The sequence below is a fragment of the Corvus kubaryi genome, unplaced genomic scaffold (genome assembly GCF_017639235.1).
Source record: "Corvus kubaryi isolate FWS band 111438036 unplaced genomic scaffold, C.kubaryi_AGA036_p1.0 37199, whole genome shotgun sequence".
NCBI lineage: Eukaryota > Metazoa > Chordata > Aves > Passeriformes > Corvidae > Corvus > Corvus kubaryi.
Genome location: NW_024581056.1, coordinates 1,462,009 through 1,534,097, shown reverse-complemented (window position 1 = coordinate 1,534,097; position 72,089 = coordinate 1,462,009). Strand labels below are relative to the sequence as shown.

The window sequence follows — 72,089 nt, the reverse complement described above, 5'->3', positions numbered from 1 at the left end:
TAAATAGAACAATACCCCTTCACAATGTATTCATTTAATATACTTCCAAAATATCTATTGGCTTACTGAGAAGCTGCTGTATATATTGTGTTTATTCAAAATGGTGATGCTAAAAGATATAGTCACATTTCAAAGTCTGTAATTAAATAAGATACATTTAAACCTTTTGCATGAACAGCCTTTGAAATTATTCTAGTGTCTTGAGATAACATATAAAAATATCTTTTTCAATAACACAGAAAAATTCATCTTTTTAAAATAAAATTTAGCAGTTTATTTATTCTCAGTCTGTCCTGTCTTTATTTCAAAGGTGTCTTTTATACATCAGCCATTTACAGCATTTTACAAGCTTAGGTGCTGTTTCTTAAACCATAAAAGGAGAAGAAAGAACATTCAGATCTATAAGCTGATTGAATTTCATGGATTTTTTAAGTTGCATTTTCAGTGTAGCTCTTTTTTGCCGCTTAAAGGATCAACACCACTCCTGATGATGTGCAAAAATAAAGCTGATACTGTTATGTAGACTCTTTAAGTCTTTAAGGGACTTTCCAGACATTGGTCTGAGAAGCTCAGACCATTTTGTTCTTGAGAGCATAGGAAGACCTATGAACAAGATATAATAGAAAGACAAGGTAAGCAATAAGTTAAATCCAAATTGCCTTCAATAGAATTGTATGTTGTCATAGCAAAGCTTGATTTACAAAGGGACAGGTTTAGATAGATGAAATTCCCTGATAACATAAAGCATTGACATTTCAAAAGAATTTTTAAAAATAATCTATACATTTTCTATGAAAAGGTGTAACTCCAAATGCTGTATTATAGCACTAACTGATATCAATGATCTATTTCCTGAAAACAGTCATGGTAGATCCACACCTACAAGGACTTTAATGTATAAAAGTTGCTAAGCTGTTACTTATTTGTGGACATCTTTCAATCTTTGCATTGATGTGCAATAGCACATTTGATAAAAAGACTGTACTCCTCTTATATTCTTCCTGAAAAGACATGTTTCATATTCTTGAAACACATACCTTGATTTTTATGGTATTTGTCTCATCTGCCTATTGTTTGGTAGAAATGTGATGAATTATGGAATCACAGAATGGTTTCAGTTAGAAGGGACCTTAAAGATCATCTCGTTTCAGCTCCCTGCCACGTGCAGGGACACCTTTCCACTAGACCAGATTGCTCAGAGCCCCATCCAGCCTGGCCTTGGACGCTTCCAGGGATAGGACAGCCACAGATTCTCTGGAAAACCTGTGCCAGGACCTCAACACCTTCACAGGGAAGAATTTCTTCCTCATATCTAATCTAAACCTGCCCTCTGTTGAAGCCATTGTCCCTTGTCCTGTCACTCCAGGCCCTCGTAAAAAGTCTCGTGCCCTCTTTCTTGTGGGCTCCCTTCAGGTACCTGAAGGCCACAATTAGGTTGTCCCAAAGCCTTCTCTTTTCCAGAATGAACAGCCCCAGTTCTCTCAGCCTTTCCTCATGGCAGAGTTGCTCCATCCCTCTGATCTTCTTGGTGGCCTGCTCTGGACTGGCTCCAACAGGTCCCCGTCCTTGCTGTGCTGCGACCCCAGAGCTGGATGCAGCACTGCAGGTGGGGTCTCATCAGAGTGGAGAAGAAAAGACTTAAGCTGTTTTGGTTAGGAATGTTTAGAGCCGTGACTTCAATGAATGAGGTCAGCTTAGCTTCAAGAATAAACTTTTTAATATGCTTCATTTTAACTGTTACACAGTAATATTTATCATAGAATGAGATATAGTTAGGGACACTATTTTAGTGATGAAACATCTTCACTATTTCAGTTGTAAGGGACAAGAAGACATCTTGTCTCATCAATATTCTTGTTCTCTCTGAAATTGTTAAGATAATGATACTGAACTCATAAAGAACCTATTTAACATCATGGTAATACTGTCTGCATTGCACGTACTGTCTCCATTGCAAATGGTTATTATTTATAAACATGTATATTTTTTTTTTTTGTGCCACCATGCTATTAAAACAACCTTTATACAAACATGTAAGCTGCCTTTAAAATATATTTGTTTATGTAATAATAGCAATAATACTATGCCAGAATGATGAAAAAACAGCTTTTGCAAATGAAATTTTTGACAGCCTACTTTGAGTAATTTCATGCTGAACTTTCTACCTTGAAAGTTAATAGGAGTTTAAACATTAATGACATAATAGTTAGTTTTTTCTGTGAGCTCATTTAGCTCCTTTTGCTATTCTACATGCTAGATGAGGAAGAGGTGGAGAAATGTAGAAGGAAGGTCTCTGGCACAAAGTAGAGACAGATAAAAGTAACAGAAAAGGGTATGAATGCCAACTCTGTGTTTGTTTAGGAAGGTTGAGAAATAGCCATTTTCCTACACTCAATTATTTGTAGAATAAGCTTTGTGTAAATTTGAGGCTCATAATTCTAAATAGGGTAGCAGGTTTTGCCACTCAGAAGTAGACAAAAGAAAAAAAGAGTCTGAGAACTTGGAGTCTTTGAAGTGAATCATAGCTGTGGGATTTTTTTCCCACCTCCTTCAAATATCCATAAAAATTTGTCATGGAAGAAGTCCCATAAATACATACAGCAAATCAATACAGTTTCTCAAGGTAATGTCAATCCTCACTGAACATTCTGCAAGTCTGTTCTTTTTAATGCTTTTAAGTGCATTTTAATTTCATCAGTCAATAGCAGAAGCAGCTGTTGTAAATGATACCACTGCTGAGTACAGAAGCTGAAGCTTACAAACTAATGACACCATTGAGGAAATAGGAGTCAGAAATAGTACAGAAATGTTTTAAATTGCCTCACAATATGTTCTCTTCCATAGCATTTGCATATTAGCCCCAGTGTCAGCTCTCAGTCAAGAGGTCTGCAGTGGAAGCAAGTGGGAATCGTAACCCTTGTTTCATCTGTTCTGCTAAAGTCATCCTTGTTTCTGCATCTACACAAGGTCAGAGCTGTCTCTTCGTTTCTATTTACTTATATGTGCTTAGTATGTGCACAATAAATTTAACATACAAGAAAATGATTCAGAAAAAAACCCAATCTAAAAACCAAATAAAAATACACAGGAACATATCTTCAACTTGTCTAAACTTTTCTGAAGCTAAAGAAAATAGGACTATTTTACTATTCTGTTTGTCCTTCTATCCCTACATCAATTTTGTCATCTATTCCAACATTTCTAAGCCTTTTTCTGGCAAAATTAACAACTAATTCCCCAGTGGATTTTCTGGAGCATCTGAAATTTTGGTCATCTATTTCACTTTTGGTGGGGGATAAAGGAATGAATTTGAATAAACGGAACATTTGAATTAATGGAAAAAGTAGGTAAAACACATCCTTAAACTGAAGAAAATCCCGTTTCATATATAAAGCTGAAAATTATAAGTACTGCTCAATTCCTTAGTGAAAAAAAAAAAACCAAACAAATTCAAAATTAATATTTGGAACAGAACTTTTATTTCCAAGAAATAAGTACGGAGGAGGAGACAAGATCATGATATCTCAACATGAACTTTACTGTGAATATTTCTACCAGCTGTTCTTCTCATTCAAAATGCAGATATCCGCATCTTTTGCAGTTACATTTCTACAGGAAAAGGTCTTAACCCTGTCTTTCAAGTTTTCCTTCTTTTTCTGTTTACAATAAACCCACCAAGATTCAACAGACAAGTTTAAATCCTGCTTTAAAAGGGAAGGATTTGATCAGCTACACTGTTTAACCCCAAAAGCACTGCTACTCTGACAGCAGAGAAGTATTAACCTCCTGTATGATGGGACTAAAACAAGAGCGATGAGGCAGTCACCATCAAGGGCGGTTTCGTGGATTGTTTGTAGTCTCAAGGAACAAGCAGAGGATCTGTACATAGATGTGTAAAGATGAAGGTGAGTCAAGTGGATAAACAGTATAACACATCTAAATTTGTAACAGCAGATCTTGAAGGCCCTGGGCAATGCTTGTGATTGTATTTTCCTAGGGAAGTCTATGGAGGTAACCCTTGGTGACTGCAGGGAAGATGGGGATAGCTCTTGGTTAAAGGGAGAGTTTTAAAATAAAATTATGCATGAAATCCAAATCATTCAAGGTTTGAATAACTTTGGAAAACTTGGTTGCCAAACATATATTTTTAATACATACTTCTCAAGTGACCTGGAACAGAGAGGAGTTGGCTGAGGGTCCATATAAAATATCAGAAAAAGAAGGGCTGGAGAATTCTAAAAACACAAGATGACTCCTATAGCAAATTGAGACTCTCAAAGTGTTGCAAGTATATCACAAAAAAAAAAAAAAAAAAAATCTATAAATAAGGTGTACAGAAGAATCTCCATTGCACAAAATATGATCATAATAGTTACTGTAGTTCTATTGACTTTCATATAACTTAAGACATAACAAGGAGTATTGCCAACTAGAAAAGCAAAGTGCAAGCAATGACAAAATTAAAATACATGGCTTGCAGGTCAGCTCCAAACCCAAGTCTTAGCTCAATTCTCTATATTCAAATAAAAATAAGAGCTATTCCCAAAATCTTCATTTTATCAATTTCATATTATTTATTTGAAGATATGCTGATTTCTTTCCTCTCATTAAGTACTTTTCTGTCTTAAATTTGTTTCTTTTTTTTTTTCTTTCTTTTAGTAAAGCCTATATTCCAATGTGTTTCAGTCTATGTTTAATAGCTCATTTTTTGGTAGCATTTTTGGTTTTCTAATCACTGGTCCTTTTCTACTTGTTTCCCACATTTTTTGTCTCACATTCTTTGTCTCACAATTCCAATCCCATGCTTACTTCCCATTTTTTCACAGTGTATCCTAGAATAAGTTCACAGACTGTTTCTAAGGGATTTTTAACAGCTGATTTGAAGTAAGAATTTATATCATAGTAAGAAGTCCAGGAAAAAAATCAAGTCAATCCAAACAACATTTATATCTAGGTGTCCTAGTTTAGCTAATCTTAATAATTCTCAATTAACCAAAGATGTTCATCAAACACAGATTAATAAAATCAAGACTGTCTAATGCTGATTGCAATGATGGTACAGTGTACAGATATGTAATAATTTATGGTTTATTTTCACAATAACACTTTTGCATATTTCTACCATGTGCACTCAAGTTTAAATTTCTAAGGAAAAAGATGCCTTAATAGAAAAAAGGGTGGGAAAATCCATTTCTAAGTTATCTCAACCAGTAGCAACCAACAGATTAAAATCGTGGCAAGATGATTAACTGCTGAATGACTGTTGCAGCAAATGTACGTATCTAGGTAATGTAATAAGCAGTATAATTTACATTTTCATGCCAATTCATGTTTGAGCTTTATAGGTTATATAACTGTTCATTCCAAGATATATTACTCACATATAAAATTTCTGGGTTTATTTTAGCATGAATGGAGAGCTAAAGTGTCTATATTCTTTATTTTTTTAAAAAACCCAAGATTTTAAGTGTCATACACGAATCTCATCAAGACCACTTTGGGAAACCCTCATTCTCATTCCTCCACTGATTCTATTGCTGTAGCAACTTCCAGAAAATCCTATATTTTCAAACACTTCAAAATCATTACAATAGTGACAAGGTCAGTTTCTCCTCTGGTAACCCATTGGCTTCCTGACCTTAAGCAAGAATTAACTAGATGCTGTAACTCATTAACAGTTCATTACTTAGACAGAAAGAGCACTCAGACCCACCCGGAGCACTGCAACACTGAAGGATAGTTTGGAATTGCATGGCAATATTGCTCCTGCTCTGCCACTGGAAGCAGGAGGAGATTCTCAATATTGTGTCTTTTCTGCATCTGGTTTTTTACCATCCATATAATTCAGGGTTATGTGTCTGACCTAGTATTCCCAGTTGAGAATCTTCCTCTGCCTGCAAACTGTTGTTGAGAAGGAACACCTATTTCTGTGTTTGTTGTGAGAAATAAGAGACTTGCAATGCAGAAAAGTGGGTCTTGGTCTCCAGAAGTGCCTCAGTTCTACAACCACCACTTTATTTTACCATCTCCTTTTCTCACTAACTTTTCTCACCATTTTTCTCACTTTAACTCTTGAAATTTTATGTTTACACATGCCATTTTTCACCTTTTATTTTTATTCAGGGTCTTACATGTTAAATAAATCTATTTTTAGTATAGGGAGACACTGTAGTAAAGTTTGCAGTACATGTCTGCATTCAGGCAAGACTCCAATTATCTTCAAAATTCTTTATGGCTTCTTTTTTAATGTTACTTAATTCCAGTGTCCTTCACTTTGGCATATATAACAATCCTTAGAGTCAAATTGCAGCTACCTACTCATATAGAAAATATATTTGTATTAATTTATTTTTTAAAAAAATCCAGAACTTTGCAGGAGAAAAGACAATTGGAGACTGCAAATTTGGAGAAAAACCAGCAAAATCTATTTAATCAATAAAAATTCAGGTATTGTTTTCAAGTAAATGAAGAAAAATGTTCTTTAGAATTAAGCATTCTTAAGAGAATTTATTGGAAATTGCATTTCTTTTTTCATGTTTTCAAACAAGATTATTGTTTTAGAATAGAGAAGTCCTGTAGAGTATTTCAGGAAGAAAAATACACTATGTAACTGTAGCCACAATTTACAGTTTTAATTTACTGACGATCAAAAGAAGCTTATCAGCTGAAAAACAATATTGAGCTGAAGTTAAGCTTTTGTAACTTGGGACTACTAAAATGTATTGAAGAAATGCCACAAAAATATGAATGCTTGCATAAATAATTTATCAGATAAATATTTCTTTATGTTCTATGTTTAAATCAGACCAATAACTGCATTTTTATTATGCATTTTTAATAGTTATAACAAATGTTTTGTACACAACCTCAGATAAGATAAACAATACATATGATTAATTTTACTGACTACTTCAAACTTTATTGTTTGCATGTGTCTTTTTAGAAGCAGTTCTGAAGTTTGGGCTACAAAACTGAGCTGAATTTAAGACACATTTCCACCAAGTTTCTTGCCTTGCCTCTGTTGAACTTCAAGCTGAATGCTGCAAGTGCTGTATTCATGGGGGAATACATCTGTATAATATCCCAAAATGTGAAGGGAGTGTATATTGTGGCAGTGCTCCATGAAGTGCACATAGAGCAGGTGTGTCAGCATAGCTGGTCTTGTATGTCAAAACGAGCATCTAGCAGAGGAGTGTGTCACGCACGGGGGAGAGCAGATATGTGGAGGGCAGACTGCCTGGAGATGTAACACAGAAAGCTCAGAGGTTCTACTTCTCACACTCAGGAAAGGGCTGGGTTAGTCAGAAAACTGATTGTCAGCACAAGCTGTTACAGTGAGTTTTCACAGCAACATTTACTCTCACAGATGGAAATCTAAGCATGCAGCACAGATTTGGTGCTCCTCTCGTGGCATCTCTCAGCAACAGTAGAACGTCTGTTCCTCAGAGGTGTGCAACATGAGCCATTTCAGACAGCATTTTATCAGAAAACACATTAGAAACTGTTTAGCCAGAGTAGTTATAAATACAACTTAAGCTCAGTTTCAGGAGTTAATTGTGGACTTTCTGTGGATTTCTATGAAGCCAGGAAAATATTCCAAAGTGCAAAGTGTTTTGGAAGGGTCCTCAGATATGTTTTATCATCCTCTTATGCAACAGGCCTTATAGAACCACAAAACCAAAAATTTTTCAGTTTCAGCATTCACATTTAGAATTTATTGTCGGAAGACTGGCTGAATGAACACTGCTCTTTGAAAATTTTCTTTAATACTTATTAATTGTTCAAAGTGTAATTTTTAGTCTGTCTAGAATGAATGTATGGTAGTGGTTTATATGAGTGATAAAATGAGAGTAATGCAAGAAATCGTATGAATACTTAATGCTGTTGAACACAGACTCAATTTTCTTGTCTGCCTTTGAAAATCCTGCTATTTTGATCAAATAGATTGAATCACCTCTGTAACAGCATACTTTCCAACAATTTAGATATAAGCTTTCTTGTGAAGAGGCAATCTTTTCATCCCAGATGTATGCAGGCCATAGTACAATGAGCCCCTAGGCTTTAATTTCTAAATTTTATTCAGAAAAAATAATGCTTAAAATCATGTGCAGTTCACTTCCATTAATTTGGATGGGAGAGAATAGTAAATGTCTTGTTAACAAAAGATGAAGCAATATGCTAAATTTTTGTGTACTATCAAATCAAAACTGACTTTTTAAAGATGTGCCCTATGGAGGTGTTACTGATTTTATTGTGGATGTGCTCTACTCTGTTTAAATGGTTGTGGTGTGTTTTTCTGTGGAGAAGGAGAATTCAGAGAGCTCTTCCTAGCAACAACACAAGAGCACTTGGAAGTAATACTTCCTCAGCACCAGTCCATCTCTTGCCTTCTAAAGGGAGACCTCCACTCATCTTTTGACAGTTGCTGATTTGGATGGAACTGTGAATGCATAAGGGGAACCTATTTTCTATGTTATTTCTAGCCCTAAATACATTTTCTTGCATCACAGTACTATTAGAGTTATGGTAGATATCTTTAATGGATATTTTTTACTAAATTCCTCATCTTGTCAATGGCTGAAAAGAGCACAAAAAAATCCCCTCCTAAGCTGAGGATAACATTTAAGTTACATTTGTCAAGACTCTTCTATATTCATAGGTGTATGTTTAAATCTCAACAAGAATATTTCTTTAAATTCATGCTATTGATAATGATAGTGTTAGCTCTATTTGTTCATTTTGACACATTTTGTGAATAACAGAGAACTGCTATGCTACAACATCACTGGAGTTGGTACAGACAGCTCTAGAAGCAGAACAAATTATTTGCTTCTCTCTGTTGAATGCAAGAATTTCATCTGTGTCAAGTACAAGAAATCCTTGAGGTTGCATGACCTTGTGTTTTTCTGACCACCTAAACACCATATTTTAGTTCAGAAAAGGTTTGTTGCATATTATCTCAAAAATTCTCCTGGTAAATGCACAGCAGAACTAATAAGAGAAATTTTTACAACAGGAGATTTTTTCGCTTTCTCCCTGTGACATTAACACTGGAGACAGGTATAGTCCTCTCCCCAAACTTCATTTAAAATTTAAGTATGTTTTATGTCTCAGTTAATGACTACTGGATATTTCTCATCAGGAAAGTTTTATAGATGACTATTCTTTGTTTTGTACCTACTGATCAATATTAAGAAATCTCTTTTCTGTCTTCGTCTTTGAAGACTTAATATTTGCATAAGTTTAAATTAAAAATCAGAATTATTTCTCTTCAGTTTGCATACATCTTCGACGTCTGTTCTGTTTCTCTTGTAGTTTCTCTCTATCTTCCCACAGATTATTTCAGTGATACTGTCAAGTGTTTTATTGTTTTGAAAAAGATGCTTTTAATCAAAAAGTTATTTTGAGTCTGTTCAGTTATGCACTAACATAAATATGTGCAGTCTGGCAATATTGAGAAAATTAAATTTTCTGAAATTCCTTTAAATCATACTCCATTTAAATGAGATTTGAATTTTCATAGCAGTTAAAGCTGGAAATACTGAAAGCATCTAGCTGAGCATTGGATGATTAAAGTGCATTTCAAAAGCGTTTTCAAATATTCTTTTCTGGAGATATCTACTTATTTTAGAATGCTGTGTACTGCCTCACAGAAACTGTTATATTTTCATTAGAACAATTACATCTTTTCTGGGGATTTTCCAACTTCAGTTCATTGGGTCTTTCATTTTAAGAGTGTTAAGAAGCTTTAACAGATATTATTTACCTGCTACATTGTGATGGAAGATATACAAGACAATGACATTAAAAAAAAAAAATCAGTGTTAACAGTATAAACATGTCCCTCATTTTGGTTTTACAGTACTGTATTGCTGTTGGTCTTGGGAGAATTGTTCACATTTTACAGTTTTGTGAACAAAACCAGAATGTTTCAAGGGTTTAATCATAAATACCCCGATTTCCATTTCTTGGTGTAAGTAGTGGCAGAGGGAGGTCGAGTGGCAGAAAACTGTGGTATGTTTTCACTTTAGTGCTGAGAGGAGTCCAAGAGGCCAGGGAGGGACAAGACAGAGGGAGCAGATTTATTTGTTAATTGAAATTGCCTGGAAAAACAGTGTTTTACCACAAAGTGATTTCATGAAGACAAGACCTTTCCTATTAATTTCCTATTAATTCCTATTAATAACCACTTTTTACAATTCAGTCATCCAGTAACAAACATTGTGGATATGGGTTTTTTGTTTGGCTAGCTTTGCTTGTTTGGTTTTGGTGTTTTCTTGGGGTGGGAGGAAGTAGAGGGAGAATTGTTTATGGGTGTTGAGTTTGTTTTTCTTTTCCTTTCAGTAAAACCTACCAGCAATAACCTACAAAGTTTCAAGGTATTTCCAGCTTGTAGATTTTCAACAAAAGTTTCATGAAAGAAAGGAAGGAAAGGAAGGAAAGGAAGGAAGGAAGGAAAGGAAGGAAGGAAAGGAAGGAAGGAAGGAAAGGAAGGAAGGAAGGAAAGGAAGGAAGGAAAGGAAGGAAGGAAGGAAGTTCTTTAGAATATTAGACTTCATGTTTATATAAGATGCTGTATCCTGTCTCTCTTGCTTGTGATCAAGTACCAGGACAGGGAGCAGAAACCTGTAAAGTGCAATTCCAATTAAATTTTCAGCCAAGTTCACAGTCCCAAAATGTATAGAGGGCATGCTTTGGAGGGAACTTTCAAAGAAATTACAGAGAAAATCAGCAATTGAAAAGAATGTTAGGCTATTGTGTTTATAAATAGCCATGGCACTTCAGCTGATGAGCAAAAAATTGTTTTTCAAACAAAATTCTTGTTAATTAGATTAGAATGAAGTTTTGTGCATATTGTTTACATGCTTCCTAACATGATGAAAAATACCCAGCTCCTTGTAATTATTGAAACAAAAGCACACACATTTTTTATATTGCTTAACATATTTTTTTCCTTAAGGTATTAGGGTCGGGGTTTTTTTTTTGTTGTTGTTGGTTTTTTTTTTTTTTGTTTGTTTGTTTTGTTGTTGTTGTTGTTGTTTTTGTTTTTAATTTTAAATTCAGGAGTACATAGTATTGTTGGGGTTAGAATCGGAAACCCGACTAATTGCTGCTGACATTATTATTTTGACATATTGATCATGGACCTGTAAGTGACAGATGAGGTAAGAGTTATACTAGTGACCTCATCCACTTATAGGTAACTACTGTATTTTATTTGGTTTTTTATTTTAATTTTGAAAGAAAATGTTTTGACAAAACTTTATCAATTGATCATTCTGTTGACCTTACTGTATCTGTAAACTCTGAAGCCTGTTTCCATATTCTGAGGAGAATCCTTAGCCTTGTGATTTTTAAATGGACTATACAAAACTCTACTGTTCTATAGTTAATTTGAAAACCACAGAAGTGGAAGTCTTGGAAATCCCAGTGGCCTCTATAGCAACATCTCTGTGCTTTTCAGGCCAAATGAAATTCCCAATATACTAATCTGATGAAGGATTATAAGGAACTTCAGGAAATTTGCAGAGAGTTGCATAGGGAAATGCCAGCAATGCATGGCTGAAAACTACAGGAAGTTTCTTTCCTTCTTGATATTTGGAAATTAAAGCAATATTAACAAGTAAGCTATATAAGGGTTTACATTACATAAAAACATGTCAGCTGCAGTTTATAAGTAAAATGATGGAATTTTGAATCAGGACATTTAATTATTTATGGAATAAAAATCAGACTAGTTTTATTTTTCAATAATGTATTAACTTACCTGCATACCAAGAATAGAAAGTGGACCATTCTGATGTGAAGAAAGCCTGTATTCACTGTCTTAAATATAACCTTTCATGTTACAGAATGCTTTCTGCATACTGTGTATGTGTATTGAATATAACAAATATAGAAATAAGAGGTACTTTGTTATGTCAAAGTTTTTCTTTCTCTTTTCTCCAGTAACTAACAGCTCTAGAATTCATGAGACTGGTTATTTTGCCTTATAGAATGTAGCTGTCATGTCATATTTACGAAGCTGAAAAGTGTAAATCTGTACATTCATAATGCCACATTTTATCTTTAATTTTAGATCATCATATGGTAATATAGAAAAAGAAAATAACATCTTCAATTATGTGTAGTTTTACTTATAGGTTAATCGAGTGTTTTTAAGAAATATGTTGTAGAAAATAACTCCGGATCCCAGTATCCCAAGTATCCTAAACCAGTGCAGTGGAATTTACAGAAACATGGCATAGACTTTTAATTTTCATTCCTTGTTCCTGAGTATTATTTGAGTTTGCACAGTCTGCTACAAAAATCTAATGTGATGTGAGCCTCTTTATGTGCCCAAGGAGACCACGTGTGTATTAAGACTGTGTTTGTCATAGATAAACCTGTTTGCTATAATTTCAGAGGACTTCATTTCAGGGAATTTAACATTAAATTAGGCAGCTAGATTAGATTAGGGCTAGATCAAGAACCTGATTTTGGCTGTAGCTGGTTGATCAGGTTACTTCTTTGGTTATTGCAGAAGAATGCAAGCTCATCCCACTTTAAAATAAGTGCTCATATTAGCTGGTTTAATTTTTAATCTGAATTTGCTTTTGCAATATTAACTGTAGCCAGCAAACTTTCACATTACTAAAATTGAGCAAGAGATCTATCTTCTTTCTAGTCAGAGATTCATGAGATAAGGGGAAACAGAATTCTTCAGGGTTTCATTATGATCTTTGCTTTACTTTTCACTAAAATTTTGTTATATATATAGCTTAGCTTGAAGAAATCTATACTAATTCTTGACCTAAGTTTCCCCACTCCCATTATTTTCATTTAAATTATTTTTATTTACTGTACTGCCATGGAACTTGTTAAAACGAAGTGCCTGTGCTGTTAACCTGGTATTAAGACTTGCAGGTCTTAGTCCAAAGAGTAAATCCTATGGATCTTAAGAAATTCAGGAAAATTTAGGATTTATAAGCAAAGATGGGTTATTCCACTTTTTGTCTCTGTTCAGAAAGCTCATTCTGATGCAGCAGAGCCTTCCAAAGTGCTGCAACTTCAAGCCATTTCTTTAGGATAAAAAGTGGGGTATATTAAGATTCCTTATAAGAGATTTCTGACAGGACCACCTTGGTCCTGTGGCAGAATTCCATCTTCTTTTAATGATGTGCCAGAAGGGACCTATGTTGATCTTTACTTATTCTCTGTGTGACAAATAGCTGATCTTATCAGAGAAATCCAAAGTATACAGTGTTAGGACATCATATATGAGTATGGTATTCTGGAAGTCATCCTACACATTTGCACATTTGGAAATAGGCAACCAAAAACTGAAGCCCTTTATTTGTTTTGTTTTAATCACTGTATTTGTAAAATAAAAACTTTTATTTTCTGTGTTATTTTTTTTTAAATAAAATATTAGGTGTAATTTTTGAGGAACAAACTTACATGCCATTAAAAATTCAGATGACTTCTGCACAGGGAATACTGATAAATTGCTGAGTGCACATCAACAAAAAGTAAGTACAAAAATTGGTATTTAACTTATCTGCTTCTAAAAATGGTGGCAGTAATGTCTTTGCACCTATAATCTAGCTGGCTACATATCTTAGCTGATTCTTTATCTAATGTTTAAGTCTCTTCTTCATTTTATTTGTTCAGAAACCATTTTAAATCCTTACAAGATGTATGTATTTTCATAAATAAATGAGTACCTGAAATGTTGCTAGACAGTTTATAATGTTTAATGTCTTAGATGAATTGTTGGTGACCTTCACACATGGACTATTTTTCTGCACTTCAGCTTAAAATCCAAATGTCAAATTCTGGAGTAGCTTCTGAGCTATTTCAGTCAGAGAATCTTAAGAAGCTGAAGTGATTTATTTATAAACTATAGAAAAGTTGTTCACCAGAATAAGCAGTTATTTTGTCACTCATATGTAGATTTATATTTTTCTAAGTTATTTTTTGGCATCTAGTACTTTTCTAAATGAATTTACTCTCAGCAGCCAAAAGACAAGGTTTCATTTCAAATGTGCTGAAAAGGAGAAAGCAATACAATATATGCAGGTTCTTGAGAACTGTACTATCAGTACAATGAATGTTTCCAGTTTATAACATGCCACTTACTGTTTCTAAGATGTATACCTTCAAAACTTTTACGCCTAAAATGATGCCTCCAAAACTTTTCTCCACTCCATTTGGCTAAATAGTCCATTTGCAGCCATAGTGTTCTAGTGATTTAGATCAGGTGCAGCTCTAGCCATGTTCACAAATAACTGAATGGTTTGGGTTGGAAAGGGCCTTAAAGCTCATCTCATTCCCCCTGCCATGGGCATGTCCCATCTTCCACTACACCAGGTTGTTCGGAGTTCCATCAAATCTGACTTTGAACAGTTCCAGCAATGGAGCATCCATAACTGCTCTGAGCAACCAGTGCCAGTGCCTCAATAGCCTCACAGGGAAGAATTTCTTCCTAATATCTGATCTAAACCTACTCTCTGTCAGCTGGAAGTTATTCCCCCTTGTTCTGTCACTCCATGTCCTTGTAAATAGTCTATCCCTTTTATCTATTAAGATTTATGAGAATCATAGCAAGTTTCCAAGGCCCATGTAATTCAACAGATCATTAAATACATACCTCCTATTAAAATACTTGCAAGATCTCCATGTGCTTTTTTTGACCTCACACTGTCTGGTATTAAGTAAACCCCTTCACTGATGTTTGAATGCAGAGTAAAAAAGTCTTATTGTTTTGTAATTTAACTGGCTCTAAACACAGACAGTTCTTACTCAGATACATACATTTCAGGAACTTGACATGACACATTTTCCTTTGCACTTTCCATTTTACTCTCATTTAATGCCCACCTGCTTTTGGATTCCTCCTCGCTCAGGCACAGTGACTGTCTCACGCCGTAACTGAATTTCACACAGCCTTTTTTGTCTCCTCCTTTCTGCCTCCAGCAGTATGTGGAGTGTCTTTGAGACAGTGTTTACTGCTGAGGTAGAGAAATGATAGTGACTACAGAGTACTTTGGAGAGAGGCATTGTCTATTTATTAACACGATGATAAGATTCACATTTAAATAAAAAGAAATTAGCATACAGCAAATTTCTAAAGAGTTTTCACTCCTCTCTGGATGCTTTATCCACGATGACCTGCAGTACATGTACTCTGAAACAGCATTAATCCTGAAGGGCTGTTATCTCCTGCATGTTTCTTTCGATGACCAGCACAGCAATCCTGCCGCTTTCCAGCTGCAATTAGAAGTGATAGTGTTCGTGGTCCTCAGCTGCCTCCAGGAAGTTTGTCTCTGTCCTAGATTTTTTAGGGTTCTCACTTCAGAGGGTACATTTTGAGCACTGGTTTTGAGTTGTATTCATACTGTGTCTATTTATCTGGTTGCCTTGATTTGATGTGCCCAAAGAGAGAGCCTTGGAAGCAAGCACTGGGGAGCAGGAATCATGAACACTGATGTGACTCTGCAGGAGCCAGGCTGCATCCAGCAAGACAGGCGCAAACTGCTGTTAAACAGCAAATGTTGCCCTTCAGACTTGAGACTGATCTATGCTGTGCTCCCCATCATGTCCCATGGGGTGTGTAATAGTCAGATCCACTCATTTATCAGCTGGGATTCCACTATGTTTAATCATGGAACATGAAATTGTTTCATTTGGAAAAGAACCTTGAGAAAATCGAGTCCAGCTCTCAAACCAGCACTGCCAAGTCCACCACTAAACCATGTTCCCAAGTGCCCCATCTACACATCTTTTAAATATCTCCAGGGATTGTGACTCAACCATTTTCCTGGACAACACATTCCAGGTCTTGTCAGCCCTTTTGGTGAAGGAAATTTTCTCGATTTCATTCTAAACATACAGGCACAACCTGAGACCATTTCCTCCTGTTTTAACACTTATTACTTGGAAGAAGAGATTGACCCCCGCCTCACTACACCCTCCTTTCAGAAACCTGTAGAGAAGGTCTCCCCTGAGCCTCCTTTCCCCAGGCTAAACATCCCCATCTCCCTCAGCTGCTCCTCATCAGACTTGTGCTCCAGAGCCTTCCCCAGCTCTCTTGCCCTTCCCTGGACATGCTCCAGCACTTCAGTCTTTTTCTAGTCATGAAGGGCTCAAAACTCAACACAGGATTTGAGGTGTGGCCTCACAAGTGCCAAGCACAGGGGAGGGTCACTGCCCTGGTCCTCATGGCCGCACTGTTTCTGATATAGGTCAAGATGCCATTAGCCTTCTTGGCCACTTGGGCACACTTGGAAATCATCTGTGAACATCACCAATTGTTCTTGATCATCTCTTTATTACACAAGAAAAATCTACAAGGTAAATATGGCTTCAGTGACCCATGTAAGGGAAACTTTTTCAAGTGTGACTTTGTCTGTAAAAGTGGGTTGCTGTGAGAAGAAACCAAACCAAACCAGACCAAACCAGACCAAACCAAACCAAACCAAACCAGGTTTTTGGTGTCTAATTCTGCTTTCTTCTTTCTAAAGCATGTGCATGAAGAGAGAGAAGAAAAATACAAGCAAATCCATTTTTGTAACACCCTTCCCTCAGAGACCTTATCCCACAGAATTCTCCCAAGCAAATATTTGAAGAAGTCAGAGAGGTCTATAACCTTAATTTTAGAGTGAACAATCTGAGTTGTTTCATCTTCTCCTACTCTTGGGTTTTTTAGCTGTGGACTTGTTCTACTCATACCTTTGCAAACCATTGTGCTCCTTCAGCAATCATCAAACAAAGCCAATTAAAAGACGTTGTTATGGCTATGCTCCTAATATGGCTGCTCAGAGCTACAGCCTGTTAAGGTGACCATTAAGTGACTGTTAAATGTAATAAGTGCCTAGTAATTTACTTCCATTCTAAGACTGCTAATTTTGTCTCACATTGTTCCCTGCTGTTTTTTTGTTAATGATATTGTTTACAAAGTTGGTATTTTTATTAGAAAACCAATGTTACTGCATTTTGCAAGATTATCTTATTCTATATTTTAGCCTCAAAATTCATCCTGTGATCTAATACAATGATTCCAAATGTTTGAACCTATCATTCATAGGCAATTATCCATAACTTTATGCTAATTAGTGAGCCAATAAATAAAGCTTTCCTTTTTGTGTTGCACTATTTCTGAAAACATAGATTTAAAATTTTGATAGATATATTTGCTGGTGATTCCCCAACTTTACCAGAATCTGCTGTAAATATCTGTAGTAGGTAGTCCTTGGCTGGCTTCCAGATGCTCTTGACTCTCCCTCCACAACAAAACAGGTGGGGAGAAAAAAATATGGATATTCCATGGCCCATAATGAAGGAGAGAGTTCACTTGCCAGTTACTTACAGGCAACACAGATTCAGGCAAAAATAATTTCATTTATTGACAATTAAAATAGATTTAGTTTGTAAGAGACAAAGACAAATTAAAACAGCACCTTCCTTTATTCTCCCTTTTCCCAGGCTCAATGTCAGTTCATTCTGAACTCATCTATCTCCCCACCCCTGAGCAATACAATGGGATGGGGAATGTGAGGTTGTACTCAGTTCATGGTTGTTCCTCTCTACCTTTTCATCCTCCTCACGCTTTTCCCTTGTTCCAGCATGGGACCTTCAGTCCTTCAGTCCACAGGCTGCAGTCTTTTAGGATAAACCTACTCCAGGGTAGTGTCTCCATGCAGTTCCGTATTGATTTATTCCCCTGATCTCGTGTGCAATCCTCCTTTGGGAGCAAAGGGGGAACTGTCTTTGCAATGCTTTCCTCCAGGGGCTCCCAGGGAATCCCTGCTGGGATACCTGAAGCACCTCCTGTCCTTTCTCCCACTCTCCCCTCAGGGCTCTCTGGGCTGTCTATCTCACTGTTCCCCTCACCATTCTGCCCTCCCTTATCCCAGCTGTTCCCAAGGCACTGCTATTGGCTGTGGGGCTCAGCCATGCCCTGTGGTGGACTGGTTGGAGCTGGTGGAACCAGCTCTGTCCCACACAAAACGCAGCCCCTCCACACACGGGCCACGTGCCAGGCCCCTGCACGAAATAAAATTATAAATAAAGAAAGCCACATATATAGTATTTTATGCTGTTAAAATAAAATCAGGAGAAAGGCAGTTTCACCACTTAAGGAAGTTAAGCCTAAGTAGTACACAGAATTGGATGAGGATCTGACTGGGATGAACAAGATTCTTTCCCAGTTTGACACTGAATTAACAGTCATAACAGTCTGGCATTACATTACCAATCATCTGTCCAGCAGTATAATTTTTTAATTCAGTGTTTTTTTCTGTGAAACTGAAAAGAATCAAAAATTTTTCTGACTCTACCAACATTTAGAAAAGTTTCCAGTCAGAAGTATATTCCAGAGAAATTCTTGGGTGGTGTTTACCAGTTCAAAGGCCTTAGCCCATGTTAAAAATCATACACAGAGGAGTGGAAAGGTGACCTTAAGAGGTCATGTAACCTGGTGTCCACATGCCGCTGAGGAATAGGCGTCTGCTTGACAAGTTTCTAAACTCTGTGACCTCCAGCAGAAAGTCCCTTCTCTCACTGTGGTGATGGACACTGCCATCTGTGAAGCTACAAGATGTTGCTATCACCGGCTCATTGCCCTTGCCACAAAATAACGTATTTTGTTACAAGGTTCATTCCGAGAGAGAAACTATTTTCCAACTTAAAAATTATAAAGTGCCTATTTGAACGAAAGTCACTTCAGCTACAGTATCTTGTCAGTTATGTTGATATTTTTCAAGAATTAGAGGAGTGGGTCTTCATAGCAATTTGACTTAGCGGAATTACACTGTACAGTAGATGTAGGCTTTGCATGAAAGTGATGCAGGTGCAGGTAGAAAAAAAGAAGTAGAGAAATCTAGTGACCACTATCAACCATCAACTAAATTTTAGTGTTCATACAATGTGAGAAAGTTAGAGATTTTCAATCTGCAAAATTCAGAGCAGGTTTGCTTATTGTAATTCAAGCTCAAGATTCTCCACTTTTATTTGCTTATTTGTTTCTCTTTGCTGTGTAGTGTGTCCACTCTTTTTCTTGTCAGACTTCTAAATTAGATCTTGATTTCCTTTGTCTACCCTGACTTGAATCAGTTCCAAATGAATAAATCCCTAATCAAGCACCAACTATCAGTTTATTGATGTTCCTGCAACAGTCTACGCAGAATAAAATTTCCAGTCAAGGAATTATAGAAAGGTCCTCTCAACTCTGTACCAAAAGTAATATTGCTTGCATTGTGTGGTCTGAAAGCTGACTCTGTTTGACGTGAATACAAGATACATGGTCAGAATTATAAAGAAATATTTTAGCATAAAAAAATTTATAATTGCCTTATATATATAACTGCTTTGACACATCAGACCAAATGAAATAATAAAGTTTCTTTGGCTATTGGGACACTCCAGCTCACAAATGGACATACCTGAATAATGCCACTAGAATATGATTAAAATATGACATATCAACTTGAGTAAAATCTCCATTGTCTTTTCAGTGTGCAGTTTTTTTCTCACTTGATAGATGATATGGATAGCAAGCATGAATTCACACATTTTCTTACTGTTTACCAATAGCAGGCCGTATAAAGATGACAATAAGATACAAATGAGCTCATAATAACAGATCAAATTGCAGGCCATTTTTAAAGAGGTTTATCTTGAACTTGTGAGGTAAAACCTGCTGCAGGTGCAAATGGGTGGTATTGATAGACTAGAAAGAAACTTCATAAGCTCACAATCAGTCTAGCACACACATTATGTGTATTGTTTTAGAATGAACTAAGTGCTTTTATCCCGGATTATAATGCTTGTCAATAAAGCGAAACCAAGATGATTGTTGATCTTTGCTTGAGTGAGTTAATGAAAGAAAAGCTGATAATGATTTGCTGAAATTATCCCCTGAAGGTACACTGCTGTATTGCTTGCCCATTGGTATCTCATACTGCCTCAGTGCTCCCAAAGTTTTTATGGCTAATGATACAGGAAAGTTGTAGCTAAATTTATATTTATGTGAAGACCATCAGTGATATATATTATTGTAATCATTTGGCATATGTATGAGATATAAGTACTTTGGATGAAAGCATATGTGCCTATTTTATTAGAACTACAGGAACATAAATTGTGCACAAACTAGCTGTCATCTTCGTTAATGGTAGTGTTATTGCACCATGTAACACAATGAATAGAAGACTATAAGGGTCAGTAGAAATCTGTGGCATTTCAATGCCACCTACTACAGCAGTATTTGGCAGGATTCCTTTAGTATTATTTTTCATGTTCTGTGCCTTTGCATATTGCAATCCTTGAGCATATTCCATGCACTTAATCCAGGGAGATGGGTAAAATATAGGTGAAAGAATAGGACTTTGTTATACCCTAATGGTTAGCAATGATAATTAAAAATTGAAAATATTAAGACGTTGGCTGTTGGAACTAAAAGTTTGTGAGGCCTTTTACTGAAATGTACATTCCCTCTGAAAAAAAAGTAAAAAAAAATTTGTTGGTAAAGCAATCTTGGAGTTTTCATCTTGTCTTCTGAAAGGATCTAAAATGAGTTTAATAGCCAAATGTGCATATTTGAAAAGCTGGCTGTAAGAATGAGGTTAATTTTACAGGGAAATGACATGTAGTTTTGGGAAAATAATGATCTCAAAAGTCCTGGAAAGATTTCACTGGTCATGGGCAAAGAACTCAAGTGGCATAAAACAATAAGGAGTGAAAAGTATGAGGGTAAAAAAGTAGATTTTATTCCTATTGTTGATTCAAATCGAATCCTGTAGGTTTCCTCAGCAGTAGGAACAGATACTTGAAAATAAGAATAAATGTATCACAGCCAGGATGAAGACTGAATCTAAAATATCTCAAATCCCTTTTAAGATCAGCCCAATAAAAATTCATTGTGATTTGCAGCAATAAAACTGATGAGATTCACAATTCTTTATCAAAAACATCAAATATGAACCAATTTGCAACAGGTAAAGTATTTTGTTTAGAAACAACTAAAAGTGTCTGTGCTTGAAATATTTTCCAGTACCCTGTTCACAGGATTACAACTTTCCCTGTACTAAAAGAGTGAAGGCAGCATTATTGTATACAGATTTAAAAGGAAGAATTTCCTTCTCTTGATGTACCATACAAGAGTTTTTAAAGTATAATTTTCCAGAGTGTTATTAATTATTTTCAGGTGTCTTCACAGGACAAAGTAATTATAATAATAGATGCTATAATTACTTGTTCAGTGACTAAGTAATAAGATTGCAGCTTAGACAAATTTGAGCTATACACAGATTCTACTCTATGAATGCTATTAGATTGAGTTGCTTTTCTGCAGGAAATTCTTTTCCATAGTTAGGTGATTCCAATGCTCAGATATCTCATCCTAAGATATATTGTTATTGATATTAATAACAGCAAGATATTAAAATATGTTATTGTCTAATATTCGTTAGTCTTCTTGAGGTTGCATCTGTGATTCTGATCTTACAGCAATCCCTGAATTTTTTATATATAACCATTAAGATTGTTTTAAAAAATGTAATCAGCTCTGCTTTAGAAAACGCTACATCAAGGTCTACACAAATTGTAATTTAAAAAACAAAAGAAATAGGATGAGAATGCCAAATCTTAATATTAGGAAATATAAAACCCAGACAAATGTTCCAAAACTAGTTGTCATCTTTGATAAATCCATGTGTCTTAAATTTTGTATATGCCTGAATGTTCCACAGAATATTTATCTTTTTATTTTAATGTGAAATTCAATGTTCTTAATACTGATGCTTAAATATATAGTTTGATGAAAGAATCCAAATATGAAGTGTTTGCCAAATAGTGATATAAAAATGGCTATCAGAGGTAATGTCTGTTGTTGTAAAACTATGTGCAGATTTAAGGGAAAGTAAAGTCTTTACATTTCAAATCCACAATCCTAATAGCAAGAAACATATTTTGCTTTGTTCAAAAATGGTACAAATGCAATAACTCTTCTGTAGTGTCTAAATAATATTAAAAATAAACTTACATTGTCAACAACAATCTTTATCCATGAACAGACATAGAGTATTCCAAAACACAGATGTAAAGCTTCAGGTTTTAAGCATTCCCTCCAAAAATATTCTCTTCTGTTGTATAAAATAACTTATGAAATGTGGGTATTTCTACATGTTGGCATCTCTAATCTATTGTAAGAGTTACATATGTATATGTACTTTAATCTTTATACTACATTGTGAATTCTTCTCTTGGTTTTGCAGGGTCTCACATCTGGGTCGAATTCTCTTTGCAGGATCTTTGCTTTAGACAACCTTTCTTGTAGTTAAGTCCAAAATGCAGTCCTTGAATGATAGATTTAAATTGCACTAATAGCTTTCAGATGAGACAACAGACAAAAGCTTAAATTATGAATAGGTAGGAGTAATGCATACTGTGCATTTTTCAGCTTCCTTAATACACCTTTATTGCTATAAGAATGAGTAAGAAGCTATAAACTTCAGTTCTTCATTTGCAAATGGGCTGTGCCAGCTGAACATGAGAAAAACATTTTCTAGTATATTTACCTGCAAGGAAAATTTCTGTTGGTTGTATGTGTATATTTTATTTACACGTTATACTAATAGCAGTTTTTCAGTCATGAAAAATAAAGGAGAATTATTTTATTCTGTAAAAAATGCATAAATATGTAAATAAATAACAATAAAGATTCTCAGACCTCCAGAGATGAGTTTTTATATGGTCTCAATTTCTGTATGCAGACTCTGAACTACAAAGCTGCCTTAAATACCAATATAGTGCACAAGCACTATAAGTAAGCCCTGAAATACTAATTTCTAATTACAAGGTTCAGTTTGCAATCATTTTGCTAATTAAAAAATGCTTCTTTCCCCTTTTCACCTAATTTAGGTGTCTTAAAAAAGCAAGAAAAAACGTGCTCAATGGAAAGCATTCTACCTCCACAGACAAACTACAAACTTTGTAAAGTGTTTTATCATTTTAACTAGTGTTGGCTATCTGCAATTTGCTGTGCTTTAATGCAGCAGTATGGACAGACCTTTCTTTACCAGTTGTCATATGACATATGTCATATGTCACCTATGTGAGTTTTTGTGGCAATACAGTGAATAAAGTGTGGCTGCGATAGGCCAATGTTTATGAATATCTGAGACACACTATGACGAAAAAGTCATTGAAGGAAGGATTATGCTCTAGGACATGGTCAGTGGGGCCAGTTGAAATTAAAAAAAAAAAAATTGCCTGATAAAATAAGGCCGGTGTTTAGAAAGCAAGAAGTAACTGAGAGAAATGATGGATTGCCTTATTTTGTCAATATTAGAAACATGAAAGTGGATTTTTTTTTGTGGCAAATCAGACACAAAGTAACAAAGGTGATGCTCCTTCCTTGGCTACAAAACACTCCACCTTTTCACCTTTTTAGTTTCTAACTAAAATAAAAATGCTGTGAGTGCAGATTGGATATTGATTACTGAAATTGTTTAAGTTTAAATGTTTTATTTGCTGCTAGAGCAGCAAATTCAGTATTTTTTATTTCTCTAAAATTGTCTAGGTTTAGGAGGACTGTCTAGTCCTGAAGCATCTTTCCAAGTTGTAGTAATCCATTACCTGTCTCTAAAACATAAAGAAAACCCTAATTCATTTTCTTGTTGTCATTCTTCTAGACCCAGAGAACATGAGATATTGAACAACCAGCACTCTAACTAAAGGCTGAAGGAGTAAAATCCTACAGCAGTACCTTTTAAAACTAGCTCAGTTATCCTATTTCATTGAAATTATCTAACTTGCCTGGCATTAGAATTGATACACCTCAATGATTGCCTTTGTGAGGTTTTATTTATCTTCAAGATGTGTGTTGAATATCTTGTATGTATACATTTTGCACTACAGTCTACAAAGCACACAGGAGAAGGTTCTGAGTCATTTTCTCATTGAAAACAACTGCCTTTCACTCAGTTCATCAAGCCAACAGAAAAGTAGGAAAACATGATAATATAAACACTATTAGCCTTCTGGGATGTAAAATAAAGAGTGAAGAGCTATTTATCAGTCCCTTTCTCCCAGAATGATCCTGGGGTTTGGATGAGAAAGACAGGAATTTAAACCTTTCCACAAAACACTAAAGGCAGTAATGACAGATTGCTACAGGTGCAAAAACCAGAAGACTTAGAAGAGGCCATTCTGTTGTCCCAGGCAGATATTCTTGTTAATTGGGATGGTACAGACATAGAAAGAGTGGTTGAGCTTGTAAAGTCTCTGCTGGCCTTGTGATTTGCAATGACTCAGAGGAGATCCTTCACTTCAAATCTTCATTATATTCTCATAAAGTTATCTTCTGTTGAAATATTTGCAGGTCTTTGTTTTAACGTATTTGCAGGTATGAAGTACTGACCATCCAGCCACTCCTCAGTGCCTTTAAGATCATGGAACAGATCCTCCTGGAACACATGTCCAAGCATATGGAAGACAGGGAGATGATTAGACACAGCCAACATGGCTTCACCAAGGTCAAATTGTGCCTGACTAATCTTGTGGCCCTGTACAATGGAAAGGACAAGACAAGAGCTGTAGATGTCAACTATCTTAACTTCTGTAAGGTCTTGGACACAGTTCCACATAACATTCTTGATACTACATTGGAAATATGTGGGTTTGACAGATGAACTGTTAGATGCATTAGGAACTGGCTGGATTGCCACCTCCAAACTGTGTCAATAGCTCACTATCTACATGGAAACCAGTAACAAGTGGAATCCCTCAAGGGCCCACTCTAGGATCAACACGAGTTAATATTTTCAGTGGGGATACAGTGGGATGGAGGCACCCTCAGCAAGTTTGCTGATGACCCTGAGCTGTGTGGTGTGATTGACATGCTGGAGGGAAGGGATAGCATCCAGAGGGACCTGGACAGGCTTGAGGAGTGGGCCTGTGGAAAAATCATCAAATTTAACAAAGAACAACAGCGCACCGGTGCAAAAGAATTCCACAAAGTTGAGCTGCAGGAGAAAGATCTGAATCTGTGTGTCAGTCTGTCTGTGCAGATCTGCCAAGAGCAGAACAAATTCACCAAAATTAGAAAAGCTGTTGTTTTATTTCCCAAATTTTTGTCTATTTTGTATCCATATTTTAACAGAAAGTCTTGCAGGGCTTTGTCTTACTTAATAGCAAGTAGAAGTATTGCAAACAGCCAAAAAGAAATACACAGACGTTAGATTTATAACAATGAGGTAAGTTCAGCTCCTTGATTTAGAAAAGAGTTAGGAAAAGTTGTCTGACACATTATGTATCAGTAAACATATTGATTGTTGCAAATTTCAAGTAAACTTAATTTTTTTTTTGTATTATCTGAGATCCTGACTGCATTTGTAGTGACTGTACTAATTTGAAAACAAACCAGTGGGAGGCACCAAGTCAGAATAACAATTTAATGGGGAAGTTAAAGAAAAGGAAAGAAAAAAACTAAAAGAAAACACTGGTTCAAACTGACAGAGTCAAGGTACAACCTGAGTCCCTGTTAGGCAGGGTGGTGGTAGCAGTCTGGTAGAATGGTGGCTGCAGTCCTCTGAAGCAGTGATCCTGTAGTAAAAGAGTCTGCTCTTCCTCAGACAGTCCAATGGTGGCTGTGTAGCTCCTGTCCTCTGGAAATCCAGTGGAAAGGCATTGTCTCTGGTGTTCAGCCTCAGATTATATCCACGATGGGATGCTTGGTTCCTCCCTCTGGGTGGAGCATCTCACAATGGGGTAATGAGTCATGAGGCCAAGTGTTGTTTAGGCTCATTAACAGAAAATAGTCCAGAGGGGGTTATCTCTGAGTCATGCGGCAGGACAATGATGGGCCATTAACAGCAAGATAGTCTGGGGGGAGGAGGCAAGGAAACAGTGCCCCACCTGATTTCAATACCTCATGAGGATGGTGATAGAATACACTGCAACCCAGGACAGTGACATAACTCACTAAATCTATCCTCATACAGAATCTTCAGGAATTTTGCTTTAGTAAGTCTCATCAGATAAGAGCAGTTATGGATATGACTATCAATCTAGAGGGGCTAATTTGTCAAGTGGTTCTTACATTCTTCTTACAAATCAATACCTTTTCCAACACTTTCCTTTTTGTGAAAGGATTTTTTAAAAAATGGAAATAACTACAGCTTTTCACAGAAGCCTGATAATGAGGACAGCTAGTTAATTAATACAATAGTTTTAATAAACAAATATATTTTCATGTGACATATAGGGAGATAGTTCCCCTGAAGAATTTTAATGGATAAAGGTAGATTTTTTTCTGCTGAAAACAAACTTTATATTTGTATACACTTTAGAGATCTCAGTCTTATTTTATCCCATTGACATTCATAACTAATAAATGGGTGTTGTGAAAAGAAAGCCTGGTGAAACACTGAAAAACCTATGAGGATGTGGGAATTTTGTTTGACTGTTTTATAAATTGAGTTAAACTTGTCAGCTTTAGGTTACGTATGTTTAAGAAAATTGAGAAATACAAATAAATAAAGGTGAGAAGGAAATTAATTAAAAAATATTTCACAGTAAACCAATTTACATAATGTAATGTAAATGTTACCCAATGTAACTGATATGATGGATAGGTGGTGTCAAAAGTAGAGAATATCATGAGGAATTTTCAGTGAAGTAGTATTGTTAGTATATATTAAGTGGGAGCTTATTTATGTTTAATGTGTTATGTAAAAGCAGTAGATCAAAGCCCTTAAAAAGCATGGCATGACAGGGATTTAACACTGTTTCACTAATCGCTATGGGAATTTTAACTTACAGATATTCTGAAAAAATGGACATTAAAAAAATACTATCATAGAATCATAGAATGGCCTGGATTGGCAAGGACCTTGAGAATCATTGTATTCCAACCCCCATGCCATGGGCAGAGGTAACTTCCACTAGATCAGGTTGCTCAGAGCCCCATCCAGCCTGGCCTTGAACTCTTCTAGGGATGGGGCAGCCACAGCTTCTCTGGGAAACCTGTGCCAGTGCCTCACCACCCTCACAGGGAAGATTTTTTTCTAATCCAAACCTGCTTTCTTTCCATTTGAAGCCATTCCCCTTTGTCCCATCACTCCAGGTCCTTGTAAATTGTGGGCTCTCTTCAGGTACTGGAAGGACACAATTAGGTCACCCCAAAACCTTCCCTTTCCTAGGCTGAACAACCCCAGTTCTCTCAGCTTTTCCTCATGGCAGAGCTGCTCCATCCCTCTGATCATCTTGGTGGCCTCCTCTGGACTGGCTCCAACAGGTCCCTGTCCTTCCTGTGCTGGGACCCCAGAGCTGGATGCAGCACTGCAGGTGGGGTCTCAGCAGAGCGGGGCAGAATCCCCTCCCTGCCCTGCTGCCCACGGGGCTTTGGATGCAGCCCAGCACACGGGGGGTTCTGGGCTCCCAGAGCACACGGCCAGGGCATGTCCAGCCTCTCACCCACCAGCACCCCCAAATCCTTCTTGCAGGGCTGCTCTGGATCTGTTCACCCCCAGACTGGACTGATATCAGGAGTTGCCCTGACCCAGGTGCAGCACCTTGGATTTGGTCGTGTTAAACCTCATGGGATTCCCATGGCCACTTCTCGATCTTGTCCTGGAGAAGACTAGAGAATATCAGGCACTTAAATCCCTTGTATGACATTAATGAATAAATGATATTTTACCTCTTATAGGTTCAGAAGCCAAGTTCCATTTTGCTGTGCATCACTATTAGAGACCAGCCCTAATTTGGGGTGCCCTGGTAAATCCAGCTCAGCCTTGCTCAGACCACCTCCTGGGACCTGAAACAGCCCAACACCTGCCCCCAGCAGCAGCAAATGCAATCATATTTACTGGGCCACAACTATCAAAGCTGATATGCCTCCAGTTAATTAGACTTAGCAATATCTTTGATCTATGGAATTAATGAAAAAAATACTTGCAATTATCAACAGTATGTGTTTAGCTTGTTATAAATGAATTTAATACGTCCAAACATTTGAAAACATATAAAACTTTTGACTAATGGAAAATATTGAATTTCTACTTTTGCATTTTTGTTGAGGGGAAGCTAGAAGAGCAATTTACACATTCATTCTGGCTTGCAGCTTCATGGCCTCATTTAAATTTTTACTCCGAAATTACAGGTTGACCTCTATTTATTTATTTCAAAGCATGTTTGAGGATGATGATAAGAAGAGGGTAAAGGTAAAAAACTGAAGCATCCAAATAGTGAAAGTTGGATTTATCATTAATTACATCTCCTGGGACATGTATCTACTATATAAATAAGAGTTAAGTATTTTATAAATAACATTTGCAAGTATAAGTCTGGCTTATTAATGATCCAGAATTCCTGCTCCAATAATTTTATCTAGGGTCAAGCATAATTTAATCTAGATTTTATTCCTAAAAAAATGGAGCATGTACCTGTAACTCCTGATGTTAAAAATTTTGAATCCACACTAGAGTTTGCTTTCTTAACCTTCATGTCAGCCAAGCATTTTAACAGAATTTTGGGCAGCACTAGGCTGAATTTTTGGAATGCCATCTTCTGAGGCTCAACTGGATAAAAAAGGTATTTTAAGGGGCTAGCAAAAGGCAAATACTGTAATAATTTTCATGATAGAACAGTATGTTTCCAGCTACATTAACTGTTTTTTTGTGCCCTCTATGTTCTTGGTCACATTTCTACTTCCATTAATTCATGCCATCACTTCTATGCCTACCTTGTTAATATTGAAGCTGCATGGAAAAAAAATTACACCACCCCTTTTCCCCCCATTTATAGTTTCTCTTGCACATTTTTTATTGGTTTTGAGACATTAGTTAACAATTTGCTGATAAAAAAGTGACTAGAATATTGACAGACATACAGAACAGATAGTAACAATTCTGTCCCCAATCTGTTAATTAAAAGGGAAATATTAGCCGAGCACTTCAAACTTCTTTCTCAAGTTTGTTGCATCACTGAAAATGTTAAAGGGATATGCGTGGTTATCCCTACAATTAGGAGAGTGGTTATTTCCTCAGCAGTTGTTCTATTTTCATTCTGGTTTATTGTTTGGGGGGATTTTGTGTGGTGCTTTGTTTGTTTCTTTGTTTGTTTGTTTCTTACTGTTGTTGTGTTTGTCTGTTTACCTTTTTAATTGTAAAAAATCCCCAAACCATTTCATTTACTCATCAGCCTGATGGTCAGGAACCCATAGAATGTGGCGGTAGGATGAACTTGCCTGACTTTGAAGATCAGATAATCTTCTGATACACAGATGATCTCTATGCTTATGGCAACAAACTTTCCTCTTGCAGCTGAGGATACACTGTGATGTCCGAAGAAATTGTAAAATGGATTGGTCTTGGTGAGGAGCCAATTAAATATTGATTTTTGTCTCCATACTGGGTGTCAGAGGCATGTGGGGGAGGATGCACATGTGCCACTTGCAGGAGGCAACTAGGAGAAGATGGGTGAAAGCCTTGTCTCTGGGGAGACTTTGCCTGGCAACCATTTCCCATCTCACATGGAACAGGCAGTCAGCAGGAGACCATCAAGGACACTGTACTCCCCAGAGATGTTTCTCCAATCAGATGGCGAAAGGTCTCCAGCAATACACTGCAGTGCAAGGTTGGACTGGGCCAATGGTCTCCTGTCAGCAGGCAGACTTGAGAGGGGCCAGGGGGTATAAAAGTAACTGTGACACAACCTCTGGGGCTTTTGGGTCTTGCGCTTTTTGCTTTGGCTAGTCAGTTGGGCTTTTTGGCTTTGGGCTTTTTGGCTTGGGCTTTTTGAGACTTGTCTTTTTGGGGCTTTTTGAGTCTGGGGGCCTTTTGAATCTTTGTGTCTTTGTGTTTTTGCTTTGGCTCCAGCCTGCTGAGGTCTGCTTCTTGTCTGGGCCTTAGCCTGTTTTTTGTCTTTTTTGCCCTGGCTCCAGCCTGCCTTTTGGCTCTTCTGCCCTCACTGGCCCTTGCTTAGGCCTTCACTCACTCGTCCTCTCTCTCTTGCTGGGCGCTTGGCTGGAGACCAGCTGCCCATTGCCTGCCCTTCCTCCCTGTGTTCCTGCCCGACACCCTGCCTCCTACGTCCCTGCGTTCCTGCCTGATCCACCTGCCTCTCTGGTCCAGCCCCTCGCTGTGATCCCCGCCACAACCGTGTCCAAGGATCTGGACCTCCTGCCTGAGCGCCCACTCACTCGCTGCGTGTCCGGCTGCCCATCACCACGGGAGCTGTGCCTGTGGAGCCGCGTCTCTCCGAGAGCTGCTCAGGCTCCCTAGCAGGCAGTGTGCACACCCCACCCACCACCTGGATGTCGATAGCACTCCCTGACCCTCTGGTAGTAAAACTTGCTTTTTCTCTCTGTCTCCCCTCTCTTTCTCTCTCTCTCTCTCTCTCTCTCTCTCCTCCCCCATCCTTTTCCATTTTCCTTCCTCCTTTTTTGTCTTTTCTAGTCCTCTTTAATAGGACAAGTCCTTTTTTTTGCGGGTTTTTTTCTGTTATCAATAACCGGTTCTCAGATACAATGTGGTCTTGTTTGACTTAATTTTGTCCTAGACCATCTATTTTTTAGAGAATTCCTTGCAGTTTCCCACAGTGGAATAAATAAGATTTAGCTGGACCGAAGGAGAGTGGTATCAAGGGGTGCTTTTTGTAGATTGCAGCTGGTATATACTTCTTTGAGGAATAGAGGACTGTCTTCTGTGTTTCTAATTAATTTCAGTGCAATTGTTTTCTCAGATGCCTACAGGTCATCCATGATTAGAGGGCTCTATTTTGGCTGGAAAGAGGCCCAGTGGAAAAGGATGTGGGGGTGCTGGTCAACTGTGTCTAAACATGAGGCAGCAGTGCCCAGGTGGACAAGGAGGCCAATGGCACCTGGCCTGTATCGGTGATAGCATGGCAGCAGGACCAGGGCAGTGACTGTCCCCCCTGTGCTGGGCACCAGTGAGGCCACACCTCAAATCCTATGTCCAGTTCTGGGCACCTTAATTCAGGAAGGACATTGAGGGGCTAGAACATGTCCAGAGAAGGGTAGTGGAGCTGGGGGAGTGTCTGGAGCACAAATCTGATGAGGAGCAGAGCTGAGGGAGCTGTGTGGGCTCAGTCTGGAGAAAAGGAGGCTCAGGGGGAACCTTCTCACTCTCTACAATTCCCTGAAAGGAGGGTGTAGCCAGGTGGGGGTCAGGCTCTTCTCCCATGTCAACAAGTGACTGGACAAGAAGACACAGCCACAAGTTGCATCAGAGGAGGTCCAAGGTTGGACATCAGGGGAATTTTTTCACTGGAAGGGTTGTTAAGCATTGTAACAGCACTGCCCAGGGAAGTGGTGGAATGACCATCCCTGGAGATGTTCAAGAAATGGCTGGATGTTGCACTAAGTACCATGGCCTAGTCGATAAGGTGGTGTTTGGCCAAAGATGGGACTCTGTGATCTTGGAGGTCTTTTCCAACTTTAATGATTCTATGATTCTATTACTCTATGATTCTATGATTGTACAAACCATATTCCTCTATAGTGGTGAGATGGTATATTAATTTTTTCATGCACTTTCTCTACTTTGTACAAATGTGCTTACATCACAGACAATTTCTGAATTTCTTATAGCATACTTGTCTCTGTACATATCTAGTATATCCTAAATACTTGAGATATTTCCCTCTAAAAGCTGAGAAGGAAGTGTTCTCACAGGGATAGGTAATTTCTAAGGCACCATGACACACAGCCACCATTTTCCATCAGAGAGACGCAAAGGAAATGAGCTGGTGTAGGAACATCTGTTGTATCTGCAGACATGATATATTTGAAAGAGTTTGCTGAGGCATGTTAAGCACTCCTCTGCATGGTGAAAGTGAAGTAAAACAAGCCTGACCTGAGGATGCTTTACACTGGAGAAGAGAAAGTCTGTCTTCATCAGAGTCAAGATTGAACTGTGTCCAAAGCTCCGCTCACCACTTCTGCACCCTGACAAGATGATACATTCAAAGTTTTTCATGCTGCTAAGTAGTTTAACCTCAGTAAGTTGGTGAGCAACTGTGCTACAACTCATGTTAATTCTATATCCATATGTTGAGCCAATTTTAAAACAGTTATTACATGTTATTTGTCACTGTGCCATGCATTTGTCTTCAAAATGTTGCGCAAACTCCTAAAATGAGCAAGAGACTAAACTTTTCATAGTTCAATTAAAAAAACCCCTGTATGTAGGGTAAATTTGATAATGCTGTTTTGAGGAAAGGATTTTTTGATACTTCTTACATCCATCACTATGAAAGGTTTGTGAACAGCTTAATCACAGGAGAGGTTAGATTGTGGTCTCAACGTGCCTTTGCAGATAATCTGAGAAAATGTATTTATCATTCTAAGATGTTTAGAATAAGGAAGTTTACAGTAAAACCTATGCATTTTTTCCTTTTAGATATTTATTTATTTACCCTGCTCTTCCTATGACATTTGGCATATATTTCTTAGAATAGTCACTGAATAACATGGTTTATTCAACATTCTGAAAATGTAGTTTGACAGCCTTGAGTGTACATGTTGTAGCTTAATATGAAGAAACTATTAATTTAGAGAATTATTTACAGTTTATAGTTCATTTTCAAAACAACTCTAAAACATTAGGAAGCACTAATCATTTCATATGTGGAAACTAAGTTACAGAGAGTTCGATAGACTAATGGTTATTTATATACTTGGCATCAAGAAGTCACGGAATAAAAGCCATGTCTGGATCCAGGTTTATGATCATTCACAGGAGTGTAACTACCAGGTTACAGAGCTGTGCACTTTTTTTGTGCTTTCTGCTGCCCACTGTGTAGGGATTTATTTCTGATGTCTTGCTAATTTTATAGTTAGGACATCTTCCATGGAACTGAGATACAGGGCTGATCTATAGGAAAAACCCAAAGCCAGGCCCACTACTTAGAAGAATCAACAAATACTTTTTTGATTTCTAAACCAATATTTTTTCCAATATCTCATTACAAGGAAAAAGACAAAACCCTAGTCCTCCAACTTTAATGTTAACATTTTCGTATGTGGTATCTCATTTCCAGCAAATCTAACTTGCTGATCAGGAAGGGTGGTTTTGCTCTAATGTTTTTGTTTACATCTACATCAGCATGTACATATAGGATATAAAATGGATAGTAATTGCCCCGCTGTAGTCCCTTGCGATTGACTTCACCAGCTGCTGGGTTTCATGCAAATATAGGCAATGTCTTAGGGTTTTATATCGTGATTTGCATCCTTGGGTCTGTTTGAATTACTAGGTCTACTTTAGGAGGTTAAATGATAGCTCTTTCTCCAAGATCAGTGTAAGCCATAATATATTCTCAGGATTATCCAACTTCAGGCAAAATACTGGAAAAATTTATGCTACCTTTAAAAATTTTGTCCTCTTCAAATGTGTTCATTTACTGTCTTCTCTTTTTTGTTGCCTTCCAACCCTGAATTCATTATCTTAGTGGGTACTCTACTACATCTTAAATTTCACTGGATCTGCCCGCTTTCATTCACATTGAAAATATTAGCTACACTTGCTGCTACAAGTCATAAGTCCTCTGATTTAAACTCATTTGGGCACTTCATGGTTTTTTTTGTTTGGCCTGTAATGTTTAAGTTGTTGTGCCATTTTCATGTGCATCAAACTCTCTACTGTTGCAATTATTCAATCCATTTTTACAAGTCAGAGGATTATAATATGAGGCCATCTAGTTGATGGATAAAATATGAGCATTTTTCTCAGAATTCAAACTAACTTTCATTCCATATACTAGCTTATTACAAAGAAAATATTGCAATTCCTAGAGATTTTGATGCTGTTTGCAGTTTTCAAATAGGTTTTCCTCTAAATTTGTTTGAAAGGGAGTAGTATTTCTGTTCTATTTTTTTCTTTGAACAGAGATGACAATAGTTAACAGTCTGACTATTTGCACATAGGTTATCTCATACCAGATACGAAAGCTAAGTTATATTTCCCACAGTACAATATCCCTTGAACAACTACTTTTATAACAGCCACACTCAAAGCACATCGTGTGGGTGAAGATTTAAGGAGAAAGAAGTAAAGCTCGACAATTCGTATCAGTCAACATGTTAAGAAGACTGGTCTGCAAATTAAATGTCTCTATAGTTACTCTATTCTATGAAGAACTGGAAATAAGAAGTTAGCAGAGAATTAAGGTATTCAGAAAATATTCTTAGTTTTGTAGAAAGTATGTATATTTTTATAAATAACATTTATTTTTCTGAACCTTTAGGTTGGATTTGTCTTTTCTACAATGCAGTCCCATCCAGGGCAGGAGGATCAAAATCAATGGATTATGAAGATTTCTTTTTCTTTTCTTCATATAATTCACCTAAAGCCCTAATGTAGAAAAACAATTCAGAATGTGTTTAAGCCCTGCTGAATTCAACAAGATTTATACCACTATGCCTCCAAGAGAAGAAAATGCTGAAATAACTGACTCAGAGTTTGAGACGAAGTTCAGATTGCATGGGTTATGCATCAGCTCTTCTCTGAGCGTGCCAAGACAGGAGACAACACACAGTTTATCAGGAACAGCAAATGCTATTTTTCGCTACTGTCAAGGCTGGTTCCCGTCGGTGTTACTTAGCTGGGTGCTGAAAACTCTCTTATTCAAATTGTCTCTGAGAACTGGGAAAGTTCTCCCTGCCAAATCATGTACCCCCATTTCTGTGGTTCAGTGCCTCAGCATGCTCTGGAAAATGTTTCAGGCTCTTCATCAAGGAGAATTTTATCTTGTCTGGATTTAGAGAAATCTGTATCTGACCATTTCATAAAAAGTTTAGACTATAAGTGCATTAAGTCCACAGTTTTTCTTCCCATTAGCCAGTGGCTAAACTGTTAAATACAAGGACAGCAAATCACAACTATCATTAACATTTCTCCAAGCTATATGAGGAAAGAAAGCACAGAAAATTGCATAGTTGCAAGGTAAATTTGTCATTTGGTAATCCAAGGCCATGTCGCAGCAAGGACAGCTGAAAGGAGGCCAATTAGCATGTTAACTCTCTAGGCTGGTAATATCATCTAGGTGCTGAGCACCCTCAGCTCCATCTACATAGACCCACAGTATCAAGTGTCCTCAAGTCCAATCAGTTTCATCTGGTTTAAACATAAAAATCTTGTCTTGACTGTCCATATAACCACCTCACCAAAATTAGTGTGTCTAGAAGAATTATTTCTATCATCTGACGATTTTCTTGTATAGTTTGTCTGAGATGAATGTTTTGGGAAAAATATTTTAATGAATAATAAATATAGCCTAATATCTTTGTTTTACATACTCTTGGACAAGCAAAATAAGAGCTATATATTTCTAAGATCTTTTTCTGAATTCACAAAGAGTTTTAAACTGTGGATTTTTTAAAGACTAATATTATTTCCTAGCACAATTTTCTGTAGTAAGGACATTTACCTTGGATGATCTATGCTTATTTTATTGCTTAAGACTATGTTTTCTATCCAAATACTTTAGTGTTCATAAAGTAAAGGTAGCAAGGATAGTCTCCTCATTGGGCAAATTTTCCCGTCTCAAACTTTCACTGAAATTTGATGATCCTGTGTGTTTGTTGCTGATAACCTTGTTTTAAAATGTTTCAGAGGAAAGCTCATCTCTGCAAAGAGAACTGCATAGAAACAAGTTGCTCGCTCCCCTAAGCAAAGAGAACTTTAATGTCCCATTGAAAACCAGCAGTATTTTCATGGAAGAAGTTCCCCCTGGGAAACTGAGCCTGTGCCCCTCAACACTTTGATACCACTTTTTCAGCACTGCTCTAGTTCTTCTGTATAAGATTTGATCGACATCAGAGTCAGATGAGTAGTTTTGGAAGACAGCAATATTTCTTCTTGCCATTACAGCAATCTGTCTGCAACTATCATTATCAACATCAAGGACAACAGTAATTACAATGGATTTGTCTGTACATCACTGTTTCAGGTGGCTCCAATTGCCTGCTAGAAGTGTTCAAATGCATTTCTCCATAATTCTTGCATAATGACAGTCAAATATCACTATTAGCTTTATGGCCATAGTAATATACTTTTTTCTGACAAAAAAATTAAAAATATTTTTTTAAGTAGATATGTAATGTGATGATGCTGAGTGTTCAAGCCTTCTTGAAGAAAAAAAGTCAGTCACTAAAATAGTTCTATTTCTTCAACAAATTAATTATCACTGGTGAACAGGTACATGAAGAATAACACAGAGAATGTTTCTAATGATAAATTTGGGAGAAGTCATAGTGAGAGAGACTTTCAATTTTCACTTTTTTCTCATATTCTCATGCTACATTAGATTTCAGTCAGTTTTGAAAGTTCATGCACCATATGGTGATTGAAAAGGTTGGTTGCACTCCCATACAAGTTATATTTTTTCAAATTTTACATGCAAAACACTGATTTACAGAAATGTTTGCAATTGTTCTCAGATATAAAGAACATCCAGAGGCAAATTTACGCCTCTACAAACACATCACATCATATCATCATATCATATCATATCATATCATATCATATCCTTTTTCTCACAATAAAATTCAGTTTTATAGATATACTATTAAAAACAATAGCTGAAGAGCATTATTTAAAATATTGTAGAATTAGGGAAGTAAATCGATATACATGACATATAAGAAACGATGGAGAATTGAGCTGAATCTATTACTATGAGAATTATGGAATTAAAAAATGTATATTTCAATGATGAAGACTGGGAAAATGCAGTTTAAAAACTCAGTGACATTATTTTAGAGAATATAAAGGAAGTTAATTGAAATTCATTTCCTAATTCAAATCATTACATAACTATCAGATTCTTAATAACAATTAGGCACAGAAGCAGCTTAAAATCTAAAATTAGCTAAATTGAAGTTAGAACAATGTGATGCTTGAAACAGCAACATAATAACTGTAGGAGAAATAATTAATGGTTTTAAAGACATAGCAGAGAGTAAAACTGTTGGTCCAGATGGATTCTTGAAAAAAACTTCAAAGTTATTACCTCCAAAACCTACATAGTTTTAAACAGCTTATTTTTCTATTTAAAATTATATGCTAGTAAATTCATATGCAATAGGATGGATCGTAGCACTAACAAACAGGTAAGTCAAATATCTTTTTTTGTCATCATGCAATTAGTGTAAGGTTTCTGGTAGACATCAAAAAATACTCATTTTTTAAATGTTTGCATTCCTAAACAGAATGAAACCAAACCAAAACAAAAAAATACTTGAAATATTCTATGCAATGAAATGGTGATAAAATCAAAGGGAACTTCAGAAATACTTTTTACTTCCCTCAAAAAATCGGGAAATTAACTCATAAATGGAATCTTTATAGATTGTTACACCTGAAAAGGTTTCTACTTCTATACAAGTAACTTTAGAATATAACTTCTTCTCAGGGAATTGACCTGATGTTGTCCTATATTCTGGGAAATGTAATCTCACTTTTCTCCCTTATCCTATCTGCCTTCTTCAACAGTTTCCTGGCACAACCAGTGCAGAAATAGGGCTGATTTGCTTTTGTCTCTCTACTGGTTTGTTTTCATCTTCTTATTTTGTGTGCCATGTTTTATTAAGCGGAAGCATACATCAGTGTCCTCCATTATTTCATTGTTTTCTTCTGTGACTGTGATCAGAAACCCTTTAAATCTTTGCACAATACTACAAAACTTTGGGGTTTCACTTTGTTAGTTAAATTGTACTTGTAAATACAGAATATAGTGGGACATCCTAAGTCCCAGCAGTGATGGTGCTTTAAATAGGGAGGTCATGGTTTAACCTCGTAGGGCAACTAAGCCCCACACAGCCATTCATTCACGTTCTCCCTGGTGGGATGGGAAAGAAAACTGGAAGGGTAAACATGAGAAAACTCATGGGTTTAGATAAAACAAAAGCTACACGTTCGTACAAAGCAGAGCAAGGAATTAATTTACTGCTTTCCATGGGCAGGCAGGTGCTCTGCCACCTCCAGGAGAGCAGGGCTCCATCTTCCATAACAATGATTTGGGAAGACAAATACCATCACTCCAAATGCCCCCCCCCCACTTCCATCTTCTTCCCCCAGCTTTATATGCTGAGCATGGCACCATCTAATCTCACCCCCTGTTAAAGTGGGTGTGTCTAGTGTCCTTAAGTATTTCCTGACATGATTGTCTTCCACAAATAGTACATCTTCCTTGCTCCAGATTTTCTCTCTAGCCTGGGATTTTTGAAGGTTGATCCAGCTAGAAAGGGCTGTTGTGAAGAAGTAATTAAATGTCTCAGCCTTTTCCATGCCTCTGTTACCAGCTCTCCAACCTCATTCAGCAGTGGGTCCACATTTTCCCTAGTCTTCCTTTTGCTACCTAAGTACTTATACAAGTTCTTGCTTTGCCTTTGACCTCCCTTGCCAGATTCAATCCCAGGTGAGCTTTGGCTTTCCTGTGTCTTTGCATGCTTGGACAGTGTATCCCAGGCTTCTGTCCCTGCTTTCCATATTCTGTATGCTTCCTTCTCATCTATTGAAGTTGCCAAGAGCTCATTCTTCAAATATGCAGGCCTCCTGGCATTTTTGCCTTTCCTACTTTTTGGAATGGACAATTCTTGAACTTGAAAGAAATGATCCCAGAATATAAAACAGTTTTCTTCGGCTCTTATTCCCTCTAGGGCTTTATTTGATGGGACTTGTTCAAGCAGACCATGGAAGAGGCCAAAGTTGTCCCACAAAGTCCAGGGATATGATCTTGCTTTTAGCCTTGCTCCCTACTTTCAGGATCTTGAATTCCTCCACCTCATGGTAATTGCCATCATGGCTGCCTTTGACCTGCACAGCTCCAACAAGCCCTTCCTTTTTTTGTAAGCACGAGACCCAGCTGAGCATCTTCCCTTCCTAACTGCTCTGTCAGGAAGTTGTTAGCTTCCTCTGACTGGAAGTTCTTATCAATGTGATCCCAAAACCTCAAAAATTCCTTGTTCCTTTTTGTGTTCCTCCTCCAGCAGACGTCAGAGTGATTCAAATCACCTATGAGGTGAAAAGCTTGCACATATGTGGTTTCTTCCAGGTGTCTGAATAGACCTCATCTGCTGCTTCCCCCTGAACAGGCAGGGTAAAGATGTAAAGAGCACAGTTGCCTGTCTCAAAACACTGTCAAGGCCACAGAAAGAACTTGCTATAAGATCAACCACCACAATGGGAACTTGAGATTAGAAATTGCAACAGGAAGGTGCTAATTCCAGGACTGGTGAGGTGAGACTGGTTTACCACATCCTGCTTAATATCTCTGGACAAAAATTCCCACTGTGGCAAACTGGGAAAGGAAGGAACTACTGTCATGCATATCACCCCAAGTTATGGGAAAGGCATCTGCGACTGCCCTGTGGATACCGAGAACTTGGACTGTATAAAGGTGGTAACCTCAGAAGGATGACTCTGGGACCCCCACCACTGAGAAGCCCTGGGTGAAGAAGGACCAACGTGAAGCCTCTGTATCCATGTGTGGTGACTACCTTCTGCTTGACCTCTCTCTCTCTCTCTCCTCCTTCCTTCCCCAGCTCTTCTGATTTCTTTCAACATGTTTACCTCACACTTAATGTTAAATAAAATCTGTATTGTTGACTTTGGCATATGTTCTCATTTTCACCTTAATTCAGGCAGAGGCATCTCTCGCTAATCAGAGCATAACAGGCAGTTTGTAGCAAACACCCACCATGGCATCTTCCACACTGACCTGACCTCTAATCCTGATCCATCACCTCTCAAATGTCTCATCACCCATCCCAAGGCAGAATTCTCTGATCCTGCTCCTCTTTCACTTGCAACTTGTCCTCTCTGCCTACCTTCCTAAACAACCTGTATCCATCCATGGCACAACCCTAATTGTGTGACCTATCCCATCATGTCTCTGTGAAACCAAAGGGATTATGGTCCTGTAGTTTTCACTGACTTCTAATTTTTCTTGTGTGTTCCCTGTGTTGCATCTGTGAGCGTACAGACACTTCAGGAATGTACTCATTTGTGTTGTTTTCCTAAAAAAAGTACAAAAGCTTTCCCCATAATAGTTGCTCATGGTCATGGTCCTGCCGTATTAAAAATTTGCTAGTGAGTCTATCAGAATTTTTTAGGTTATTCAACAAGGGGAAAATGTGGTTTCTCTGGTAAAAGTCATAGAAAGAGGATCACACCTACTGCTTTCAATTTATAGTGTCATACTTGTCTGAAGTGTCATACTTGGTTTGTTCAGTGTTTTTTTCTTAAATTTCCTTACCTAACTTTTATTTCCTTTTCCTGTCAGTGGCAATATCTCTTGATGCAAAATAGATGAGACTAACTGGTGTTCACCTTCTCAGCATTGTCAGTGTTCTGGTAAAGTGAAAAGAGAAAAGATACATAATGGCAGTCTTATGTCTAATAGAGCACTAGACAGAAGTTTCCTCTGGTTCCCAGGGGACTAGCAGAATTATCCTTCTTTACCCCTGTTAACATTGCCAACATCTGCTCCTGTTCCTAGCTGAGTGATGCAACACGATTAGGGGGAAGATGTACAGCCTCTTTCTCTCTCCCATAAAAACTGAGTTTCCTTCAACACTGAAGCAGTGACTTCAAGCTAACATCCCTTGAACCAGTGCTGGAATGGCAAGTGTGGCTGTGTGAAAGCAATGTGGATGTTTGGTAGGGGACAAGTCAGGAATTTCTGTGCTGCAATTCCTTGCTTAATGTAAATGACCAATCAGCAATTCTGGCAAAAGGAATCATTGCTTGCTGAACATGTGCATTCATTTTATTATTGCCCCTGAACACCCCTATCTGCAGACTTGCATGAGCAATCTCATTCACAAAAAATTAGAAAGGGAGAAAAAAATCACCTTGGTGCAATAATACTATGCATATGTGTTTGCTTAGATATCCTGAATGTCTGAGAAGACCGATCCTAGAAACTATCTTAGGTTTTTACAGCAGTATACCTCTGCTATCTTTAACTTGAAAAGGTAATACCTGGGTTTAATGACATTTAAAAACCCAAACAAATCCAAGCCAGAAAATTTCTAAACTGAAGAAACAGAAAGAATATTAATATAAGACAAGAAAGCTGTAATTAACTCCACCATCTCCCCACAAACATAGTATGGTAATTCCAATAAGCAATTTCTCTGAGGACAGCAAAGCACTGAAATAACAATTTTACACATTCAGAGTTTAACAGGCTGAAGTAAAATACTCAACAATCTGCCTATTCATCTAATTAGCACTACTGATTCATATTCAAACAGAATTTCCTCAGGGCAAGGGAAGAATTCCACAGGTTGTTTGAATTCACTGATCTTCACCTTTGATGCCTCCTCTTGAAAAACAAGGGGAAAATGCCCTCCAGAAATAATTTGAATGGAAATAAAGCCTGGATATGAATAGATTTGTTGAATATGAAACTATGTAAAACAATCAGTCTGTAATTGAATTTCTCCAAAAAAAGGCAAAAAGTTAACTTTACCTCTGTTTGGACAGATGGGATAGGAGTGGGTTACTGCACTGGCAAGCTAGTATAATAAAATCCACCTGAAACCTTTCTATATAAAATCTGAAGCTGAAGCAAATATAAAATGTCACAGTTTACTTTGCTTTCTGTGTGAAACTTGTTTTATATATGTAGTAGTTATATCTTGGATAATAAATGCAGTTTACAGTGTTTAAAAACCTTTTGGGTTGTTTTTTTCCTAACTTTACTGCTTTCTTCTGTTGAAGTGAAGGTTTTGAACATTACACAGCTATAAACATGAAGGCTAAGCTTCTTACAGAATGATTTGGTTTGCATTTTTATGGTATCATTTAGATGTTAAGATAAATCTGACAGACAAGAGTTATAATTATCAATCTGCAAAGACTGTGATTCCTTTGAAGAGTAGATTTATGGCTTCTGATTCAATTAGAATAAATCATAATGAAAACATTGTACAAGCCTGGAGCATGAAAATTAAAAACACACCCTCTGGTTCATATATAATTATTCCCAGAAAACCTCATGCCAGAATAAAATAAGTTAATCAAACCCAGAAAAACAAGAAAATGCATCACAAATTATTATCCAACAGTTGAATATCACTGAGGAAAAGAAAAAAAAATCACTTCATTATCAAATCTGTGCAGATCTATATTAATTTGACCTGCACTTTAGGATAGAAAAAATATTTTGGAGGAGAGCCTTTAAAATCACTGTTTTCCATCATGGGATCAAAGATACATTGACTTTCTGTAAGTCGTATTTTGTACCTTTCTGTTTTTTTCCTTTATTGGTAAAATTACACAATGGCATTGCTGAAATTAATGATAGGGTGATGTTTTCTAATTCCTGAAGTGTTTAACAGATCAAAAATAGAAAATAATTATAGACCTTTTCTTTTCTTTATGAATTTCTGTTTGTGAGATTCCAAATTTTCTCTCATGCAGCATGTTAGTGTTGCATTTTCTGTACAGTATGGGAAAATCACCATTATCTCTACAAAGGAAACAGAACATGAATAGAATGTAGTCTGATTTTTGTCACATATACAAGAGACCAAATAAATTTAATTTTGTGAATTCTTCAAGTGCCCAGTCAGGTTTTAATCAAGTTATTTTTAGCTGCAGCTGTGACTGGAAATCTCTGCAGCTCAGGTATCAGTGCCTGAACACGGGCCAAATAGAAATCAGTTACAAAGTCACTTGGATTGGGAAGGGAAGTGGGGAATGTGCAGACATCCTCAGACACAGAATCATCTCAGGAGATGCCAGCGTTTGTAGAATTTTAAGGAAAAATGGGAAAATAGAACTTTTGATATAAAGATTTCAGGACATCCATTCTCCAGGTGGGTTTCTGCTTTGTTTTATGAATTAATTTCTGGGCTAAGAATAAACATCTCTTTCATGAACACTCTTTGTCCCTACAGAGCAGTAAAGAAAAAAATCAAACCATATTCTTTTTCCTTTGTATTTTAACATGTGGGTAATAAATAATGAACATAATAAATAATAGCCTTTCCATATGCTAAAATCATGTAGTTTCACAAATATGTAAACTTGCACAACATGTTCACTTTCCCCCCACCACTACTATAGGTGAACACTGTCCTCTGAAGAGGTAATTTTTCAAAAGCAGGATTGGTAAGTGCCAGACAGCATTTTGCTTTTTCCTTTTGAACATACCTACCTCACCTGATGAAAGAGTTTGGGGTCTTCTTTTTCTCTGAGTAAGAGGATCTGTTTCAAATTTTTAGAGAAATATATCATACAATGAAACTTAAATGTTCTCACATGGTTACACCACAGGAATAGCCAATATATTTCTTTTGCCTAACTGGAAATAAAGGAGCACATTAAACTTAGGAGAACAGTGCACATTTTAAATTAATTTATCTGGCATAAGTACATGTTGAAAGAAAAACAAAGGAAGGTATTGAAATGGTTTTACTTGGTTTGGTTACAATATATTCACGTTCAGGTGTGGAAAAGCTGCTATCTTTATCCACTCGCCACCACGTAATTCTTAAACTCCATCATTTATTTCAAGAAAGCTGTCAGAATTATGTAGAGGCCTCACCGATATTAATATTTCACAAGTTTTGGGTCTGTAAGTGGCCCAAGACAGATGATCATGAATATTTTCACTTATTTGCCCAACTATGGAAGAGCTTGTGGCAGTTCACTTTTTATGAGACTAGAAAGAACCCACTCCAGCAGAGCTCTTTAATGTGTCTCTGCTGCAAGGAACTCATCAGTCAGGGCTCACAAATCAACCCTGAGACACAAATCTTTAGAAACCAGGCTTCATTAGTTCTGGTGCTCATGAAACTGCTTGACTTGCAGAGAACTCTCATAAACCTTACCTCCATCTTCAATCTTTTAATGAAGTTTCTTTTGGGGTGTGTATGTGTTTATAAACATTCAACATAAAGAATTCTAACTGCTGACAGACCATATTCAATATTCAATATGTTATTATTTTAAAAAGCATAATTTTAACTATTTATCACCTTGATGTGATTTGCATCATTTTACCTTTAGAAGTTCACACAGCTTGAATCTCCTTATCAAAAAGCCTGTCTGGCTTTTTCTCATAACAGAAATGTGACCACAGCTTTTTCACTTTATATGCTCATTAAAGTGTTAGAGTTGAATCTTCTCACATACACAAAACTGGGAGCATCCTAATGTCTTTGAGAGATTGAGGCCCTTGTAAACCTAAATAAATTAATTCTGATAATGTGGTGTTGAGACAAGGATGACATTTTCTATTTCAAATCTTACCAATCTGAAAATTTTACACAGAGCACTTGTTTTCAACAGAGTTCTTGCCACATCTTTAAAAACAGATGAAGGAAAGACATTGACAAGACTGAATAAGTAACCACGTTGTTTGCTGTTTTTCCAGCCCCAAGGTTTTCCCTTGAAAGTTTTATCTTCTCACAGGCTGGCTGACTAAGTGCACATTGCAACCTTTGCAATAGCAGAGTGATGAATCAGATTCCTGGATCAATTTGTTTTCCTTGTCATTTGATCCATCTCAATTACTGATGAACAAGTTTCATTTTCTGTTTTATAGAACAAATTAGTGAAATACAGCATGAAACACTGAATAAACATTGCCAGTCCCAGCTGGTTTCCCCCTTCGCCTTCAGAAAGGTGATCAAGAATGGAGTGAAGTAAGCCCCTAAAAATGGGCTGAAATGAAACAGATGTTTCACAGTAGTGCTGAGGCTGCTGAAATTGCACTATAACAAGGTGCCATTGATCTTGATCCTTCCAGCCTAGAACTGCAAGCTGCAGGATCAAGGCCATTTTCTAATCTTCTTTGAGCTACCCCAGCTATGTACTGTCATGCACAGTTTACTCAGGGACTGCTGCACTCCTGCGTTAAAGGCACTGCTTATGTATACTTGGAATAGTGTCTAAAAGCTCATATATGTATGTAGGATTTGAGTGTGAAGTGATGAATCTGGGCACAGAAGGTATATGAAACTGGAACCATCACATTAAATATGATTTAGCTGTATTTTGTTATTTTCCTCCTTTTTTAACTTATTATTTCCTAATAAAAATAGGTAATAGTACTTACCTAGGCATTAAAGTCCCACTTTGGGGCATTTATGTGTTCTTATGTTAGACTCTAACACTACTGTCTTTTGATATGCCACATTATTTTCAGTTTTCAGTTTCTAGGCATCTCCTTTTATTTTTAGTAGCTAAGGAAATATATCTGAATTTGGATTCGCTGCTACATAATGCAAAACAATCCCAATTTCACTAGCCCAGTAAAAGAAAGAAAATCCAAAAAACGAGCATCCCAAAGTATAGTAAAAAGTAAATATGCAATCAGATTGGAATATATCTTATATATACCCAGCTGAAAATATGTTGTGTTTTAAATTAAGGCTTTGGCTTATTTGGGTCATAATACCTTTAAATTAAGAAATTACCCCCTTCAAGCAATTCTAAAATGACTTATTAAATAATTCAAAATAAATGTTTCTTTACTCCTCCTGTCTTGAACAAGGATTAGGACATTTGAGATATACCCTAGCTATAGCAATTGCAACCTGAACATATGTCTTCACCATATTAAATGAGTATATAAGAAAGCTGCCTATTTCTAAGCATTCTGTGAAAACAAATGTGTTTCACATGGCTTGATTAAAAAGATGTCTTTCTGGACTGCCCTCTTGGTCTTTATCAGGTGCATGGCCAGACCCAAAGTGATAAGGAAGCAGACCACACATTCAAATAACCCCAAGGAGATCCAAATCAGAGGAGGAAGAACCATCCCCTAGGAAAATCACATGCCTCCCACTGAAGAACTCAGGAAGCTGATGACTTGATGTAGATTTTCTTCACCCCATTTTTCTAAAAAGAAGACTGAAACTGTTGGCATTAGCACCCAAAATTCATCGTAAGAGTAAGCATAGCACCAGAGAAAAGGGATTTTTATCTAACAGTTTTATGCTACTACTGAGGCTTTCCTGCGCTAATTAGGTAATTTGGACATTTAAACTGTTAACACTTGAACAAACATTCTTGGCTCCGTATACATGGCGTATACATGTTCCCTTTTGGTAATTACAAGACTTTGAGTAACAGGGCCAGAGCTGAATGCAGTGTTCAAGAAGACTGTGTACCAAGGTTTATATTGCAGAAAAACGACACCATCTGTCTCATCCTCAATATCCTTCTTGATGGTATCGAACATTTTGTTGGCTCTTTTTGCTGCCATTGAACACAGAGCATATTCTTTCAGAAAACTGACAGATCATTTTTAAGAGCTGAGACTGTCAGTTCTGAGTTCAGCATCACATAGACACGGTTTGGATTATTTTTGTTACATGTGTTGCCTTACTTTCATCTATACTATAGCTCATGTGACAATTTTTTGCTCCCATATTTCATTCTCTGAGATCCTCTGCTATTTCTTGTCATTAATTTGGCACTTGACCACCTGGAATTCCTTAATAATCTGTGTAAAAGCCTTTTTATAAAGATATTGAATAAAAACAGGTTCAAAACTGATCCACCAGTGACCCAACCTCTGATTTTTCCCTATTATAATATTTGATCTTTAGGAATTTTCTTCACATTCTTCAAGGAATTTTCTATCTATGTAAAAGAAATACATCTCCTACAAAGCAAGTAACTTTTCTCCAATTCATGGTAGCTCAGTTTCCTATTGATTTTTAGTCTGGAACTTTGTGAAGGGTTTTATATCTACCTGATTCTCCTTATCTACATGATTATTGACAGTTCCTATGATACCAGGGAGATGGTGAGCCAGGATTTCCATTAAAAAAGCCCCACTGTCACTTTCCTGACAGACTTTCTCCACAGCCTCAGTGAACATATTCCTGGTTGCAAACGCTTCCATCCTAGAAGATATGAAAGTCAGATTCACCAGCCTGCAGTTACCAGAATACTCTATAGGATCTCACTCTATAAATATCCCATAGTGTATCCCAGTATCCTATAGAATAGTTGCATGCTATGAAGGCAACCTAGCAGATCTCTGGCACTGTGACTGTGCAGAGTAGTCACAGTTGGCCGGAGGTTCTCCAGTTCCGCTTTTAAATTTTTCCAGAATACATGGGTTAGCATCATACATTCCCAATTATCAAAAATGCAAATAAAAAAACCTTTTGCTAAAAATGTGATATTACATTCTCAACAGGTTGTTTAAAAGTACTGTGGATGTTAAACTAAATATTACTTGGGACTCCTATGATGTTTGTTCTGTTAAAAAAACCTGTGAAGCTTTAACAGTTTTGTCATATTTCTGTCTTACACTATGCAGTTAATGCACCAAGAATGATTGATTACAAAATAGTAAGTTCTATAGAGATTTTTTTTCAATTTTTTTCTGAATGATTTTTAGAAAATTACAGGTTATGGATATTAAAAAAAAAACAAAACAGGAACAAAACCCCAAACCCCCCACCCTAATGTGAATATACTAGGTTTCTAAAGTCTTATTTTTATCTGTTTTAATAGAAATGACTGCAAATACCTTTAATATTCTTTTCAAAGCAAATTTCTTGATTTGTTGTTGGGGCCCTCCCCCTGCCATGTAGCCCTGGGAGAGGGGCACTGGGGGGGAGACACGGGGTTTCCCTAGCCCCTGGACAGCCTCGTTCCCCATTGGTTGTTTTGTGTTCCCCTGCACGGGCAAGGACCCTTGGGTCCCGTGATTGAGCAGTTTCTCGGCAGATCCTCAGCCATGAGTCTGGGAAAATAAACAACTCTCTGAAATATCTATCAAGAATCAGTCCATATATATTTCTTTTCCATGGGCCTTGTTGTTTGATACGCATGTTGCAGTATCCACACTGTAACAAACCGTGAAGAATGCTGGCAAGACACTGATCCCTAAGGACAGAAAATTTGTGAGTAAAAACCACTCTAGATCTCTCTCTTCTCACCTTGGTTTGGATATTCTCTCTGGATTATGGAGGAACCGTGCAAAGACTCTTGGCTCTCAGAGCTGCATATGGACATTTATCTTAAACTTGAAAAGATTCTTGAACAACGATTTGTAAATTTTAGCTTAATTAAAGCTCAAAAGGAACTGAAACACTTCCTGGCATGGTTGTTTAAGAACTTTTTCTATGTTTCTTGGGATGTGATTCTTACAAAAGACTTTTGGAAGACTGTTTGGACACAGTTAATTTTTGAGTCAAAATATATGTTGATGGAAGAATATTTTCATGAATATTATTTAATTACTGAAACTGTTGAGCAATGTCAGCTGTGTCTTGGTGAAGGGAAGTGTGCTTCAGAGTCTGTGCGACCCAGGCCACGTGGACCGAGCCCTCTGCGAGCAGCAGCGAGGCAGCTCCCCTGCGCGGGCAGAGCGGTGCAAACTGAAGTGTCGGCAGCAGAGAGAGGTGCGGCAGGAGAGGGGCAACCTGGCGGTGCCCGCCCGGCCCCGCGCACCGCGTGGTGGAGCAAGCCCCGTGAACACCCGACCGAGAGGGGCAGCGCGCGGGCGGTGGCTGGCGGCAGTGGCGGTGGAGCGGAGCTGCGCCTAGCCGAGACGCAGGCTGGAGCAGGGCACGGGGGGGCCGCTGCTCAGGGGCCCGGCCGAGATGTGGGTGTGGTGCCAGGCAGCGGCAGCGCAGCTGAGAGCAGAGTAGACAGCGCGGCCTGGCTCGTGAGGCCCCGAATGCAAACCCGGGAAGAGCGCGCAGGCACTGTTACAATCCTGTTTAGACCCAGGAAAGCAAAGCAAGCTAAGTCTCTGAGCATAAACCAGAAAGAACTTAGAAGGTTCAAAACACTCCCAGAAATGAGATTAAAACCAAACGAGGTTAGATGTTGTTGCCAAAAAATGGATGTATTTTATTTAATAGTAAAAGAGAAGAGAAAAGAAAGAGAGAAAGAAAAAGAAGTGTGCGTGGGGGGTGGGGGAACAGGGAGAGGTGACAGAGGTTAGGTGGAAGCATGTCACCCATCTGAGGGTCCCAACGATGTCTCGTTGCTCCCCTCCATCTGGTCTGCTGGTGGTGAGGGTCCCCCGTCACTGCTGTGGCCACGCCGCCACATGCTGCTGCACGCCACACGCTGCCACACGCCACCACATGCCAAAGAGTGCAGAACTCTGTGGATTAATATACAGTTTGGGCCAGGTGGGAATGCCCACGTGTCTCCTCTTGCAGGGGCTGGCTTTGACACTGTCCCTTGCAACACTGAGAGTCTGTTGCATCATCTCTAGTGCTCTGGTGCAGGGTCTGGGGACCCCTTTGAGGGGGGCCCCTGTGATGGGCCATGTCACCCCCTCCTGCTGTGGATAAGCTTCCCCCCCCGCAGTGAGGACCCCTCGGCTGGGCTCCTCTATACAGTGGAGGATGGGCAGTCACTGCACCTCTGACCAGAGGCTTTTCCAAGATACCCAGAGCCTCTCCTCCCTCCACCCCTTGGTGAGAGGGTCTGGCAGCTGATAGCCCTGGGGCTGTGGTCCTCATCTTGGAGGTGTTAAGCCTGTGCTCAGTGAATGTCCCCAGCCCTGAGTTGTTACTTCATCTTATTTTCATCAGCGAGCAGTGTCAGACCTCAGGGCCCCATTCAGGGTGTGGGAGTCTTCTCTTCAGCTTTTGTAATACAGTTTTAAAAGTCCTTTAAGAAAATGTTTAAGTCATAAAATATAATATTTCAGTCTCTGACAGGCACGAGCAGCCCCGACAGCTCCAACGCGAGAGTGAGTGAAAATGAAAGCGAAACCAGGAATGCAGCGAGACAGAAAACAGCAGGCACTTGGAAAAAGGAAAAAATCACCATAGCTAAGGTTTTAGGAATAATAAAATGGTATATTGTCAAATAAAATTATGGCTTTATAACAAGATGTGACAACCAAGAAGACATATTCGTTCATAGAACTGCTATTAAAAAGAATAACCCTGAAAAATGCATCCCAAGCTTGGGAGATAGAGAGGTGGCGGAGTTCAAAATTGTGCAAGGTGGAAAAGGGTTTACAAGCAGCAAATGTTACTGGGCCTGGGGGTATTCCAGTCAAAGGCAGCCGTTATGCACAAAATTATAAACAATATCCATCCCAGCAGCTTCCCTACCCACAACCTACTTTCCCCTTTTTACCCTATACTCAATATGACCCCTTTCCTAAGTTTACCCCATCCCCAGTTTATTCCTAATCCGTTTTTCACCCCATGGCTTCCCTAGACAATTCCCTTTCCCTACAACTCCTCTCCGATGCTGAGGAGGGGATGAAAAGCGGGAGGGAAGAAATTAAACCCTCTCCTACCTCAGTTTCCCCACAAAGCATGCCCGGAGAGTCCTGTCTCCCTTCTGTCAGCCTTAAGATGTTCCAGAGAATCTGTTTGGACATTTAAAGACTCAGGAGGGTGTCTTGTTTTGTTTTGAAACTGTCCTTGTTATCTCATGTTTATCCAGTTGTTTTCAATGTTAAGTTTTAAATCTCTTTTTGTTAAAAATAAATGGGTGAAATGTTGGGGCCCTCCCCCTGCCATGTAGTCCTGGGAGAGGGGCCCTGGGGGGAGACACGGGTTTCCCTAGCCCCTGGACAGCCTCGTTCCCCATTGGTTGTTTTGTGTTCCCCTGCACGGGCAAGGACCCTCAGGTCCCGTGATTGAGCAGTTCCTCGGCAGAGCCCCGGCCATGCGGCTGGAGAAATAAACAACTCTCTGAAATATCTATCAAGAATCGGTCCATATATATCATTATGAAACTTGGAACAGTTTATTTCTTATGAAGATCAAGATTACACCAGCCACTTGGAAGGAAAAAACTGATTTGAATGATGCATTAGTCATCAAAATTGTTGATCTATGAACATAGATTAATGTGCAAGTGACCGAAGATTCTCTTGTTTACTAATTTCCTAGATACTAATATTAAGCCAAGACATTTTTTATATTCTATCTACTTCATAGATATCAGAAGGAATAAGGGTGAATATTGCATTTAAAAAGAGGGGAAAACAGACTTGTTTGTTAAGGAGAAAGGTTCAAAGATAATCACCTAATTCTTGCCCCACTGAGAATAGAAATATCCCAAAAGGAGTCAGACAATTATTTAGGTTGGAAACAACCTTTAAGATCATTAAGTCCAATCATAAACACTGTCAGAGCCACCACTAAACCATGTCCCTAAAGCATACCTCCACATACCTTTTAATTACCTCCAGGGATGGGCACTCAGCCACTTCCCTGGGCAGCCTGTCCCAGTGTCTGACAACATAAGTTAGAGAAGAAAAGCTCCATGTAATGCTGAAATACATTTCATTATGTCATCTTTGAATTTAGCTTTGAATTAAAATAGGAATTGTACTGTCTTCTCTTGTCTCTAAGGAACACCTAACTATATAGGTTACCAGAATTTTACAACATGCAAGGAATTAATAGGACATGAAGACTATGGCATGAGGAGAAGAGTTATGTAGATTTTTTTCATCTGGGATTTTTTTTTAATTTCTGTATTACTATAGAACAGAAGAGATCTTGGAAATGTTTGCCCACTGAGGTTAATGAATTTCTGTGGGAAATGTTTTCTTAAACAAATCTTTTAATAGATTATGCCCCAGAGTTTAGTGTGACTCTTCTTTGAACTAGAAATAGTGACATTTGTTTGTACTAAATGCTATTTTGCTGTTCATTAACACAAGTTTATTACTGGTGAGAAAATATAAGAGGTTTGAATGCTTTTGTAAGCCACTTGGTAGTTAGTGTCACATGAAAAAAATTCAAGCTTTCCACTGTATCAACAGAATCAAAAAACATAAAGATTAAATGAAGTTGTCCGATAGAAGTAGAACAAAAGATTTGTCAACTGAATAGTTTGGTAGTTCTTTTTAAATTAAAGGTCATTATATGTATTTTATTCTAGAGAACTGTAAATTGGCCCAGGGAAATGACTGGAAATCTTGCTGTTCACAGGCTTGTATACATAACATGAATGTGAAGATGAAATGAAGGAATATAAATTTTCTATTCTGAAATGTCTGACTCGGATGAAGAACACACGTGAGAGAGGATACCAGAGAAAACATTTTGCACATCCTTATTTAGTCTTTTAAATGCCTTATGTAAATTTGTGTTTAGTTAGTTTACAATGCATCTTAAGCCTTAAAAATTATGGGTTTTTCCTTGTATTGGGAAACGACTTTGAAAAATCATCTCACTAAAAGAACTGGTGCAGGGGCTTGCATTCTTCTTTATCTTCTCTATTTTGCCTTCTCTCTCCCTCTGTAAAAACACAGCACTGATTTCCTGTGTCAAAAGTTGTGCTCCAATATTTTTGATCCTTAAATTGAGCAAATCAAATTAAGATGCTAATTGGTTTTTCAGATTCATGTATAATTTATCTAGAAATGTTTATGCATTTTTCTAATTGCATGTGTGTGATCTCAGTGGGAATCCCAGTGGGTGAGACTTCAGCTTCAGTTCCTACCTACCTAAGTATTCTTTCTGATATGAGCAAAACTGAGTTACTAAATGTATTCCACTTCCAATTTACTGTGAATGTCTGAACATCTCCTTGAATGGAAAGTTTTTATTTTCAGTCCTGTGTGCATTTTTTAAGTCTCAAATTCTTGCAAGGCTCTTCATATTACAGTATATGCACATTCACATATTCCAAAAACCAACTTCATAACATGGAGATAAGGATTATAGAATAACATAGTATTTTCTTTTGATAACATTATTTAACGGTTACTAATCTTATAAAGATTTACTGAGACATTTTAAATCTCTCAGCAGGAACAACTGGCAGGAACAATTGGGACAATTAGAAAGAAATTCTTCCCTGTGATGGTGGTGAGGCACTGGAACAGGTTTCCCAGAGAAGCAGTGGCTGCCTGTCAGGGATGGAAATGGTTCATGCTTTAAACACTGTTATGAAGGAGTTTTGCCCATTATAGCAAAAACTGTATTAAGAAGCTACAACCACAGAAGCCCACCCCTCCTTGAAGATGCCTGACTGGAACTTTGGACTGTGAGTTAAGCTGCCAAGATAAAGGCAACACTATTGTTCAATCATCTCAGGTCTAGGGAGAAACTGAGGGAAAGGAATGCATCCACAAGAAAGCCAAATACAGCAGAGAATCATCCCTGGCTGGGTTTGGGGTGGAGGGGGACCATAGCCCAGAGAGGCCAGGTTTGCACAGACGCCCTCAACTGAGGGGGGAGGAGGAGGTTTCAGATGTGTGGCTTAACCTCTGGTCAGAGGCAGTGAACACCCATCCTCCCTTACACAAACCAGCCCAGTGTTGGAACCCTCAGCCCCAGGGAGGCCACGGGACATTTATGTAGGAGGTAGCTGAGGGAGTCTCATAATCTATCAAAGACCCCCTGAAGTGCTCCCAAAACTCATTCCTTTACAAGAACTGCACCACAGAACTGCATGTGAAGCAAAGTGATGCAACAGATCCAGAGTCTGCTGCAAGAGACTGTGTCAAGCTGCCTCCCCCACCCCAGGGGAGGTACCTGGGCATTCTCACCTGGCCTGAGTGTATATTAATCCATTGGATTCCATGCTTTTTTGGGGGCGACCTTCACAACCAAGAAGACCAGCTGGAGAGGATCATCAGGACACCGGTGGGATCCATGGAGAGGTGATATTTTCTTTAATCTGTCTCTGTCACTCTCTTTCTGTCACTCCCATCTATTGTCTATTTCTCTCTTTCTTTCTCTTTTTCTTTTTCTTTTTCTTTTTCTTTTTCTTTTTCTTTTTCTCTTTCTTTCTTTCTTTTTCTTTCTTTTTCTCTTTGTCTCTCTCTCATATTTACTATCCAATAAACCCATGCTATTGACTTTGGCATATGGTCTTGTTTGCATCTTAATTCAGGCAGAGGCATTTCTAATAACTTTAAAAATGGGACCGTAACACTGCCCCAGCCTTGGAAGTGTTCAAGGCCAGGTTGGATGGGGCTCCGAGCAACCTGGTCTAGTGGAAGGTGTCTCTGTCCATGGCAGAGAGATTTCAACTAGATGTTTAAGGTTCCTTCCAACTCAAACCATTCTGTGATTGTATAAAATATCCTATTAGAAAAGAGATTTTATTTTAAAATAAGAATTTTCGTCCTGATTCTTTCCCCTTTACAAAAAAAGAAACAGCTTGCCTCAGAACAAGATATGCCCTAACCATGGAAGTGTCAAGACTCAAGAGATTTTCCAGTAAGATGCACCTAATCAATTTCAGGAGGATAATCATGATGTGGACCACTTGGAAATGGGAACCCTTTGGAAACTAATTGCTGCTGACTTCATCTTGTAAATCTTTCTCAAGGAAAATTCTTACAAGGATTAAAGAGTTTAAAAAGTTGAACAGCACTGACTGGTTGCTTTATTGGCCTTTTAAACTCCTGGGAGATTTTGCATTCTGCCTGGGCAAAAAAATATAGTGTGCAGAGCTCAGAAAGCAAAAACAAGGCAAGGACATATGAATAGTAATGTGAAACAAAAATACAAGCAAAAATAATCTTTAAGTAATTGAAATGGAGCAGGATTGCCCTGTTTTCCTGCCAAATTAATTTCCTTTAGTTTAAGTGAGATTTGTTTTTTTCCACCTTCCTATAATTTACTTAGCAAAGGTAAATTTATCACTTCAAATTGAAGTGATAAGTACCACTGTGTCTGCTGTGCATTACAGGTGGATTTTTTGAAGTGACATTGCAAAGACTTTGGGTCCATCAGCAACTGCATTTTGAATTCCTGTCTCAATTGTTCTGTAATTTAGACAGGGTTTTGTCATTAGACTTCTAATGAAAACAATAATTTAGGTATTTCTGACTGATGCAAATAGCACTTCAGACTCATTAAAAAGGGTCCCTTTCCATTTTCATGGGTTCAGGTACGAGGATAAGATGATCTGACTTTTCCAAGAAAACTGTGAGTTTGTGTACATGGGTTTCACTCTGACTAATCCTAAATAAGTCTGAAGCATGAATCACAGAATCTCAGAATCTCAGAACAGTTTGGGTTGGAAAGGACGTCTCAAGGTCATCTAGTACAACCCCTCTCCTAAAGCAGAATCACCTACAGCAGGCTGTATAGGATTGTGTCCAGGGACATTTGGAATATCTCCAGAGAAGGAGACTCCATAGCCTCACTGGGCAGCCAGTTCCAGTGCTCTGTCACCCTCACAGAAAAATGTTCATCATATTATGTTGGAATTTCCTGTGGTTTAGTCTGTGCCCATTACCATTTGTCCTGTCCCTGGGCATGACTGAAAATTCTGACACCACTCGCTTGACACCCATCCTTAATATACTTGAATGCATTGATAAGATATCCTCTCAGTCCACTCTTCTCCATGCTAAAGAGGCCCAGACCCCTCAGTCTTTCCTCATAAGAGAGATGCCCTGTGGAATGTACCCAGCCCCTGCCCTGGAGGGAGGCCTGCTGAGATAAGGAGATTGCATAACCTCCCAGCAAGATCCACTTGGAAAAGGCAGCACTTTCGGTGAGAGTGAGAGAAAAGAAGAACCATGATCCTCTGGGAGACCCTATGCAGATTCTTTGTAACCCATTGGCTTCTACCCTCTCACACCCACCCTTGTATGCCTATAAGATCTACCCTTCTCCCCCTTTGACTTCGGAGAGCTCGTCCCTAGCCTCCCCTTCGCGGGGTGCAGACTAATAAAGCTGCTTCATGCGGAATTACTAAATGAGCCTCTTGTCTCTCTCCTCCTGGTCCAGCCTGGGGTTTGCCTCACAGAACAAGAGCTGAAGTCACTCTCGCTGAATCACTAAAGAGCTGACAGCCTGCTGAGACAGGCACCCCCTGCGAAGGCACCCCCTGCGAAGGCACCCCGGCGGCTGAGGGAATGCCATAGACTTCTGGAAGACTGTCCCTTGCGGGACACTCTCTCTGGGTTGGTCACGGCTTCCTGGGTCTGAGCCACAGACCCCAAGCCAGCCGCTACAGCTGGCGCCCAAACAGCCATTGGACCCTGGACTGCCCACAGCTTGAGCTGTGTCCTGAGCAGCTTCAGGACAGAAACAGCCGTTTGTGCGTTACTCTTCTGAAGACAGCCCCTGTGTTACAGCAGACGCTTTCCAAAGTGGACAGTCAAGACCCTTGCCTCTCATCTACAATGAAAGTCCTGAGGATTGAACCACAGGCTGACCACCACATAGCAAATTTTTATTGGACACCACCGGATCCAGCCCCGCCTGAAGACGTGATTTGTAAGTTGAAATCCAGGCTCTTTCGTGCACATTTTTCTATTTCTGAGTCCTATTTTGGTTTTTTTTTCTCTTTTCCTGCTGAGTGAGGCATGGGAACTCAAAGATGGGAAGCAGGCTGGGTAAACCCTGCCTCTCCCAACCAGAGAGAGACATATACTCCCTTCTCCTAAATCCCCTCCTCGAAACTGACTTTAAATTCTCTAAGGGTGCTCTTTCTAAGAAAAATCTCAAATCTTTCACTTATTGGATATCTCGAAACTTTCCTGATGTCAGCAGAGATTCTATCCTTTCTAATCTGTTTTGGGACAACGTAGGAAAGAAAATTAATTCTTTTCAAGCTTCAGGAGACCTCTCTGTCTCTCGGTTTATCCCTTTATTTCATGTAATAGTTAGGTCAATACAAAAGAAGTGTCGCGTAGCAAGCAACCCTCAGCCAAACCGACCCTCTCCCCTCCTCTCCCCCATCCCACCTCTCTGCCTGAGACAGATGTCTGCCTGTATGCGGCGCATGCCAGCCCCCCCAGCTCTAGCCAAGCTGTTTCGGAGGCTACCCCTACACCCAATCCCGACCCCCCATTCCCAGCAGTTCTCCCATCTCCAGCCCTCCCCCGTTTGTCCCTTCTGTCCCGTTGCCATCCTCCAGGCAGTGCGCACGGGATCCACCCCACTCCCACTCCTTCCCCCAGGACGGACAGCTCTGAGCCCCCTCCCGACTAACCTGCCTGTGCCCTGCTATTTCACAATCCTTCGCGTGCAACACCAAACCCCCTCTCGTGCCAGCACGTGGTATATCTTACCCTACCCCCCACATCCCTTCCAAAATCCCCCCACTCCACCCCCACCCCGCCGCGGTGTCAGGGGTGCCAGCTCAGGCACTGCCCGCTTCCACCGGCGTGAGCATGGTGCAGCAAATGCCCCAGCCCGCCTCTGCCACGCTGCTGCCCCACCCCCTGCCCGCCGCCGCCTCTGGGCTGTTGCCGCAGCCCGCTGTTGCCGCACCTTCTTCCCCCCCAACACCACGGTGGCCACCACTTTCCACCAAACTGGCCTGCTACCTCTGCCCCTTCCCCCACCCACGGCGCAGGCACTGTGGAGCACGACACCAGCCCCGCGCAACCCCACGCAGGCACAATGGGGCACATGTCTCACACTGTAGCCGGCGCCACCAGCGTCTGCCCCCACCGCTGCCAGCGGAAGACAGCTACGGTGCCATGCAGCATCAAGCATCCAGGCTGCCGCCATTGGAGCAGAAGCCCCCTTCCCCCGCTAGCAGCGGCACTGCCAGCCTGGCAAGCAATGGCAAAGCATCCCCCCTCCCCCTACCACGGTTTCTTGTGAAATTCCCACTTCCTTCGCTACTGGCACTAATTCCACCACTCCTACCACCCCCTCCACAACCTCCTGCAGCCTATGCCGACTTCACACAGAATTGAAAAAAGCGACAACAGTGGCAACCCAACCCCCCCAAAATGTGCAGCTGCTGCACAGCTTCCCCGCTGCCTCCCTGTGGCCTGGACACGCCCTCCTCCCATACCCCACAACACCCTCGACTCCCCGCCACTCCCGCAATGGCTAAGGCAAAACCAGCATTTAAAAAGGCTGCACTACACCCCCTGTAGCCCAGCCCTGCCCCACCACAGCTGACTCCTCATTTTCAGATGACAGTAGCAGCAGCTCTGATTCTGAATCTGAGGACCGCTGGGCGTACACACGCAGGGAGGCCAACTGAGAAGGAGATTGGGAGATAGCCCAAAAGATCTCAGCCTTCCCAGTCCTTGTAGGGAAAGGGAGGAGGGGTGGACCATCAACTACAAAAACATGGGAACCTATCCCATATAAAGAAGTCAAAGAGCTTTGCAAGGCAGCAAAAGAACATGGGAGAGGGTCACATTTTTTTAGAAACTTATTAGAATCCACCTTCTCCGCCTATTCGCTTGTACCACATGATATTAAAAACATTGTTAATTGCCTCCTTTCCCCTGCCGAATATATGTTATGGGAAAGGCATTGGAAGAGACATTTAAAAACGTTGTCTGACACCTATGCTAAAGACACGAATCAGACAGATTGGACAATCAAACAATTAGCTGGAGAAGGTGACCTCCAAAAACCCTCAGACCAAGCTACCACCTTACCTGAAGTAGCATTACAGGACATATCTATTGCAGCAAAAACATCGCTGCTCCTTACTCCTGATGACTCTGTTCCTACACAACATTTCTCTAACTTCAAACAGTCAGTATATGCAAGCTTCATTAAGTTCATTCATCGTTTGAAAATGAGCTTAGAGAAACAGATAGAGAGTCCTGATGGACGAAAAGAACTTTTGAGTAAACTTGCCATGGCAAGTGCTAATGAACAATGTAAGAATATCTTGAGGGCCCTGCCCATGGACACAGAACCCACAATAGAACAAATGATAGAAAGCTGTACTCGAGACACATCCACAGAAAACACAACGACCCAAGCCATCGTAAAGGGCATCAAAGAGGGATTTTCTGGCGCATTTGCTGGAGCAGTCTCTAAGGAGAATGCCCACTGTTTCTACTGTGGTGAACTTGGATACTTTATAAAGGACTGCCCACAAAGATCACCCACCCAGGACTGTCGTGCTGCCTACCAAAAGCACCAGAGACAGCAACAGCACCAGCAGCATTCAAAAAACTTGCATTGGAGCATGGTATCAAGGTCCCGTGCTCAGATAACAAATCAAAGGCCATACTACCCCGCCCTGCCTGCGAACTCCACATCGGATCACCGAGAGCAGACAACTGGACCTCAGCTGGCACCATCATCCCAGGCGATCCCAGAACACATGAGAAGGATCCAACACATGGAGCGCTGCTGATGGGAATCAGGCACCAGCTGGTAACATCACTGTCACTTAATTTTGTTGACAAGCATTTTTATCATATCCCCACAGGAAAGTACGGACCACAGAACGGCCCATGGGACATTCTTATCCTAAGCGATACTCTACATGGTCCAGAACAAATCTTTGTATTACCAGAGATACAAACAGTGCACCCTGGACAAGAGATTCTTGTCCAGCTTTGCTGCACGGACACACCTTTCTTTCTCCCACAGGGAACACCGATTGCACAAGCCTTTTTGCTTCCACAGAACCGCCCAGAAGAGATCCCTCTCAATCCAACAGCAATGTGGATAGAGATTGTAGGCTCAAACAAACTGACCATCGAGTGCAGCTTGTTCTGTAAAGGAGAGAGGGTCTACCACCCAGGGATGCTGGACACCGGAGCAGACGTGACCATCATCGCCCGCTCTGAGTGGCCAGGGAATTGGGAACTGGAGCCAGTGGCAGGTATGATCTCCGGGATTAGTGGAGTTGCAGTATCCGTGAGAAGCAAACAAAATGTCGTCATCGAAGGACCTGAGGGCAAGATAGTGACCACCCAACCATTTGTGGTAAGAGCCCCCATCACCCTATGGGGCAGAGACCTTCTATCCCAGTGGAGTGCCACCCTCACCATTCCCTGCCAGGATTTCTGACTGGGGCCACTCAGAAATGCGCGCTTCCATCTACTCCCCCGCTCACCTGGAAGACTGACAACCCAAAATAGACAAGACAGTGGCCCCTTGAAGAAGAAAAACTCTGCGCGTTGGAAGCCCTGGTGGAAGGGCAACTTGCCAAAGGTCACATCACCGAGGCTACGAGCCCCTGGAATTCCCCTGTTTTTGTGCTGAAAAAGCCTGGCAAAGACAAATGGAGACGACTCCATGACCTACGGAAGATCAATGAGGTCATTGAAGACATGGGCCCTCTCCAACCCGGCCTGCCATCCCCATTGATGCTGCCCCGAGACTGGATGCTAGGCATCATAGACATAAAAGACTGTTTCTTTAACATCCTGCTCCATCCCCAGGACGCACCACGGTTTGCCTTCTCCATCCCCTCTCTTAACGAACAAGCCCCACTCAGAAGATACCACCGGCTCGTCCTCCCACAAGGCATGAAGAACAGCCCGACCATCTGCCAGTGGTATGTTGCCCACATTCTGTCCCCCATCAGGAGCCTATTCCCAGAAGCAATCATCCACCACTATATGGATGACATCCTAATCTGTGCATCAGAAAAAACTTACTTGGACAGAACTGTTAAAAAGACAGTTGAAGCCATAGAAGAAGCAAGGTTTAAGATCCGTGAGGAAAAAGTGCAGCACTCCAGCCCATGGACTTACCTTGGCCTTCAGAACCATGAGAGAACCATTGTACGCCAGCAACTCACCATCAGAGATGATCCAAAGACCCTAAGAGACTTGCACAGCTTGTGCAGATCCATAAATTGGATACGCTCCTTACTGGGAGTCACAACAGATGACCTCACTCCCCTCTTCAACCTCCTCCACGGCAGCGGAGACTTGGACTCTCCACGTGCCCTCACACCTGAAGCCCGAGATACCATCACCAAAGTCCAAGAAGCCCTGTCTTCACGCCAAGCCCACTGCATCAAACCCAGCCTGCCTCTCCAGCTTGCAGTTTTGGGTAAGGCTCCCCGTTTCCACAGACTGATCGTCCAATGGGACCCTAAACCCTTTGCTGATACTTGAATGGGTCTTCATAAGCCATCAACCTACAAAAACAATAACCACCTTCCAAGAAGTAATGGCACATTTAATAAAAAAGGCCAGAACTTGTCTCTGCTCTCCTGCAGGGTGTGAGTTCACAGGCATATACTTGCCACTGACCACTGGAGATCTGAAGCATTTTCTCCAGACCAATGAGAGCTTCCAGTTTGCCCTAGATAGCTACACAGGCCAAATTTCCATCCACATGCCAAAACATAGACTTTTCTATCGTGATGCAGCCTTTAAATTGATTCCAAAATTAATCCAAAGTAGAAAACCTCTCAAAGCTCCGACCATCTTTACAGATGGCTCTGGCTCGTCCCATTGGTCAGTCATGACTTGGAGGCAACCCAATACCCAAAAATGGGAATCTGGCATCCAAATAGTAGAGGGATCTCCACAGATTGCCGAGTTAGCAGGTGTTGTCAGAGCCTTTGAGAAATTCAAAGAGGAGTCTTCTAATTTGGTCACAGATTCAGCTTATGTCGCTGGCATAGCTATGAGGGCTGAACATGCTTTTCTAAAAGAGGTCTCCAACCAAAAGTTATACCAATTGGTTTCTACATTAATTCACTTAATCTCCCACAGAAAACAACCTTACTACATTATGCATGTGAGGTCACACACCGACCTCCCTGGTCCCATTGCCGAAGGGAACAGGAGAGCAGATGTACTGGCCATGCCAGCAGAGACTGCAAACGTCCCCGACATCTTTGCCCAAGTGAAGTTATCACATGCATTTTTTCACCAAAACATTCCTGCCCTCGTCAGAATGTTCAGGCTCTCAAAAGATCAAGTGAGAGCTATCATCACAAGGTGCCCAAACTGCCAGAACTACCAAATACCATCTATGGGTATTGGAGTCAACCCCTGCGGCCTGAACAGCTGCCAATTGTGGCAAACCGATGTAACCCACTTCCCATCCTTTGGGAGATGGAAATATGTGCACTTGCCAGTTGACGCATTTTCTGGGGCAGTGTTTGCATCAGCCCATACAGGGGAAAATGCAGTGCACGTCATCAAGCATTTTCTGCTTGCCTTCGCCACCCTGGGAGTCCCTGAAGAAATCAAAACACATAATGGGCCCGCCTACACTTCTTGTAAGTTAGAAGATTTCTTCAACCAATGCGAGATAAAATACAAGACAGGCATACCTGGCAATCCCACAGGACAATCCATCATAGAAAGGACCCACCAAACCCTCAAAAAAGTCCTCAATCAGCAACGGAGAGAAACAGAAATTTTGTCTCCTGTCGAAAGACTCTGTAAGGCCCTCTACATCATTAACTTCCTAAATGGTACCTCATCAGAGCCTGACCCCCCAATACTCTGCCACTTCTCCAATTCAACCCAAGCTAAGCTCACAGAGAAACCACCAGTACTGGTGAAGGACCCAGAATCACACCAGGTCTCTGGGTCTTTCCAGTTGATTACCTGGGGGAGAGGCTACGCCTGTGTCCAGCTACCATCTGGTCCAAAGTGGTTCCCAGGAAAAAATATAAAACCATACTTAGGCCCTACGAACACTGCTTCCACAAACACCAACATGAAATCTCCTTAGTCAAACACAGGACCTCCCGAAAACCAGACCAGCTCTGCATGGAGACGAAGACGTCGCCGAATGCCCACCAACCAGAGAAAAGATCGTCCCACCACATGGCAGCAGATGAAACAGAAAGCTGAACAAGATGCTACAGCAAAAGTCAAGCCGTAGGCCAGATACAGCCTGAAAAAATTGATCCTTAATTTATATTTTACCACCCATACCCCCTTCCCTTGTCAAATCTCCTTAAACCCTAAAACCTCCCCTCTCACCACAAAGCTAACAAATCTTGCTTATATTCTCTCTCAGAAGCCCCATCCCTGTCCAAAGATGAAATTTATCTACTTTGATGCTGCCCTCATCGCTGCCTGGATGCTCTTTGCCGTACCACATGCCTTCAGCTGGCTTGTCCCACAGCCTAGCCATAATATTTGGGTGACCCTAGCAAAGACTCTCAAACAAGACAACCTGTGCCTGTCCATGGGCAGCATAGACAACCCACTCTCTACGTGTCTGGTAGGAATTCCCTTGGTACCAGATGATTGGCCCATCACTAACTCAGAGCTCCTCTGCACCACAAGTACGATGCCCAGCCCAGTAGACACTTGGGACGAGTGGACAAAGATTCTGCCAAATGCCCGAGATTAATCCCAAGAATTGAACCTGCTGGAGTCCTCCAAAGCAACATATTGTGTCAAATTTTACTTTAGACAGCAAAGTCAACGTTGCCCAGGAATTGACCAGGCAAAAAACACATACAGAAAAGACATATCACCATTTAACAAAGCCTATAATAATCAGGATTGGTGCAATTACACCAGCCATGCACTCTCTGTGTCCACTCTGCACCCCAAAATGTTACCCCAAGGGGTATTTCTTGTCTGTGGTGACAGAGTATGGGCTGGGATCCCCTCACGTCTCCAAGGAGGTCCCTGTAGCCTTGGCAAGCTTTCTACCCTCACTCCAAATATCACATTATTACATAATTGGAGACAAACAAACATATCAACACGTCAAAAGAGATCCTTTGCTGAATTTGACGAAAGTTGCAACAGACACATTTACAATTTAAATATGGAAGAGTGAGTCGCAGCTTCTGTGTTCACTCCTTGGTTAGCCATGCTTAAAGCCTTTATAGATACCAATCACCTAGGGTGTTGGCTTAGCAAGCAGGCCAATGCAACATCTGCTGCCTTGAGTGATCTTTTAAAGGATGAGGAGACTACCAGACACACAACCCTACAAAATCGAGCAGCAATAGACTACCTACTGCTTGCCCACAGACACGGCTGCCAAGACTTTGAAGTGATGTGCTGTTTCAATCTTTCTTCACACTCAACATCCATCCAAGTGAACATCCAGAAACTACGAGGACTAGCAAAAGACATAAAAGTAGAAAAGAGCCTAGACTGGGTTGATGAACTTTTTGGATGATGGGGATTAATGGGATGGATTGCATCTTTAGTTAAGGGTGTTTTGTGGGTATTCATTGTAATTCTTATCGTGTTGCTTATGTTCTCATGTCTCCTACTATGTTGCTTCAAAAGAACTATTGGAAATGCCTTTTACTAAATAAAGAAGGGGGAGTTGTGGGGTGTGCCCAGCCCCTGCCCTGGAAGGAGGCCTACTGAGATAAGGAGATTGCATAACCTCCCAGCAAGATCCGCTTGGAAAAGGCAGCACTTTCGGTGAGGGTGAGAGAAAAGAAGAACCCTGATCCTCTGGGAGACCCTATGCAGATTCTTTGTAACCCATTGGCTGAGCTCGTCCTTAGCCTCCCCTTCGTGGGGTGCAGACTAATAAAGCTGCTTCATGCGGAATTACTAAATGAGCCTCTCGTCTCTCTCCTCCTGGTCCAGCCTGGGGTTTGCCTCACAGAACAAGAGCTGAAGTCACTCTCGCTGAATCACTAAAGAGCTGACAGCCTGCTGAGACAGGCACCCCCTGCGAAGGCACCCCGGCGGCTGAGGGAACGCTGTAGACTCCTGGAAGACTATGTCTTGTGGGACAATCTCTCTAGGTTGGTCACGGCTTCCTGGGTCTGAGCCACAGACCCCAACCCATCAGCTACAGCTGGCCCCCGTTTCCTAATCATCTCCATAGCCTTTCCCGGACCTTCTCCAGTAGTTTCTTGTCTCTCTTGTCCTGAGGATCCCAGAACCAGACACAGCACTCCAGTGGCCTCACTTGGGCCGAGTAGTGAGGCAGGATCACCTCCCTTGACCTCCTGGCCACACTGTTGCCAATGTACCCCAGGATCCCATTGGCATCCTTGGCCACAAGGGCACTGCTGGTTCATGGATGCTTTGTTGTCCCCCAGGCCCCCCAGTGCTTCTCCCCAGAGCTGCTCTCCAGCAGCTCAGTCTCCATCCTGTGCTGATGCCTGGGGCTGTTCCTCCCCAGTGCAGGACCCTGCACTTGCCTTTGTTGAACTCCATTAGGTTCCTCCCTGCTCCCTTCTCCAGCCTGGCCTGGTGTGGTTGAATGGCAGCACAGTCTTCTGGTCTATCAGCTACTCCTCCCTCTCAGCAAACTCTGTCCCTTCATCCATGTCATTGATGAATGAATTGAACAAGACTGGTCCCAGTATTGACTCCTGGGGAACACCGCTGGCTACAGGCCTCCAACCAGATGGTGCTGCTGATCACAATTCTCTTTCTGACATCCAGACAGTTTCCAATCTCACCTCACTCTCCACTCATCCAACCTACACTTCCTGAGCTTTCCTATGAGGCTGTTATGGGAGACAATGTCAAAGGACTCGATGAAGTCAAGAGACAACATCCACTGTTCTTATCTCCTCTACCCAGCCAGTCCTGCCTTCTCAGAGGCAATTGGATTGGTCAAGTGTTGGTGCATCCATACTGACTACCCCTGACAACCTTCTTTTCCTCCACATGCTTAGATACGACATCCAGGATGAGCTGTTCCATCATCTTCCCAGGGACTGAAGTGGGGCTGACTGGCTTGTAATCCCCTGTGTGCTAGTAGGGTCTTCCTACTTGCCCTTCTTGAAGACTAGAATGACATGAAATTGCAATGAGATGATGTTGCTGCAAGTGCACTCAGTTCTCTAATCCTTCCTGTGTGTTCCACATGCTGTGTGTGTTGGTTTACAGGCATTTGAGAGAGGGAATCAAGCATGCAGGTTTCTGAGGAGGGGTGTGAGAGGATCTACCACAGCCATACACACCCTTGAGGTGCTTGGCCTTCCGGTTCTCACCTTGGGAGTAGGCTGAGGAACATTTCTTGCTGCTCTGGTTGGCCTGGCTTATTCCCCAGTTGGATGTGATTCTCTCTTCACTGTACCCATACACTATCCAGAGAGATGAAAATGTTTTTTGCCTTTTTACATTACTGAACTTTTATATCACATGATCAAGTACCATAAAATATTGCAACTCAGAAATATTATTATATATAATAAATATATAAACCCAATGCTAGCAAAAATCAAATGACAGCTTTGTTCATTTAATTCTGCAATGAATATTTATCAGATGCTATCTCAAGTAATGCAGTGGTGTTTTTGCTTTGTAATGAAGGACACCTCACAATACTTTATCTGACAATCTTCACAGAGAAATTTAATAATTTTTTTTTTGCTTTTTAAGATTATCAAGAAGGATCTCAAAAGTGCCTTTCACCCTCCTTACAGTGAAACCAATTCACAGCAAGGAGTAACAGTGAACAAACATGATCGTGTCTTATGATTCTGAAAACAAATGTCATGGACATTACTATTATTATTTCGATTATTAAACTCTCAATATGAAGTCTTAGATTTTTTTTCTAGATCATTACAAACCATTCAAACCATTACAATCCTTTTATACTTTTCAATAGTATCTTGTACCTCTCATGAACTTTTTCTGCTTTATACACTTTTTCTCAGTACATTCAGCATTTTAGGACATTTGCAATACAGTTTTTCCTTAGAATAAGAATACTGAGCAGGGTGAATATATCTTTCTTTTCCAGGTTAACTTTTTCCATTCTTTTTCACTTTATTTTGGTCAGGAAGAAGAGAACATGCTAAGTTGATTGTAGGGTATGCCCAGCCACTGCCCTGGAGGGATGTCTGCTGAGATAAGGAGATTGAGCAATGTCCCAGCAGGACTCCCTGGAAAGGCAACTTCTTGGTCATGGTGAGGAAAGGCAGACCCACAATCCTTTGGGAGACACTATGCAGATCATTCTGTAACCCACTGGTGTGTCCCCAGACCCTCTGTAATCCATTGGTCCCCTACTGATCCCCTGTATCCCTATAAAGGCAAGCTCCCTCGGGCCCCTCGTGAGAGAGCTCGTCCCTGGCTCCCCCCTTCGCTGGAGGGGACCCATAATAAAGCTACCTTTGTGCGGAACCAGCCACACGAGCCTTCTCGTCTCTCTCTGGTCTGGTTTGGCCTGGAGGCTGCCCTGCAGAGCTGAGCTGGAATCACGAGCTGATAATCACTAAAGAGCTGACAGTCTCTGCTGGCCCCTCTGCCAGCAGCTGAGAGGAAGACACCGGACCTCGGGAAGGCGATTCCTTTCGGGACCATCTCCCCGGACTGGTCATCTATTCCTGGGTCACAGCCTCGGACCCCACCACCAGCTGTAATAGTTGCTTCCTACACATGGGCCACCTAGCTGCCTAAATTTTCCAAAATAATCCCAAAAGCTCTTAAAAAAGAGATAGTATTTGGAAACTTCTTGTCTTTTGGAGTAGAAACTGTTTTCAAAGAGTTATTGCATGCTGCTATTACATCAACCACTTCACATAAGTTCTCTCTAGTTTAGAACATCTGCAGCAGAAGGGGGTGACATGGCCCATCACAGCAGATAAGCTTCTGACCACAGGTTTTTCCAAGATACCCAAAGCCTCTCCTCACCCCACCCTTTGGTGTGAGGGTCTCTGCAAGCCTGGCAGCTGATAGCCCCGGGGCTGTGGTCTCCATCTTGGAGGTGTTAAGCTTGTGCTCAGTGAATGTCTCCATCCCTGAGTTGTTACTTTATCTTATCTTCATCAGTGAGCGGTGTCAGACCTCACTCAGGGCCCCATTCAGGGTGCAGGAGTCTTTTTTTGTAGCTTTTGTAATACAGTTTTAAAAGTCCTTCAAGAAAATATTTAAGTCATAAATTACAATATTTTAGTCTCTGACAATAGGTCCCTTCCAACTCAGGATATTCTATGAGTCATCAGAATTACCCCAGAGCTCCTGTGTTCATGGTTTGATACTACTTACAGAACTTCATGTCAAAACGTGTCTGTGACTCACAGTAAAGAAATCCTATCTCTTTAAGGGATGTAGTAAAGGCATTACTTGCATTTGTGTTTTATAAGAAAATAAATCTATTTTGTTAATGATATATAAAGTCACATATATCTGGGGGACAAAGGGGAGCAGCTTAAGCGAAGGAGTTGGAGCAGTAACTAGAGATACATCACTTTGTATGTAGCATGTTTACATATGTAGAAACCAGCCTTGGAAAGTCTGCATGCAGAGAGGAAACTTTACCATTGTTTCCCTGTTTAAATTAAGCTATCTTTTCAATTTACTATTTAATATACACAAATTACTCATCCAGTAGCTGGAAAGGGTGGGATGATGAAGAACTGATTTTATTTCACAAATTCTCACCAATGTCTTGTTGGTTTTTTCACTGGCTTCCAGTAGAGTTGGAAGTCTGGATTATCTGGAGCATATTTTCTTATTTCTTGAATATAGTTTCTGCTCAGTTCTTCATTGCATCTAGAGATAACAAAGATGTTGGGGGGGGGGCAAAAATATTTCCAGTGTTTATAAAATAGTCCTTTTCCTCCTCTAAAATAGACACCAATTTGTACAACAACTAACTACTTTAAAATTTTGGGTGCTGTGTAGGAGTGGAAAATTGCACCACCTTAACACAAGAACTGAAGAAGAAAGTATGCTTGCATCTAATGTTAGCAAGCTCTAGCTATTTATTATGTTGATGTTGTTTTAGGAAATTATAAAATGAAACATTACAATTTATAAAGTAAGCTTACTGTAAATTATTTATGATTCATAAATAAAAGCTTTCACATCTTTTCCAGTTGTTTCTATTCATAAAATACTGAATTGTTCAAGTTTCAGCTGTTTGTGTTAAATTACATACATTGAATAAGTTTTTTATCTTTCTGAACATTACTATAGAAATTATTATAAAGTATGGGGACATTTAAATTATGAGGACAAGAGGCTTATTCTCATCTTTTTGTTGTTAACTTTTGCTGGAGAGTACTGCTTGGTATTCAAGAAACTCAGGTTATATTAACTGACAATTTAAACTGACAACAACTAAAAATTACATGAATTAATGAAACCTAAAAATAAGTATTTTCTAACTATATGTTAAAGAAAGTTCTATCCATGTCAAATACAAATAGTTCTGATTTAAATAAGCAAATTCTTTTCAAGTGCAATTTCTTTTTAAGTTACTTTAGAAATAAATTCTCCCAGGAGTCATGAAATAGTAATTAATACATATGTTTTTATCCTGTCATAATATCCTGAAATGAAAACACATTTTACTGTCTAGCTTGATGAAGCTTTTTGATGTCTTTATTCTCTGATGAAGGGCTATGTTCTTACATTTTATTCACATTGATTATTATCTGCTAGTGAGAATCTTAATTTCAAATGAAACATCTTATTGAATAAACTACTAAGCAACCTAAGGAGACAGATACTACAATGTTGCTGACAGTAAAAGTTGTTAAAAAGATATGTTACCTTTTTTGCCAAAATCTAGTTTTGTTTTAAATGTTTTCAGCATTATTTTATATGCAGGCATGCAAGGTATTTCTTAGAATCACAGTGTCATGGAATGATTTAGTTTGAAAAAGACCCTTAAGATCACCAAGTCCAACTGTAAACTAACTAACACTGCCAAGTCCACCACGAAACCACATTTCTAAGTGTCACATGTGTTTTAAATACATGGATGGTGACTCAACCATCTTAATCTAAAAATTTAGTTTATTTGAAATTAAAATTATCCATAATATAAAATTAGCTTCCGAGCTAAATACAACTCTTGGAATAGGGAGAAGCCATATTCTTCCAATAACAAAGGCCATTCAACATTTTCTATTATTTGACTCTGTTTTTCAGATCTTACATTTAGCCAAATCATAATTTTTTAACTGCATTTTTCATGTCTTTAGTTTAATATTGCACTTGATGTTGGCTGTAGCTTGAATTTTTTTTAAAGATTAATTACAGAAAAAGGTAGATAACATTAACTCTTTCCAGGAATCAGATTAGAGGGACATATGGTGGTTTGTCTCTATTAATATTTTTCTGTGTTTCACTGAGAATTTTTAACCTATGTATTTTGAAGAAGGGACTTGTGATTTAATTGGAAAGTGGTCAGGCACTTTTTACTAGCTTTGCTCTGCCAAATTTAGTCTTTTGGAGGGCAATAGTTTCAATGTCTGGACAGAGCATATGTTAGGAAACTAGTGGAAGTCAGGATGGATAGTGACACACTGAAAGAGGCAGAAGAACAATGAGAATTGGGACGGGAAATATTAATTATACAGAAAGATCTTGTAGGAGTTGATCCTGGAAGGAATAACCAGAAGGAGGTGATAAGATGGAAAAAGAGTGAAAGAAGTTCAGCCTGAAGGGAGGTTCAGTTATTTCCAGGTACCAAAACACAAAAAATATCCTCCCACTCCCCCAAAAAACCCCAATAAACAAACAAAAAAACCCAAACAAATAAAACCAAAACAAACCCAAAAGTCACCATACTAAACCAACCAAATAAAAACTAAAAAATAACCCCCCAAAATGCCCAAACCAATTAAAACTCCACCAAAACAGAAATTAAGACCATAAATGCTATATGCCTGCAGCAAACACCTGCAGAACAGTCAAGATACATCTTATTTGGCAGAATTTGTCAGCTCAGAAACATGCCACCTACCACGAAACCATTAGGTCTTGTTGACAGGTGGTTTGCACTGTGTAGCTAATCCCTGACACTAGCTGTTATTTATTATGTTACTTCTTATTTCTTGTTACAGTCAAAAAAAATTAAATCCTACCAAAGACTAATTGCAAGACTATCCATTTGAGATTTCATTACTGCATTTATCTAATTTCTGAGTGTTTGTCTTAGCACAGTAACTCCAGAATAATAGAATATCTCAAGTTGGAAGGGACCCATAAGGATCATTGATTCCAACTCCCTGCTCTCCACAGGACTGCCTAAAGATTAATCGTATGACTAAGGGCATTGTCCAGACACTCCTCAGACTCTGTCAGGCTTACTGCCATGTCCACTTCCACAGGGACCCTGTTCCAGTGACCAATCACCCTCTGGGTGAATGACCTTTTCCTAAGGTCCAACCAGAACTTCCTCTGATGCAGTTTCATTCCACTTCCCCACATCCTATTACTGGTCACTTCAGAAAGGAGATCAGCACCTCCCCAGCCACTGCTGCCCTGGAGGGAGTTTTAGACTGTGAAAAAGTCACCTCTCAGCCTTCTCTTCTGCTCAACAAGGCAAGAGATCTCAGCCTCTCCTCACTAGTCTTGTCCTCAAAAAAATCACTTTATCCAGTAAGAAGAGAGTATTGTCATGTCTAGCAATACAATGCAGGGAAATGTAGCATTTTATCTTTACATGGAATATTAGCCCAGCATTTACATTGCTAAAGTCAAGAGTAACTGTCAAAATCATGCTTGATTTGAACACATTGCCCTGAAGGAATAAATAAACTCTCATATGAGTATTTGGCGCAACAGTACCTAAACGGTCAAACTAAATACTCAGACAGTTTGGTTTCCCTCATGCCTAGTTTGCTATGGTAATTTGTAACTGTTGCTCACATTAAACATTTGAGAAACACTCTTCTGGTGGAGTAGTTAGACATAAACATGATTTCTTGTACCCTCAGATTAAATATTTTTTTCAGTCTTCTTCCCTCAAACTCAACCTAAGAACAGACCCACTGGTTCTAGATGAGACTTCATCTAGCCCAGTGTCCTGCTTCCAGCTGTGGTCATCAGCATACACTTAGAAAAGCATGAAAACAGATGAAGTATCTGCATCTACTGTTTCTCCTACGATATATTTTAGCATGTTCCCCAAGAGTGATGTCAGGTATTCTGTGGGAAAAAAATAAACAGTATTTGTTTAAAAACACCTATTGTCCTTTTTCATGGTCTTTTTTTCTTCTATTAGAAGAAAGAGTGAACAGTGGACTACTTTACTGCTTCCTGATTTTGTAGAAATTGATCATTTCCATCTAAATGTTTCTTTCCAACCTTAGAATCTTTGGATATTCATATTTTTGTCATGTGAAAACCAATTGAAAATTCAGTTTTTCTCTGAACATTTTGCAGTTCTCAAACAACAATTTTGAAATGAATTGCTGTACTTTGTAGTGTTATATGTTATTTTATGTATTCACCTTCAAACATCACCTCTGAAGAAAATTCCAAAGTGTTGACTGAATCTGAAAGCCTTGTGAGCAGACAAAAGAGCTCTCTGTTTACAAGAATGTGCCTTTATGAACACGAGGATCAATGTGCCATGTTCAAAGCTAAGCAGTTCAGGTCAATACTCAGGGAGTATCAAAGCATTTCATTGCTAACGTTGATGGAAGTGGCACAGAGATCAGAGACTGAGAGATATGAACACAAGAGTAGGGTTCCAGTAAATCTAACTGGAAACTCCTTGTTTATTTTATAGGATTCAAATTTTGGACTGGATATATAGAAATAAAGTGTTGGGGTCTCCTCCCCCGCCGTGTAGCCCTGGGAGAGGG

The 72,089-nt window shown here is 39.5% G+C and overlaps 1 long non-coding RNA gene across 1 annotated transcript; it reads left to right on the top strand.

Annotated features, from left to right (window-relative positions):
• The first annotated feature begins 31,348 nt into the window (after positions 1-31,348).
• On the top strand, positions 31,349-48,088 carry LOC121661799. The gene is made up of 3 exons (XR_006015096.1): positions 31,349-31,360; positions 32,748-32,749; positions 47,855-48,088. It is a non-coding gene; the product is annotated as an uncharacterized LOC121661799 (long non-coding RNA).
• Positions 48,089-72,089: the final 24,001 nt, after the last annotated feature.